General features: G+C 37.0%; 3 protein-coding genes and 1 pseudogene across 6 annotated transcripts; 1 reads left to right on the top strand and 3 right to left on the bottom strand.

Annotated features, from left to right (window-relative positions):
• Positions 1 to 1,955: 1,955 nt before the first annotated feature.
• On the bottom strand, positions 1,956 to 12,479 carry LOC144642183 (uncharacterized; annotated as a pseudogene). The gene is made up of 10 exons (XR_013568709.1): positions 12,063 to 12,479; positions 11,349 to 11,502; positions 10,852 to 11,013; positions 9,830 to 9,931; positions 8,487 to 9,386; positions 6,234 to 6,379; positions 5,044 to 5,200; positions 4,485 to 4,640; positions 2,767 to 2,873; positions 1,956 to 2,257 (listed from the first exon to the last, which is right to left on the bottom strand). The product of XR_013568709.1 is annotated as an uncharacterized LOC144642183 (transcript).
• Positions 12,480 to 17,231: 4,752 nt separating this feature from the next.
• Positions 17,232 to 17,887, top strand: LOC144643358 (uncharacterized). The gene has a single exon (XM_078502570.1). It carries the CDS (start codon positions 17,274 to 17,276, stop codon positions 17,607 to 17,609), a length of 336 nt encoding a protein of 111 aa, XP_078358696.1. The 5' UTR covers positions 17,232 to 17,273; the 3' UTR covers positions 17,610 to 17,887.
• Positions 17,888 to 32,025: 14,138 nt separating this feature from the next.
• On the bottom strand, positions 32,026 to 51,900 carry LOC144643347 (uncharacterized). Of its 3 annotated transcripts, none has more exons than XR_013568892.1 (2): positions 50,738 to 51,900; positions 32,026 to 32,068 (listed from the first exon to the last, which is right to left on the bottom strand). XR_013568892.1 is itself a non-coding variant. In XM_078502562.1 (1 exon), exon 1 carries the CDS (start codon positions 51,815 to 51,817, stop codon positions 50,993 to 50,995), a length of 825 nt encoding a protein of 274 aa, XP_078358688.1. In that variant the 5' UTR covers positions 51,818 to 51,900; the 3' UTR covers positions 50,729 to 50,992. The 3 variants fall into 3 exon arrangements, 1 of the variants encoding a protein (XP_078358688.1); XR_013568893.1 differs by lacking the exon at positions 32,026 to 32,068 and adding an exon at positions 32,093 to 32,471 and having other exon boundaries at positions 50,823 to 51,900; XM_078502562.1 differs by lacking the exon at positions 32,026 to 32,068 and having other exon boundaries at positions 50,729 to 51,900.
• Positions 32,469 to 33,554, bottom strand: LOC144643349 (uncharacterized). Its single transcript, XM_078502563.1, has one exon. The coding sequence runs from the start codon at positions 33,474 to 33,476 to the stop codon at positions 32,652 to 32,654; it is 825 nt and encodes a 274-aa protein (XP_078358689.1). The 5' UTR covers positions 33,477 to 33,554; the 3' UTR covers positions 32,469 to 32,651.
• Positions 51,901 to 62,168: the final 10,268 nt, after the last annotated feature.

The following is a 62,168-nucleotide window of genomic DNA, read 5'->3' as shown; positions in this document are numbered from 1 at the left end:
AGTTCTATTTCGGGACAATGACCTCAATGACTGATGAGAAGCGCAAACGGTTCTGTCGCCTGCTGACACAGAGGCTGATTGGCACAACATAGCGGTGCGAGGAGGGGACGGGGTGAAGTGGAGGACGGGGTAAAGGAAGACCTTCGGTCAAGGTTACTATCGTTCTCCTAGAAAGGGAAGATATCAGAATGCCGGATAAACATTGATAAACTGAGTGGCTTACAACATATTGCAGTGAAGACGTGGTGGTGCAAGATCGACACGTTATATTTCTACCAAGAAGCATTCAAGTTTATTTAACAACCTCTATACTTATACTTTACAGTCGTCAATGATTTTAAAAGCCTAAAGTGTCTTGATAAATTTTGCTAGTGTCAATGAGTTAAGCAATGTAAGCTAAAGCTAATACCGCTTCTTATGTGACTTGTGATTGGAGGATCGATCTCTAGAATCCTCTCTCCCGGACCTTGTCATTTCTTCCTCCCACCATCCCACTTTTGTTGCCAAGCACCTGAGTTTCTACAACCACAACTAGCCTTCGATTATTCTTAAGCGATATATAATGATTGTTGTTTGTTTCTACTTGCTTCACTAGGATCGGAGCGACTAGCAATATACCTTAAGTCAAGCATACAAGTATGTCGTTATGACTATCGTTAATACTCAGATTTCTTGGTGAAACAAGGTTGAGAGATTGTAATAAAATCATTTTTTAGTCAGTCCGTGATAAAAAGTACGCCGGCTTATGTCATCTTCCTGTTTGGTAATTTTCTAGTCGGAATGCAAGAAAACCTATTTAAAAAAACAAAAACAGAAAACAGCCAAATCCAAACACATTTATTTTTTAAAGAGATTTTTTCATATTATTGACAGAACCCTTAAATGGTATTGCTCGACCAGTACGGGTTGTGGAACAATGGTTAACGGATCTCACAGCTGGCTGATCTAAATGTCAAATGTAAGATAGCTGCTGTTCGATCACACGATCGCAATGCGGGAAAAAAATTCCTCGTCTTCCTATCGCCTAGCCTGCGTGAAAGGCTTTGAAAAGGCAGGGGGGGGGGGGAGGGGGAAGGGAAAAGAAAGAAAGGAGCACGCAGGCTAACTATCGCCGTGTTCAATACGCCACAGTTTTCAGACAAAAAAAAAAAGTAAACCGCACTCATTAGGTGACAAAGCATAAAAGCCTAAGGAGACTTCAATCTTAATATGATCACTGTCTAAACACCTTCTTTCGTAGCTCTGGAGTGACAAGATTTCGAGACATTAAAACGATGCTTGTACCTCAATAGACTAAATATCTACAATGGGCTCCTGCTATCTACCATTAATTGCACCTTATTTAGTATAACTCTTCATTTGAACCAAATGGAGGTTTGGCCCGTTTTACCCCTGACGTTAGCGGTGTACCATCCGTGATGTGTATATTGAGGGTTTCCTCCTACCACATCAGGCTTGTAGTTAGTAGGGGTGCATCCAGAACACGGGCTACGACTCGAACCCGAATGGACGCTGGGAAAAAAGGGACCCTTATTAAAACCAGCATTTGGCGCGGTCTTGTCGTTAAACCCGTAACCAGTAGGGTAAGAGTCGGTCCAGGTCACCCCCAGTGCCTCCCCCAGGGTATATCTTGCATACGTTCCACTTCCTCCTTTCAACGCTTCAACTGCAAAACCAACGACATGCATACGGCCTGACTGTCCGCCATTATAGCGGTTATGATTTGCAAAGGTTATGTTGTAAGGATTATTCTTTAGGTAAATACGGTACACGTATGCATATTCGTTAATACCACCCGTGGCTGGGTTGTTACCCGCAGCCATGATCATATAACGAGCATTGTTGGCCAATTTTACAGCCCCATGCGGGAGGTCAATCAACCCATTTGAAGAGCTACGTAGGGTGGGAAGCCAAGCGTAACCAAAGGGATTATTCATGTTAGGTATGGCCTTGTTGTGGGCATTTGTTCCCGTCGTGTGAACGTAACCATAACTAGCTAGCATCCATGCTCCACCAGCAAAACTCATATCACAGTAAGTCTGTGCCGGGGCTGTTTCACCAGGGGGCTGGATCCAATACATGCCGCTGCCCAGACTATCGCCGGCGTCGAGAATAGCCTGTGCGTTTGGTGCGGGATTCTCTTTGGTTCCCAGTCTTTTTCTTGTACACTGAGCACCAAAATAACGAGGTGGGCATTTACAGAGATTTTCGCCAATGCACGTACCGCCGTTTTTACATGGCATTTTTGCACATTTACCTTTAAAACGAGAATGTTGTAATGTGTCAATGATACTCTTTACAATAGTACAGTTAAAACCCGCGAGTAAGAACCTGCAATCTCCCAAGTTAGCCAAAACAGGTTCTTGTGATAAATGGTAATAAGTACAAATTTAGACTACTTATGTTCAAAGGATTTCTATCATGATCAATAATGGTATTTTATGATTTTCAACATTGGCATTAACATTGCAACTGGAGTAATAAGGCTCCTAGGTGTCTCCAAAAAGAATCCAGAATGTATCTTATTTCACTAAAAGTAAACATCTTTACTCGATTTTAGAAAATTTAAACCTGTTTTCAGGCTTAAGACCGGTTTTAGGATGAAAAGGTTCTTATAAAGGGCGTTTTTGACAAATTTTAGCCTAACCGATTTCAAAAAATTAGGTTCTAACTCGCGGGTTTTTACTGTAATGCGCAGATTGGCGCTTAAACTCAGTCGCACCACAAAATATGAAGTCGAACCAGTTCTTAAAAGGCACTACTCACTTTTGTGACAGAAAGCTCCAGTGTATCCTGGCGGGCATGCGCACCAATTGGCTTTGAGTCCAGCGCACTTAACTTGCCTCCGTTCCGGCAGTAAAAATCACTGCAGACTAAAAAAAAATAATGGTATTACTTGTGGTTAGTTACTGCGCTCTTAAAAACCCCTACTGACAGGCGAGTTGAAGTTGGTCTGCCTTCAGTAGTTTATTTTCTATCTGCCTGGGTCTTTACTGAAATACTCTCGAAGAGTCGCAACTGGATTACAACAACCGGGTACTTTAATTTCTACTTTCACGGGTCGTTACTTTAGAAACTTTTTCAGTTAAAGGAGAAGTTCACTCCAGAATGGCCATTTATTTTCTTTACGCCAATAAACAGTTTATACAAAAATATGTTATTCACCAAAATTTCAGCTTCCAGCGAGCGCTAAAACCCTACGAAATCTTTCTCTAAAGTAGCCCAAAATTCGACAACTGAACGCCGCCATCTTGGAGCTAGTAATGAATGCGTGACGTCAAAGAGCTCAGCCTGAAGTTTGAATACTCAAAACTCCTTGTTTTGTTAGTTAAAATGCCTGTTTGTGCAGCTCCATGTTTCTCAAACAGAGCTCCAAGAGATACAAAAAACCTTTCACCGTCTTTCAATATCTAAAAAAAAAAAATGCTCACGAATGGATTATAAGAATGGGCAGAAACGAAAAATTCCTGACAAAGCGGACATAAATATTTGTGTGTTCCGAAAACTATACGGATGACTGCTTCGAAGAAGATCACAGATACAGTCTCCTGAGTGAAAATACCCACAAAAAAAGAAAAAAAGGCAGACGCAATACCAACCAATGTTACGATTATGCTATTTCACTTTTTTACTTTATTTCAGGGAGACTGTTCAGACTCTCTGTTGTTGTTGTTGACTTCGTCGTATTTTCTCGATTAAACTCGGGTCCCCGATTAAACACCGGCTTCGTATAAACGCCGGGTCAAAACTGCTAACTTTTAAATAAACCCTGGGGGCGTTTGATCGAGGTCCCGGCGATTATTTGTGGTCTAGGAAACAAGTAAATATATTCTTTTCAGTAGCACTGCTACGACAAACTGGTACGGTCTGCTACTTGATGATTTTTTATAATGTTCAAGGAAACGCATACCTTCACAGCTCCTAGATGGCGGCGTTCAGTTGTCGAGTTTTGGGCTACTTCAGAAAAGGATTCGTAGGATTTAAGAGCTCGTTAGAAGCTGAAATTTTGGTGAATAACATATCTTTGCATAAACTTTTTATTGGCGTAAAAAAAAAATTAATGGCCATTCTGGAGTGAACTTCTCCTTTAAGATTTGAACTCTCCCAAACCTAGCTTCTCTGTTTGCATGTAAACAAGTACGCGAGTTATTTTCTTTTCCTTAATTAGAAACTCGTTAATGAAATTATTTTTTAAGGCGGAGAGAAACAAGCCAGAAGTTTTTATCATGCTTTCTTTCCCCTATTGCTTTAATTGTTTTGCTCACGGTGAGGATTGGGTAATTGCTCGTATTCTATTAGTATTATTGCAGTTCAAAACTGACTGCTTCTCGCGTTGTTTTGACTACATTAATATTTGAGTGTCTTAATTAAACTAAGTAGTAAAAACAATATTAAGACGCAAAGAGCCATTCAGGCCGCGCGTTAAATCAGAATGATATTGGTTCTATATAAACATGAACATGCACAGGTCATAATATAATCACCTTGGCATTCCTTGCTGCTGCAGTACTTGGTGAAAGATACCTTCGTATCTTCACATTCCTGAACTGTAGTATTCAGGTCACAGTTAATCTTCTTGCTAAACAATTTGCAGCTCTCCACGACTTTTTCCATTTTGTCAAAACAATCAAAGCAAGATGCTAAAAATAGGTAATATTAGAAACAATTAAAAAATGTTAATGAGTAAGACGAAATTATTTTTGTGCTAAAGTAGCTCAGTAGCTTTTAAATCCTTTTGTGAGCATTGATACAGCGTTTATACAACTAAAAAGAGGTTTTGAGTTTGAGGGCTTATAACAAGAGCGACAGGAATGTTCAACCAAATGGCATTTTTTTAATTAGGACCTGTGTCTCTAGCATAAAACCAAGCCGAAGAGAAAGTTATTTTGACAAATATTTGCCCAAGACTTTTTTCCTGGAATTTTACGGTAAGGGCAAAATAACAAATCAAAATATGATGTCATTTCGTTACGCTACACTAGTGGATGTAGTTTCCGTGACATGAACGTAGTTTCCATGTCACACGGTTCCGTGACAACTGACCTTTTGCACAGTGAGCGGAACAGAGGCTTCTCAACTTTTTTTCGTATTCATCGCAGATATTTTTCTTCTCAGTAGTGAGCTGTGAGGCGTTTGAATCTCCCCGGCATTTTCCAGCCAACACATAAGCTTCCGACACACAATCCTCATAAGTCATGTACTGAAACAAACACAGTTCAGTTCAGGCGACCCCAGGCTCAAGACATGTATAAGAGGGTTTTGAAGGGTTTTTTCAAGATGCGTAAAAGGCTCTTTAGGTGAATTTCCAATGACGCGTAATGTTTTACGTACGTTTTAATACGTGCGTGGAAAAAATAAGAGACAATGTATAAACGACTTGCATAAACGTGTACGCAAGCCGTTCATACATTGTCTTTAAATTTTTTCACGCACGTAAAAAATTACGCGTCAGTGGAAATCCACCTTAACGTAAACGTACGTAAAAACTACGCGTCAGTGGAAATCCACCTTAACGTAAACGTACGTAAAAACTACGCGTCATTGGAAATTCACCTTTCTTATCGTTAACTGTAATTTTTTTTCTCACGAAACGTGATTTGGTTACATATAGCAGTTAACCATGAATCGACTTTTCATGAGAACTGACTGTCTTTTTTTCTTGTGAAATGCGACTGTCAACGGTGATCATTCTTCTCTTCCCCCCTCCTCCCCCCGACAAAAAAAATACTACGCAAGCACTTGAAAACAACAACACTACGTGTGGTAAATTGCATGATCAGGCATCACCGTGACTATTCGTCGTTCTCGAATTCCGATCCGACAGGCAATTTAAACACCTTTAATCTTGTTTTCGTGAAATAGCTACTTTATTTTGCGTGAAACGTGAAATGGCCATTAATATTTCTTAAAACGTGACCTTGAACCTACTCCCTATTACCAACCTCGTATAATGTTACACCCGCCTTCATTGTTACGTGCTATGTATTTCGACATCCATCTTTCGACTTCATACTTTGCCCCCGATTCGAAACATGTCGAAATACTCGTAATCGTCTTTTCTTCGCAACTGACTTCTTACAACTCCAGAAGCTTCAAAAAATAGCCCCAGTCAACTTTGAAGTACAAACAAGGTATACTTTTGTATTGTAATCAAGTCAAACTAAATCGAATCTGTAGCCCATGATCAAACGTATAAAAGAAACGTACGTTAAATTAATTGTAGTTTCACTTACCTTTTGACAATTTTCCTTTTCGTTTACAAAATCCGATTGATTGGTTTGTGAGGGAACAGAAGAAAACCTACTGATCCCAGAGCAGAGGCTCAGGGCAAGACAGGAAGCGAAAACAAGCACTGAAAATCTTCGCATGTTGATTCCTGCTAGTGAGTGTAACCGTCTTCAAACAATGCCGGCAAACGTATCGTGAGTTCACCCAAAATGGCGTCATCGAAACACGATACCCTCGGTTTTCTTCTGGGGCGGGGTGGGGGGTTGGTACGGCTACTCGTAGGCTACTGCAGCAGTCGCGTTTTTTCCTTGGTCCAATATACTTCGGGTGTAATCAAGTTCTTTAAAAACTTCTTTTTTTACAAACTTTTGGTGTTTTTTGTTAATTTAACTTGATTTCAAGGTTTTACCCTCACCAATGAACATTTCGCAGCGCTGCGTATTTCGAGCCTAGAGCTACTCAGTTTTTTAGTTTTCTTTTTCTTTAAGTTTTAGTAACAATGCATGATTTTGTGAACATTCTCTTTTCCTAGTTGTGACTTTTTACTTTCGTGATGAAAGAAACTACTTGCTTAACATCGTAAAATAAAACTCGCATTGTGATTGGTTTGGGGTGACGTCACGAACCAGAAGGGTAAACTAAACGCTGGCTCTTCTACGCTTCTCTCAGTCTGATCATTCATTCATGATGAATGATTCTTTCATTCATTCATCCATCCATCCATCCATCCATCCATCCATCCATCCATCCATCCATCCATCCATCCATCCATCCATCCATCCATCCATCCATCCATCCATCCATCCATCCATCCATCCATTCATTCATTCATTCATTCATTCATTCATTCATTCATTCGTGCATTCATTCATTCATTCATAATTAAAGTATCAGTGTAAACTTATACAGGTTACATGGGAGCAGTAGTCCAAAGCGCAGACGCTCTTTGGGCCCGTCACGCCATCTTTCGCGGTAGAATCGCGTGACGGGCCCATGTCCTGATACTCAGGCTAAGAGGACATTATGCGTAGGAGGTTAACATCCAGGCAGTAACTTCGAGCCCTGTGGGGCTTGAAACAGGACATTGCTAAATCCTAGACCATCGCCAGTGACAATTATTACTGCGGCTAACGTAAGTCTGAAACTTGCAATTGTTGGAAAACAGTCAAACGTAAGTTTAGGCTTCCTTGGGGAATGGGAAAGCGTGGATGCATGGGATAGTCTCATGTCATACGGCTCAATACCGGTCCCCGGTGATCGAATTGAATTCCGTCGTGTATGCTCAAATTAACATTTTATTGTCTTTATTCACGTCCGTAGTGTAGTATATACTGTGTTACAAGATAACAAACTGGTCAAAAGAAATACCAATGTAATCACTCAGCACATTGTTCAAAACTGGCCTGGGGCCCGTTTCTCGAAAACCCCAGAAACTTTTCGGGCCCGTAAAGCGATTTTTAATTATCTTTATCGTAAAATCAGAGAAGTGTATAGGTCTGAAACTTTGTATGAAGGGAACCTCTGTTCATATTAAAAATACAGCTCTGTAACTTCCAAATGTTTGAGATTTTCCTATGGCTTTCCGGGTGCGAAAACTTTTCGGGACCTTCGGGAAACGGTCCCCTGGAAACAATACAGATTTACTACTTTTTACCATTTGGACGAAAGGCAAGTGACAGTTGTCTTGAACATAGCTGAACACAGGTCGAAATGTGCTATACTGGCTTTTATCACTAAGTCTTTATGCAATATGTCCGTCACAGCTTTTAAGAGGTCCATTTTATAATTTAAGTTCGAACCTGCATTGACTGGTCCTTCGGAAACAAGCCTGTCGCAAGTAATTCCTTATAACTACGCATGGTACAAAGTGATTTCGTTACAAAAGACATACAGTGTATCCCAAAGAAATACAGAAAGTGGAAAATTACAAAAGTTAAACTGTTTGCTGGGAAATAATGCCTTTGAAGACGCGTTTGCTCAATAGTCTTGCTTTAACGTGCTGTATTTCTACTGTGCAAAGTACAAAACGATAACACTCATCACGAGAAATTTAATTTTAATGGGTCTTAATATACTTCGTTGGTTTTGAAATAGTCACTTCAATTATGCCAAAAGGGCTTGGAAAAAGTGACAACTTTGTCATCAGTAAAACAAACAATTTTAAAAAAAAAAAGGTTGCAATCACTAAAAAAAAGACTTAAGCTGACTAAAGCATAAAATGAAACTTGCACAATCGCTTTTCAGAAAACTGACCCTCTACTTAAACCAAATGGAAGTTTGGCCCGTTTTATCCCAACCGTTAGCACCAAACCATCCGTGATGTGTGTAGTGAGGGGACCCTCCCATCACATCAGGTTCGTAATTAGTAGGGGTGCATCCAGAACACGGACTGCGACTCGAGCCCGACTGAACACTCGGGAAAAAGGGACCTTTAGAAAAGATGGCATTTGGCGCGGTCTTGTCGTTAAACCCGTAACCGGTGGGGTAGGAGTCGGTCCACGTCACACCCAGGGCCTCCCCCAGCGCATATCTCACATACGTCCCACTCTCTCCTTTCAACGCTTCAACTATAAAATCAACAACATGCATACGGCCCGACTGTCCGCCATTATAGCGGTTGTGATTTGCAAAGGTTATGTTGTAAGAATTATTCCTTAGGTAAATACGGTAAACGTTTGTATATTCGTTAATACCGCCCCTGGCAGGGTTGTTACCGGCAGCCATGATCATATAACGAGCGTTATTAGCCATTTTTACAGCGCCATGGGGAAGATCAATTAACCCATTTGCAGAACTTCGCTGTGATGGAAGCCAGGCGTAACCAAAGGGATTATTCATGTTAGGTATGGCCTTGTTGTTGGCATTTATTCCCGTCGCGTGAACGTAACCATAACTAGCTAGCATCCATGCTCCACCAGCATAGCTCATATCGCAGTAAGTTTCAGCCGGGGCTGTATCACCGGGGGGTTGGATCCAGTACATGCCGCTGCCCAGACTATCGCCAGCGTCAAGAATGGCCTGTGCGTTTGGTGCGGGGTTCTCTTTGATTCCCAGTCTTTTTCTTGAACACTGAGTACCGGAATAAGGTAACGGACATTTACAGAGATTTTCACCAATGCACGAGCCACCGTTCATGCATGGCTTTTCAGCACATTTACCTTTGAAAGAACATGAAAATGACGAACTGTGTTAAGCAAAGTAATTCCAGTCTATACTGTTACTAAATATTAGCCATAACCCGGTAGTAAACTTAACTTGTGTTTAATTACTTTGTGTTTTACGCGTTCATTGGCTGAATAACATAGTGACGTCATAGTCATGCTAAGAATTAGAAGAAGTGAGCTTGACTCAGTTCATGGTTTTTGTTATTTATTTATTTATTTATTTATTTATTTATTTATTTATTTATTTTGTTTCATCATGGAATCCGCCTTTTGAAATCTAATTATGAGCAATCTTCGATCCCGAATTAACGCCACAATATGTTTTACATTGCTAAGATTGCTCTCATTTCATCGTAAATCTTTATTCCATTCCATTCATTCCTAGCTCCTTTTCAAGAAAATGGAATCAAAATGTACAGCAGTACGATACCACTTACTTTTCTGACAAAAGGCTCCAGCGTATCCTGACGGGCATGCGCACCAAGAAGCCTTGGGTCCAGCGCATTTGCCTCCATTACGGCAGTAGAGATCTTTGCAAACTGGAAAAAAATAAAAACATTACAAGTGAGCTCGGCGGGGTGGAGGGGGGGGGGGGGTACTCAAAAAAGTTTTATACGGGGAGGCTCCGCCCCGAGTTCTAACCCCTTACCCTTTTATATACCATTTTGACAGAAATTGTACCCCTTTCGTATACTTTTAACTGAAAAAAGGTACCCCTTTAATATACCTAAAAGACGTGGCGTGGACTTTAAACAGGACGTTTTCTTGTCATTTTCAGGTAGCGCTTAATAAATTAAAATAATACAGCCATAAATTGCGTCTGTTCGAAATATTTTAATTAAAGGCCCTTTAAAATACCTAAGTGACAGATTTCCATACCCTTTCATATACCTAAACTCGTAATATCCCTACCCTTTTAAAGGTACCCCTTTCGGGCGGAGCCTCCCCGTATAGGCCATTATAGGGAGTCCCCCCCGGGGCAAGTGAGTCACTTCACCTTGGGCTGACACCTTGCCGTGGTGTCTCGGTGACACCAAGAGCTCTGCCGGCGGGGACTTTGGTCCCTGACAGGACTAACCATGCCGGATTGGTCGAAAAGTAGAGGTCAGACGAAGAACAATCCCTGGTCCTCCAGGTTGGAGATTGGGCGGCGGGCTGATAAGCCGCTCCCGGAAAAAGAAACATATTACAGAAACCGAAACTAGAATAACCACTGCGCCATATTGGGAAGCAGGGGTACAGGATATTAACACCCGGTTGGAGCAAAGTGCGAACCAAAGAATGACGCAAAAACCGTCGATGAAATTGCTGTTGCGAAAAGCTTGTGCATGTGTCAAGTGAGTCATTGCATTGCTACATAGCATCTCTTTTGGGAGATGGGCTGCCCATGCCGTAAGTGTAACACTTTGCAGTTCTCTGGTTCATGTTTAATTTGTTATAGGGAAAACTTTGTAGCTACCTTGACATTCCTTGTTACTGCAGTACTTGATGAGAGAAATCTCAATTTCCTTGCATTCCTGAGCTGAAGCACTGGCGTTGAGGTCACAGTTTACTTCCTTGGAAAACAATTCACAATTCTCCACGATCTTTTCCATTTTGTTGAAGCACTCCAAGCAAGATGCTTTGAATAACGAGAACAACAACAATATAATTAGATTTTAAAAATGGATCAACTACACTTCAGGATAGTTTCTCCGATACCATACTGGGGCGAAGGCTAGCATATTTTGTTTTTCATAATGATCCGAATAGATAGGATTTTTCTTATTGTTTGGCATGGTTTGCATTTTCCATGATAGTTCATGTTTAGTAATATCTCTTTTACGGCACTTTTCGGCAATTCATGTTTGACATTTTTAACGTATTATGGACGTTGCCCCAATATCGTACATTATGATTTGCATGTCACGCCAACCGTGAAGACACGTGTGGCAGATGTGTGACATCCTAGCTAACCTTTTGCACAGTGTGCAGAGCAAAGGCGTTTCATCTTGTCTTGATACCCATCACAAATCTCGTGAATGTTGACCGTGAGTTGTGAGACCTTCGAAACCCGGCATTTTGCGGCCTCCACGTACGCTTTCTCCACACAATCCTCATAAGTTGTGTACTGAAACAAACAGATAACGAAATGTATGAGAACTGCAACAAACATTTTGGTAGAATACAAATAGGATGCATTTTATGGAACGGCTTCACAATGTGGCACAATACCGGGGTTGGCTAAATTTAGGGAGAGGCGGCGAGAGTGGGTTTAAGAATCCCTGAACAGTTATTTCGTTATCCTAAGACCAACCCTCTGCCAGCACTTCCCAGTCAAAGTCAGAAACTTTACTTTAATTCGGATTTTAGTGCAGCAATAAGAAATGCAGGTCTTTATTACTAAACTGAAGGGGGACACTAAAATCTTGGATTAACTGTCAAAGCATACATTTTTTTGAGAATTGATCATCTGGGCATGGTCTATATGTCGACGGGGTCCTTAGTACTCATAAAAATTTTGTTTCTCTGCTACTGCGAATCTCTTACTACTCAGCTGTCAGAGATCACGGATCTCGAACCCTCAAGGTCCCGCTTAAGAAACAGCCTCAAAGAGGTCACCCACCCGCAATAACCGATTGCCGGAACTGCATCAAAATAAAATGCGTTAGTTCTGGTCTTACGACTCACCTCTTTGCACTTCTTGTTTCCTTCGAAAAGAAAACAGTGAACAGAGCAAAAGCTCAGAGCTATGCTGAACACTAAGACTGCAAAATGCTGCATTTTATGTTCCTTTCTGCAACCACAGCAGGCAACGCCTTCAACCTGTGTCCTCGAACTGACATCAAAGATGTTTACCAAAAGTGATGCCCCGAATACCGTGCCGTGTCATTTATATGGTAACGCACGTTATCTAGCGTGCATCAAAGCACGTTTTGCCACGCTGTTCATTGTGCAATATAACGGCACTTTGCTTCTTGTGTGTTATCAAATTTGCCCAATATACTATACTTTCGATGTTATCAAATTTGTCCAATACTGAACTTGCGGTGCGTTTCAAAAAGAGTAATCCGAGTATAGAAATCAAAGAGTATAAAAGCTTCAAAAACAGAACTACGTGTTGTTAATACAACCCTTAAGAAAGAAACAAAGAAGCTATAAAGAAATCAAGAAGTAAAGCTATCTACTTTACTGTCATAAAAGATGATGGGCGTTTGCAGAAACGATCTGATATAAATTTTCGAAAGCAGGATCCAAGTGTTTTCAAATGACATGACCGGAGTGTTTATAGCCCGTTCCAGGCTCTAGGTAGTTATGGAGTATTTACGACTGTATAATTCATAGCTTTAATTGCTGGTTGCTGCTTGATATTATCCGATTCCTGTTTTCTTCACTTTGGCTGGTTTCGCGGGGGCTGTTTTCCGTGTTTTCCGGCATGACCGGAGTGATTGCGACGTGATAATTATGACTTAAATTAGCTGGTATGCATGCTTGATATATCACGATATTTCCTGTTTATGATCTGAAAAAATTCAACTTTGAAAGCTGTTTTCGCAGGGGAGCTGTTTTCCAAGTGTTTTAACATGATATGACCGGAGTGATTTCGACGGTATAATACATGACTTACGATAGATTAGCTGGTATGCATGCTTGATATTATATTATGTTTCGTGTTAACAGGGTTGCAAACTGAACAGTCGGTCATCGAACATTATAGCCGACCACAATTTGCTCATGTCCGACGAAAACCCAATTGTTGTCGGATATGATGTCCAGACAATTTTTTGATCGTAAATCATTTTACCGCAACAAAGAATAAAAATCTGTCCGACCACAATTTTCTTTTTCCGACCAAGATTGTGTCTTAGTAGGACATATATATCCTTTCAAGTGAAAAAAAAAATATTTGCAGCTCTGTGTTTATGTTTTTTAGCTGTAATCAGAGCGCGCAGAGAGTCCAGTTCTGTATATAAAATGCTTTGAAGACCTATTTTGGCAGGTTTTACGCGAGCTTATGATACACTCTTTCACCCCTAATGTATTACAGTTTATAACAGTGAGCTGTATGAGTCCAATGTACAAGATCATCGCCCTATGATTAACAGAACTGAGATGTAATCTCGGTATATGTATTGGCAACGATACCTAAAAGCTAATTGATACACATGTTCGTTGAGTTCGCCCTTGTCTTGCCAAAGAGCCCAACTCTTTGAAGCACCCACGCACAGGCTTAGTACTACATTAAGACACGCACGTACAGTTTCGATATTTTTGGTCGGTCAATAACGATAAAACGGCTACACAAAAATTCATAGTTTACTTTTGGCGAACTCGTAAAGGTAATGAAACAATAAAAGCCGCAGTCCGAGCAGGAGGTCTGTATGGGGGATTCTTGACTGTGGTCCTAAGTATAGAGGTCTGCACTCACGAACAACGTCGAAGTTTTCCTAAACAGACCAACTATGCTTGGCAAATAAGACGTTTTTTTTATTTATTCTCAAAAAAGAAAACTTAGCTGGTCCGTACTCGCTAACAGACTTGCGAATAGATATGAAAAATTTGCACAAAGGAGAATAAACTCACCGGGAGATATGTTTTTAATTTTCTAGCCTCTTCCATTGACTGCCCAAAATATTCTTACAGGAGTTCAAGCCTCTTTTAGTGGTGTTGACTGCTTTTTACTTCTTATCTAATTGGTGGTGCATGCCTGAACAGAGTTGGCTCGTTCGCTCTACTTTTACTCTAAGGCCCCGTCCACACTGACCCGGGTAAATTTGAAAACGGAGAAATTTGAAAACGCCGCGTAAAATGTTTTCCGTCCACATTAACCCGAGTAAATTTGAAAACGATACGCCTCATTAGTAAGTAAAAGTAAAGTCTTTTTTTAACGAGGGTAGCACTAAAATAACATAAAAAATACTCACAAACCAGTGGCCCTCTAAAATTATTTACAATAAAATATAAAAATACACTATCACGCTCACTCCAAGTCCAAACGCTCATTGATAAGCGGTTGGACGGTTGGCCTAACCACTCAGTGGGCGGTTGGCCTAACCGGAGAAAAAAAGATGCGTTTTCAAATTTACCCGGGTCAGTGTGGACGGGGCCTAAGTTTGATCAAAGGAAGTTTTGTTTTGTTGTGGAATACGTTACGCGTTATATATATATTTATTAAATTCTCAACCTCGGATATTGCATTTCTTGCTTTCTGATCGATTGGTTCACTGAATCTCGGTTATCAGCTCGTATACCTATGTTTGACCTTATATGGGAAATGAGTGCGGCAAGTGCCGCTCAGCGTAAAGTTTTTCTGCGCAAAACAAAAGGATTGATGCGAAAAGTTTAATTAACAATTATACTTGTAAACGCACAACTAGAGCGAGTGAATAAAAAGTAGAAAAGCAGCAAATAATTTACGAAAGAACGGCAAACTGACACAGTTTCATTCATTGTACGTCATAAAATTAGGTTCAGCACTTCTGTTAAGTTTGTTACCTTTTAATCTTGGTCTTGTCCTTTTATACTTCAATAAACCTGTTCCACTTTCAGCTCAATTTCGCTTCAAATAATATAGCAGTCTTGATGACAGCCGTGGAGCCGTAAATTACAAGTACAATGCAAACACTTTGGATCATCCCGTAAATCTTAACCGTTGTCACAATTTCCAGGATATATAGACGACTTTAGAGGAGATTATTGGATGAAAATCTTGGGAAGGAAATTCTCTCGCTCGCTTGGCCTCGTGTGTTTCATTCAACTCAAGAAGTGAACACCACGCCACAAATTTTCCTGCCTCCTCATACTTCACTTCGTTTACGTCAAACTGAAATGTCCAGTCGATTTAAACTTAAAGAAGAATTTAAGAAAACAATTATTCTATTCGCTTCGCGCCTCGTTGGCTTTTTACCACCTCGTATCTAACGCGGGCTCATAGAATAATTGTTAAATATATTTTTTTGGCTATCTTATTCTTACTAATTTTCGCGCGTACTTAATTTCGCGAAAATTCGGGAGGCGAATTTCGCGAGTATTAATTTCGCGAGTATTAATTTTCGCGATTGCAAGAAAAATTAGAGCAAAAGTGTATTAAATTTCGCGATTGTGTCAGTGTTTTATCGATCAATCGTCAGAGTATACGTAGGAGTAAGGAACTACTGAAAATATACAAAGGTCTTGTTCAATGTATTTAACTACAAGGAGCCTGCTAACGGAACGTTGGTGACTGTACTAAAGAGGTTTTGGCCGATTTCAGTTAGGTAAAGAAAACAGTTATCAGAGGAAGGGTGCTAGTCGAAAACAAGACGGAAAGATATTTCAACGCTAGGGTAAATAGTTGCAGTTTCAAACATTAAAATTTTTTATTTTTTTGATATAGACAATATGGTATTAATTTTCGCGTGTTTACATTTCGCGCAATGTTTTTTTCGCGCGTATTAAATTTCGCGATTATTTTGAAATCGCGAAAATTAGTAAGAATAAGGTAAATTTCAGAGGCAGTACCCAGATCCTTCGAATTCAGTCTCAAAGTTGTATGCCTTGAAAATTATCATATGCTACAAAAAGCGAGTCGAAAACTTTAACTTCTAAAACTGCTTTCGCACGCTTCAAATCACAGGAAAAAAAAAAACGAGAAACCACAAAAACAGACTTAAACAATGCAAAAATATTGACTTTATTACAAATGCACAGCAGTAAATACAGATTTGGGAAGCTAAAATAATGATTAAGGAAGAAATTCAGTTCAAATAATATTCCATTCACAAGCTGTGAATGGACGGTAAGGACAGTAAGTCTTTGCCTGAACTCTCAGTCTCAAGACGTGCGTGGGCGAATCCGTTCCGCACAGGCAACTTAAGCTCACAACCAGATAACTGTGCATAATCAAGGAATAATTTTTGCCAAGTTACCTTTATTTTGGTTAAGTCATGTTCAATCGGCCCTGAGAAGCGGATATACAACAAAGAATACAGCACAGCAACAGGGTGAATCAATTTCATTTTGGAATATTGAAATTCATATATAAGAAAGCCGAGAAAACCGTTGCGTTCCCATAGAAACCCTTGTAAGTCGATTTGGAGTGTGCGTGGGTAACTTGGTGGCGAATGCACATCCGTTTCCGTATACGTTTCCGTTTCCGTACGACGACGCTCAAGTGATATTGAAAATTTCCTTCCGCTTTGAACCATACTCAACCGCTTTGTTAACATTATTTTATTTTGGAACAGTCGAGCACATCCCAGTGAAACAGATGCAAAACGGTGACTCGAAAAGGGCCTATTAGACCATTTCCTTCTTAAGTCTATCGATTTCACCCACTGCAAACTTACAACCACTGCCAATTTATTACACTGCAAGCTAGAGATTATTACCTACGCAAAAGGAAAGCCCGCCTCTACTATTTACGTTCGAATACACTGATTCATTGTTTCGTTTATAATTGGCTTTGTTTGCTTGCAGAAAGACCACTTGAAGACGTTTTGCTTTTACGTCAGAGCATAATGGTAACTCCCTTTGATTTGTTTTATCAAATGGTTAATTAAATCGTGTCTACAGTTCGCAGTATCACTTCTAACTCCAGTTCCGAGTGTGTGAAGGTTTTTTTTTTAAAAAAAAAAAAAAAAAAAAAATAAACCCCCCCCCCTTTTTCTACCCTCCCCTGTTCTTCCACTGGTTGAAAAATGAATCGTTGGGGGAGATAATAACTTATTTTCTTACCTGTCTCCCCCGGGGGGAAAAATCCCTTGTGTTTAGATGATCCCTAAGGTTTGGGGGGAAAAAAGAAGGTATATAAAAGAAAAAAAAAAAGGGGGTGTGGAGCTGCCCGCGCCGCCCCCCCCCCCCCCCCCCCGTATAATATTTTATATAATATCCGAGGGAGATTTTTCCGTGGGAATTAAAAACATGGATCCAAAACACGACTATGGCTCGTCAGGTCCGTACAGAGCGGTTGAAGGCGATTCCGCAAAAGCCAAGTTGCGAAACCCAAACGTAGACGTCGCAGCAACTGTTACTACTGGCTCGAGGAATAACCCTGATCAGTTCGAGTTAACATTCAAGCCGAGCGAGATGTTTGGGTCTGCATACTGCGCCATTGATGATGGCCATAAAATTGTCGCCCAGTATTCCGACAGTTTGAAGCTGAGCCAAGGCCTGACGTTTGAGATGTATCGCTTCGAAAGTGTTGAACGCTACACTGTTAATTACATCGACATAACGGTGTATATGGATTCCATGTAAAGCTGGAAAGAAAAGCTAAAAGCACCCATAGACGACAAGGGCTGATTAGAAATAGTTATCATTGTTGATGAACTTTTGATCAGTACAGAAACTTTGCGTAGCTAGTTCTTTTTTTTTCATAATTAATAATTCGAAGTTTGTTGTAGATTCCAATGTATCTTTTGATTGACCCTAGACACTTGTTACTTGATAAATGATGTGTGAACTGCAAAATATGACTTTATTCGAGTATAATTGTCATACGGATTTTAAACACGAAAGCAAGACAATAAAATCTTACTTTTTGTCCTTGTCAGCTATGTTGTAAATTTTCATTCTGGTGTATTTTTGTCCCTGCACTTCTTGGAGTTCCCAAGTTAAAAAGTAGTTACTTACAGCCGGTAAAATAGATTGGAATTCTGAAGGTATATTTTATGTAAACACCGGTATTTTAGTTCGTTTTTTTTTATTCAAATTACTTTCCAAGCCGTTTGTGACACATCTATGACTAAAAGCCTCTTCAAACGTAACGTTCCCTTAGTCCTGTTCGATGGCCATTTGGGAGTGCGGTAAAGGGTATTTTAATTCGTGACTCGTGAATAGCCTTATTTTCTCGTGAATCGTAATTTTGTTATTAGCTGTGAACTGTGATTTCCCAAAAAAACTAATTCCGTGAAATGAGAAATCAATTAAATCATTTGTCATAAACCGTGAATTTAGTTAAAGTCCTGTTATTTTCGACACCCATCATTCACTGTGTGATAAGCAATGTTCCGAATCCCTGTGATTCAATCTTTCCCAGTCTTTACTGGCCATGGGAAGTGGTTTTCTTTCTGTTGCGCGCAGAACAGGGGCGGGCAGATTGTGAAGATGTGATACTTAACAATTATTCCACGAGCGTGCGCTGGATATGGAATTTTTTTTTTGCAAAAAAAAAAAAAAAAAAGAAATAAAAAAAAAAAAAAATGAAAAAAAAAAAAAAAAAAAAAAAAACGCGAGCGCGGACGTTTTCTACGGCGAATAGAAAACAGTGGGAGAACAAACAGATACGCGGATTTCCATTAGAACACAGCTGAGTTTCTACTAATGGTAGATAGACAACGAGGCGCGTAGCGCCGGGCTGTCTCTATAACGATCTCATATCCAACAAGCGCGAGTGGAACTGAATTGATTTATTGCAAACGCCCTAAGAATTGCAATGTTTGAGCTCCCCAGCTGTTTCCGTTGACGCGTATCGGCTACCATTTCTGTGGTCAATGGTATATGAACTCATTTACCATTGTCTGTCAACCAATCAAAACTCAGGTATTGCAATATACCCAGCATTGCTAGTTTTTAATAAAAAGCAGTACTCTAGACGTACTGTTTTAAAATGTCACAGTTAGAGAAGATCGTGTGAACAAAACGTCCCTGCGAAATGTCTGTTTCATTTTCCGTGAACTGTTTAAGGACCTATTATTTTCTGTAAAACGTGATGCACCCACCACCCCGCTCCCTTACCACCCTCATTCAGCTAACAATTTTTCACGGTCCCGATGACAAGCAAGACGAAATTCGGATATTTTAAAAACAGCCAGAGCAGGCGTGATAAATTCCTAACTTATGTTACATATATCATCAAGGATTTTCTTTTCTTTTCTTTTAAATATATAATAACTTTTGAGATTTGTAATTTAGTACTGAAAAGCCCCGAGAGCAGTATTTTAATAAGCTATTTGTAACTTTAGCTCTGACGGTTATACAGTGAAAGCTTAGTAAGTGGACAAACTGTAAAAAGATACGTGTGTTGTATCCACTTTTGTCCTGTGTCACGTTGTGGCACACTCTCTTGCCTGGGGGAAGCTTGCTGCGCGGTTAGTACTTGGTGTAAGACTTCACACAACTTAACAAAGTAATAAGGTGACAAGTTAACAAGGTAACAAATACACATTTATGTTAAATTGCCGGGACATTATATGTGGTCTTACTCCATTTACAACTTTTACACATTCATTCAAAATGCTCGGGAGTTTTTTATGTGGTTTTACTCCGAGTGCAATTTCCACACATTTATTATAAATGCTCGAGACAATATATAAAGTCTTACACCGCAGTGAATTCCTTCGTAAGCCTGAAAATAATAATGCGATTATCAGATTTTATCGAAGTGAATTAGAACATAGATGTGCCTTATCACTCTTTTAGTGAATTAATTCGAGTTGAATAGCCGCGTAGAACACAAAGCAAGATACACAAACAAATTAAACGAGACAACCTGTTTCGTAAACTTGTACTCGTACCGTATATCGTATAACAACTCATTCAATCTTTTCGTGCCCCTGGGTGCAAACGGCTATATTTAACTGATTAAATAACTGAGTAACTGATTTTAAAGTGTGCAACGTTAGTTTTACACTGGGCAAGCTCTTATGCACCGAAATGAATTCATTTAGCACCCAGGGCGAATATTTTATTTTGGGAGCTCAAGGTAGGAAGATTGTTAGGGACGCGCTTATTACTTTTGATATAAAAAAATCCAAGTGTGTAAAATGAAAGAGATCTTTCGCTTGAAGGAGTTGTACCCTCAAATAAAAATAACAGTGGAAAAACGTAGATGACCAGTTCTTTTGTAATGCAGGAATGGTTTGAGAAGTTCGGAAGGAAAGTGAACCCCGATCATTTTGATGTTGCCGATGTAATTAAAACAGAAAAGAGGCCCTTATTGGAATAGGGGCGTTTACGTAATGGTATCACTTACTGGCAGAGGGGCGCTCATTAGAATAGGAATGCTTATTATCAAAAACACGTGGAAATAAAGGGGGGCTCATATGAGAAAGAGGGCACTTACAAAAAAAATCGATGGGGAGAGGGGGACTTATTAGAAAGCGGGCGCTTATTGTTAGAAAGGCGCTAAATCGATTTATTACGGTTAATTACATCTTAGAACCAAAAGAAGAATTTAAGAACTACCAGCCTCTTGTTCAACACACTAATTATTTCAAGACTGGATTACTGCAACAGTCTTTTCTGTGGCCTTCCCACAAAAGGAGAAACTACAACGTATGTAAATGCAAAACACCGAAGCACGTCTGGTCCCTGGAATGAAACCTCGTTTCACATTACAGCAACACTTCAAAACTTACACTGGCCTCCCGACAAAATAACGCATACTATTTAAAATACTTCTTATCACGTAGAAGACCCTTCATGGACCACATATCTCCTGCTTGTTTCTTATCTCTAACACAACAATACCATCCACATCCATTCAAATGTGCATTGAGCCGGTTCCTGAAAACTAACATCTTATGCACATTTTCCGAGAATAAGCGAACAGGTAAAACTCAGAAAGGTAAAATGTTATTAAATGTAGTAATATTTTGCAGTTTTTTTGGGGTTCTAAAAAAAAAAAAAAAAAAAAAAAGGGAAAAAAATAAATTTTTTTTAATTAATTAAAAATTTTCTTTCATCAAATTTAACCAAACCAAAAACCGCGAAACTTCATGTAATAATATTCTCACTGTATATCAACACGGCTCAGATCGGGCCAAACCAAATTGCGCAGTTTACCTGCACCACTTAAAGAATCTCTTTTTTCATTTGTTCTTGTTCTGTTCTCTGTTTATTGTTTTGTTTGGCTAATGCTGAAGATGGTGCAGGTCGCCCCGAATTGCATTCCAAGCTGGTTTTGAGTGGGTATAAGCACAAGCAAAAGCATCAGCCCATAAAAAGAACGAACACACTTATTCTTCTTATGCTGTCGACATGGTCCACTTGGAATCGCCGTGGCATTAGCATAAACACATTCAAAAACCAAAAGAGTTTGTTCTTCTTGTGATTACACTTACGTTTACATGTATGTTGCAGTGATTTCTAGTTAGGACTGAGGAATGAATGTTTTCGTTTTTCTTTTGCACTTATGTTCACTATTTATTTCAGCGAAAACCAGCCTTAATACATCGTAGAGCAGAGTAAACAAAGAAAAGAAATTCAATGCGTATTATATATAATCAAAGAATTACCAGTTATCATCAAGAGAACTAACTGATATCATCTTACATTAGCAATCATTGTCTCGATGTGCTACCAATTTCTCACAGCCAACATTGAAAGAAATGTGCTCCACTTAATAATTAGAATTAATAAAGCAGCTTGGGATTAACTTGTTCCCCTGAAAGTTAAAAAATGGAACATTTTGAAAAAAGGTGTGGTTAAAATGTTGTGTTATTGTGATAGTTGATGTATCTCAAACTAACGAAAATAATCGTTAAGCAGGGTGAGCGAATTAGAAAATAAATTTCTACCGTTCACAAATAAAACGAGTTTTTAATATCCTTTTTCCTGTTTCAAATTAAATCCAGTACCTGCAATTCTTTGTGCATGCCTCCAATTGTGTAAGGGACCGCGTTACCCTTGAGGGCAATTTTTCCTCTTTTCTAACAATTGGATTTTTTTTAAAAAATGGTTCATGCAGTATTATAAAACCTAATTTTGCACCTCTTCAGAACAAAAAAAGCGGCCCGCGACCCAGAAATAAAGAGCCTTCGGTGATGCCTTCTGTAAGATATTCTCTAACCATCTATTATTGAAAGAAATCTGTAGAGAGAAATATTGAAAGAAATATATAATATTTTACGTTCTTTAATGTCCGTTCCAAAAATAACAGTTTTAATAAAGCCATATTTCAAATATTTGTTTTACTGTTTGTTTTCCATTCCTCTGGAATAAGGTCAATATAGAGAAACACGGAAAATATACAAATTAGACAGTTTTGACAAATGTTTTGGCGGCGTCAAGTTTCACTTTACGCGGGCTTTCGTCCCATTAAAAAACATTCTCGAATTTTACTACACGATTGCAAAAAAGATATCTAAGACAAGTTTTCTAATTTAATGACCAATTGTAATGAGGGATTATGAAAACTTTCAGTTAAACAGAAAATAAAATCAAAATTGATATTTTTAGAGCATGTCAATGCTTTTTTTAACCTATTTTTAAGGTAATTTGTTCCGAGGACACAAGAAAGTTCTAAATTGAAGCTATATTATAACAGTAAAATTAACAGGAAACTGAATCAAATATTGATATTTTTCAGAGCGTCAGTTCATACACCGTTTCAAGTTGATATGTAATGGTCATTCCTTTTATTCAAAACAGTGAGAAAGCTCTAATTTAGGTAAAACAATAAAACAGGACATAAAATCAAATATTGCATAGGCAGGAACATTAAATTCAATTTACGTTCCTTTTTAGGATATTCATTCAGAATAGTACATTTAAACGGCACTTTTTTTTAGAAACACGGTGTTTTTTTTATTTTTGCGGATTATTGGATCAATGAGCCAATATAAAGTTCCACTGGAGGATTTAACGTTTAAAAAAATCAACAGGCCTGTAACCGTTTAACTTTAAAAAAACTCCTTCTAGTGCGGCCAACACAGTAACTAAACCCCCCCCCCCCCCCCCCAAAAAAAAAAAAAATCTATTGTAGGAATTTTCCGTTACCAAAGACTTATATATTTGTAACTGCTCAGTGTGCGAGACTGACGAACAAAGCACTCTGAATTTCGTCTTGTCGTTCGGAACGACTTCCGATTGAAAATGTTTCTTTTTATATGAATACATTTTGCCCCCACCTCCTGGAAGCCTCTTCCATAATGATTAGCCTACGTTATTAGAACCTATTTTTTTATTTTTTCCTCTCTATTAAGCATTCTCTCCTTTCCAATTAAGAAAACTATTATATTGAGTTTGAAGGAACTTCAGATATATTGCTAGCTTGATAAATACGCATCCCACCTACCCTTGAAAAGAACGTTGTACACAGAAACAAACTCCAAAGGAGCTTGATAGAAGATTTTGTGATGTATGCTGATCAAGAAATAGTTCAAACAAAGCGAGATGAAGCGATAAGAAACTATCAAGTGACTATTTAGTAGAAAAAATGCACTTTGTATATTAGTAAAACTTGTTTTCTTATGACGTATTTTAAACGAAACCCTTTATATGGACATGACATTGAAATCAGACGACATGCCATAATCCTCCAATATTTGTTTAATTATAATAAAGAATTTTAAAAAGAAAAATTGTTTTAAAAGAATAGTTTAGCCAATTCTGCTTTTAAGAAATCTACTTTATTCAGTATCTTCACAGCATGAAAACATAACTTTACCTTAATGTAAAGCTCAAGTAAAGCTGGCGTAAATTTGGAATTTAATCAGCTATAAGCTTATTTCACATTTCTTAGAGCTGACCATTATGCCAGCTTTACACTCAAGTATGAAGGTAAATAAAGAGACTCCTTTACACCAACTTTAAATCACATTTACAGCGTAAAGGTCGGTTTAACCACCTTTAACAACATTTAAGGTATCACGGAAGGAAAATTGGCGTTTTCGTTCCAAGTCAAATTGTGTTCAAACCATCAATGGTAACCCCAATAAAGTATATATTTTCTGAAAGCTTATTGAATAAAGATTGTAATTTTCGATTTAGTTTTGATCATATAGACCATAATAAGCAACGTCAGCATTTTGTTTGCAATTATGGTGTTGCGCAACTTGAGGTTTATTTGAGAACACATTTACATGAGAGCCAAAACTTTTATGTGGAATTTGATCTACATATATTGGTCTAAAAAACGGTGTCTCAGATTTTTTCTTTTTCTTGCTCCATTAATTTTTTATGAATTTTTAAACTTTAAAATGGCGTTTTTAGGGCTTCTTTAGGATAAAAAATTCATAAAAAATTAATGAAGCAATTAAAGAAAAATCTGAGACACCGTTTTTTAGACCAATATATGTAGAACAAATTCCACATAAAAGTTTTGGCTCTCATGTAAATGTGTTCTCAAATAAACCTAAAGTTGCACAACATCATAATTGCAAACAAAATGCTGACGTTGCTTATTATGGTCTATATGATGTAAACAAAATCGAAAATTACAATCTTTATTCAATAAGCTTTCAGAAAATATATACTTTTTTGGGGTTACCATTGATGGTTTGCACACAATTTGACTTGGAACTTAAACGCCAATTTTCCTTCCGTGACTGACCTTAATTGACGGTGTAGAGCAGTTTTCAATTGAGTGTCGTAAAACCAAAACCAAAGTAATTACTCTGGCCAATCACAAAGGACACAGACAATCCAGTGAACCAATCAAAACTCGAAGCAAATACATGTAGCTGGCACGAAGCGCGGAAAAACGTGCGCGAGCGAGTCACGATTGGTTTTGGTTTTACTCCTGATTAGCTGAGTAAGTGGCGCGAGATTTTTAAGCCAATCACTAAGCGTAGTAATGCAAAACCAAAGCAAACGCAATTACTTTCGACACTCAAGTGAAAACCGCTCTAAAGTTGGATAACCAACATTACGCCAGATTTAACCACCTTTAATTTCATGTAAATCACAATTTTCATGCTGTGAGCTTGATAACAACATTTTTTGCTCCTGAGTATGACCAGGGACGATAACATTTCTGATATAGTCGCCCTTCCCATGTATAAGAACGTCATTAATTCAAATGAGAAAAAATGAAATGTATGTTTATATTTCTGGCCATCATAACAACATACAAACCATAATTATCTTGTTGAGTGTTGAAATTCCTTCTCAGGAAATTTTCAGCGGCTTTTACACCGTTATCAAATTTAGCTGCTGGAGCATGACATAACACCTCTCTCAGCAATAACGTCATCTTTTGTTAATCCTTAATCCTTATGGACACTGAAATAATCTGTTGTTTAAAATAAACTTCAGACAGGCTATCAGTTGGTTAACATTATTACCAAATCTGAAAAGTTGACTAAAAGATAAGGAACATTGCGCTGTTAATACACTTTAAAATACCGTACATGCTCTATTAATCCCCCAGCCCCCCTTTAAAGCCCCCTTTCCAATAAGCCTCCCTCTGGAAGTTCACAAGTTAAATATATAAGCCCCATTTCTACTAACTCCCCTCCCCCCCCCCCCCCCCCCCGCCCAGCTAGGTGGTTGATCATTAGATGACAATTTAGTTTTACGGACAAGAAAACAGGGAAAATTTACCCTTTAAAAAAGTTCTTCATCTACCACATTTACCTTTTATTGTTACATTTTTGTGAAAATTCATAACTAAAAACATTAAAACATTACAAAAATTCCACTATATTCCTTTCATATGTATCGTAGTTGATTTGTGGTTTGAAACAAGCACTTCTCCTCCCTCTAATTATAATAAGCCCCAACCTCTATTAAGCCTCCCCCCCCCCCCCTCCCCCCCCCGTTGCATTCGGGCATTTGTCATTTGCAGATAGTCAAATCGATATCGTTCCCAGAGCCTTTGCGCCGAAAGACTGACCCGTAGATTGTTCAGTTTAATTCTTAGCAATGGATGTCCGAAAACGGCAAGAATGGGTCATGATGACCATTTAATGAAAAAGTCCACAAAAACCATTATATTTAAGCTATGTTTAGAATATAAAAGTAACTTAAACTAAAACACTCGTTATTGTGCGTGATCAGGCAAAAAGTGACCATGCAGTTCTGTATTGTCCTCTTCGAAAGAACACGTTTTATTACTCAACGCACATCCCGGCTTTCTTATTTTGCCCGATTACTTTTTCCTCTTTGTTAATCATATTCAATGTACGTTTCTAAAATAAACTGATTAACAAAAGCGGTTCATCAAACCAAACACCAAACCACAACTTTTGCTGAGAAATGTTTTATTGTTTGGGACTTGTTAAGAAATATTTTAAATGCCACTTTTTAAATGGAATGATTACAATCCTTTATGCAACACTGCACGGATGTTAAAAGCTGCTTTATGTCTGATGATTTCATTCAGAAACGGACTGTTTACTTTATATTCAGAAAAAATCCCTGATTGTGGAATAGCATACTGCCGTCAACGAAGAGCTTTACTTTCGTGTCGGCAACAGGCCATTTTCAGCTTGCGTTCACGTTATCTTTTCAATCAGGTGATGCCACTTCTTCACAGTTGAAAGAAATGAAAAGAACAGTTCCAAATAAGTTATTACTGATAAATATACTTTAGACCCTTAACATCTTCTGCTCACGTGAACATGGCAATCAAGATAACAGTGCTATTTGAAGAGAGAATTGCTGAGGATGTTTGAAATTGATTCTTTTTCCAGTGACGTAACTGAGTTTTTACTTCTGAAATTAGCTATCATCCAGATATTTTCTTGTTCTAACAGTAAAGAGAAGAATGAATTAAGCCCTGAGGGTTGAGCCAAAACACAAATAGTTTCCTGCTTATTAAAAATGATATTAACGTCAAGAGCTAAAAAGCATAGGAATTTTTATGATATTAGTTTCATCTTACTAAAACCAAAAATAACATTTTAGCAAAGTGAATGTTTGTTTGGACACTAATTAGCTACCGTTTAACGTCAATATGAAGTCATGTTGACGAAGGATATTTTATTTCTACCAAGAAATTTTTTAGGTGGTTTTCCAAGGCTTCTGTAAAATAATAGCAAAGCCGCCCCATGGATTACGATTAAAAAGACAAGATGATTCCACGCCACAGATTCAGAGTGCTGTTTTCTTGTTTTACAACTTAAGCTAAATTATACAGCAAACTTTTAAGTTTTATTTATAACTTTATAAGGACGTTGTTTTTCTACTAGGCATGACCAGCCAAAATTGTAGTCTTAATTTAATAGCCTTTTGGCGCCAAGGACAATGAAAATGTCATAAGTCATAAATTCAAGAGCAACGGTCAAAGTTTGTGACGTCATGGCGTTGAGAGTAAGCTCTGGACGCCGAAACTTCTTCTTCGTCCTGGTTCGTGTTCATGCGAAGTCTGTCCGATCGAAGCAGAGTCGATTTCTCTGTCTCTGATTTCATCCCGATCGTGTTATTCGTATCTCGGTGGAGTTGTTTCCCTTTGGGTAATCGTACTCGGCTTAGCCACTTCGCTGAAAAATGCGAAGTATTACTGAGAAGTTAAGCTAACTGGAGAAAGAAAAAAGAGATGTCGGTTACGTTCACCCCAGTTCTCTTTTTAACCAAATGATCAGGAGGCACATTTAAAAAATTCTCTTGAGAAACTTTCCTGGTTAGAAATATGTCCATCGAAACATTAATTTTTGTACTTATATTGCCACAAAAACTTGCACCCAAACAAACAAGGTTACTTGTAGAACTGACGTTCTAGGAAGATAGTATATAATCACAAAGAACTTCCCTGCTCGCCTTACAAGAACTTCTAGTCTATAAATGTATGCAAACAGTACTCTCTTTACTAACACGAACTCCGAACTGTTATTATAAAAAAAAAACATATACATCAGCCTCAGCATAGCTCCTCAAGTAGAATATCAAGTACCAATGAAGAGGAGTACATGTTGCATTTTGAAAAACATGTTTATATACAAATTATGTCACCCTTTTAACTCCGTCGCGTTATCTTCTTTTATGCATTACTGTCCATTTTACGTAAGATTTTTGTCGTAACTAAATAGGTACATTGCGAACTATTAAAATCCTGCAGGAAAGCGAGCCTCAGGGGAAAGTTTTAATGATTTCTTCGCAATCTTTGCTGTCAATGACAAATACTTGTTACGTTTTGGAATGTCCTTTTTGCTGAGAACTGGACAGGTTTTTATCACGCAACCGGTTTTAATAGAGACATTGACGTCCGTTAGCCGGAGGCATTTCCTTTATCACTGATTTTAAAATAAGTTGCACCCTTGTCAGAGAAATTATTAACAAAAATAACTATGAGCACGCGTGCAGTATTTTTTCGTGCAGTATTTTGAGTCTATATTCTTGGGCAAGTTCTGAATGGAAGGAGTTGTTCTGAGTTTAGCGTTTAGTGATTCCTTTATAATTAATTAATTATTCAGGGTTTTTTTAGAACTGTAACGTTGTTAACAAGAAAATGTATTAGTTATAAATAGGAACGTGGTTTGTATATTAGTCGTGTGATAACAAATGTTGCTTTTAATGGCTAGAAAAACTCGCTGTTTGATCACGTATCGTGGCCGCAACAGGAAAGCAAACTTCATACAGTTGCTTCGCTGATTAAACATCACCAGCCTAGCTATCTTAAAGTCCACCTGAGGTCTACCAATTCAGTGCAATAAAAAGGCAGACACACAAAAAAATCATAAAGACAAATCCGTAATACTTCTTTAACAAAATAGTATTTATATAAATTTCTTCATGCTTGACTACGTTGTTGTGTATGATTTGTATGCCGTCATCATGATTTAAGTGACATTGTAATCGTGTTGCACCGACAGTGGTCTGAAAAAACTTCACTAAAAAGTTGAACAAATGTTCATCGCGAGGCTTAGTTTGTAAAATAACCCCTTAAAATATGTGCCATATCTTTCAATAAAAGCCGGGGCCCTTAAATCGATGTCTTCGTTTTTACTGCTTACTAAGATTAATGGTACTTAAATGATTTAAGTAAATAGAACAAACAAAAAGAGACATAACACAGTCTCTGAAAGATGGTTCTAGAAGGAGAAAATCCAAAAGCATGTAGTATTTTTTCTTGATTACGATTTTTGTGTAATGACGAAATAAATGACCGGAACGACCAATTTGTGTTTCGACAACACTGCCCGGAAAACCTTTGCTTTGTCATTGTTATTAATATACATTTCACGTTTACAAACAACTATATATTTAGACATTTTACTTAATTGCCCATAAAAACTTAACGAGCTACATTCACGAACGCCATGCTCTGAACAATATAAACCAAAAAGATCACAGTTTTCCAGAAAATATCTGCAGTGCTGTTACATGTTTCCTACATCAGCGCAGTTCTTTTGATGAAGCAAGCAACTGCGTTTTAAATGTGCAAAGCTTCCAAAGACATATTAGGCATGACGTCACAAACTTTGACCGTTGCTCTTGAATTTATGACTTATGACATTTTTAAATCATTGACCTTGGCGCTAAAAGGCTATTAAATTAAGAGTATAATTTTGGCTTGTCATGCCTTGAAGAAAAACAACGTACTTATAAATAAATTACTGAAGAGTTATTATATATGTACATATTGTATTTTTAGCGGAGCTCCCACGCGCCGGGCGCGTGCTAGCTCCATTGGTACATGCGGGTACAAGGGAACAGACAGGGCAAATGGTATCCTATCGAACCGAGAATTTTGGTTGTCGCGTACGTACGTCCGTCCGTACGCACGGATTAGGCCTGGGAACGAGCTAGGCTCCGGTGGCAACCCGCGTCTTTTGGCGGGAAAAATCATTATTATCGGCCCTCAGCAAGTTTTTAAAACGATTTCTACTCAGCTATATATAGTGGAAGTTTAAACGCGAGGGAAAAAATCATCTTGCTCTTGTTGAATGTTAGAATAATGAAGGGGAGACTAACTTGGGGTCCGCTGGTGGCTGTCCGCTCGTCTGGATTTATCAGCTTGTGCGAGCTTAACTTGTGCTGGATGATGCCAAATGTGCTCTGGTTCATACGTGATGCTCTCGGGAAACGGTAAGGTGAACAGCAGAATTTTGAATATGGTTCAGGTCAAATCAGGAACAATCTCACGCATGCCAACAGCGTACGCATGTTCACACTACTTCGCGATTGAAAAGCACACGAGAACTCAGTTAAAAAAAAATCTGAATGAACTATAGTGAGGGTAGTGTGGCCCGGTCCTTCGTGGTGAGAAAACGGTCAAAGAAAATTTTAGAAAAAAGGTGAGCTATTGATGTTCATTTTTTTACAGAAAGTCTTGGTATTTAGAAACCAGCATTCAATAAAAATTTTAAGAGCTGGGTCTAGCTCTCATCGTGTACCGGTATGTCAAACAAGGACATATTAAAAAGCTTTTTTGTGGGTGTGTCTCACGATCAGTATTTTGCTACATCCATGTTGCTTTGTACAGCTATAACATACATTATGGTGGGTGTATGGATATTTCTGAGCCGCTCTTTCTATTTCTTGGGTTATATACCTTTGGGAGGTTATGCAAAACTGCTAGTGATTATCCTCTTTTGATTGATAACTATTTTTACTTTTATTTGGTGCTGTTGTTCATGGTGAAAAAAATACATAATATAAAAGAAAAAACGAATAAAAAATCATTCTAAAGAGTAAAGGGCATAAACCTGGGAGCTCCGCTTTTAGGCTTGCCTAAATCTATAATACTTTTTAGACGTTGGTGTGATATCCGTATGGACATATTAAATACCGACATATTAAATGTAGATGTAGATGTAGATAAAACTAAAACTTTCTGTATAATTAAGCTTGAGTTGTTAAACAAGAAAACAGTACTCTGAATCTGTGGCGTGGAATCATCTTGTCCGGTTTTAATCGTTATCCATTGGACGCCTTTGCTATTATTTTTCAGAAGCCTTGAAAAACCACTTGAAAGCTTTCATGGTAGAAATAACGTATCCTTCGACAACTTGACTTCATATTGACGTTAAACTGTAGCTAGTTAGTGTTCAAACAAACATTCACTTTGCTAAAATGTTATTTTTGGTTTTGGAAAGGTAAACCTAATATCAAAAAAATTCCTATGGTCTCTAGCTCTCAACGTCAATTACATGTTTAATAAGTAGGAAACCATTTTGTGCCGCTCCGAGCCCTCTGGACTATATTCTGCTCTTTTCTGTTAGGTAAAAACACCGTATATCTTCTGGGTGATGGTTAATTTCAGAAGTAGCAGAGACTGGTTATTTCACTACAAAGAAAATAATCAATTTCAAACATCTTCAGCAATTTGCTCTTCAAATGGCACTGTTACCTTGATTGCCAAGATCACGTGAACATAACATGCATGCTAAAGGTCTAAAGTATTAATTGAGTAGTATCTATTTTGGATCTGCTCCTTTCATTTCTTTCAACCGTGAAAAAGCTAAGTGGCATCACTTTGATTGTAAAGATAACATGAACGCGAGCTGAAAATGGCTTATTGCCGACACGTAACGTTGTTCGTCGACAACAGTAGGCTATTCCACAAACAGGGAATGTTTCCAAAGTTAACTTTTGATTGAAATCACTATAACGAAGCAGCTTTAAACATCCGTGCAGTTTTGCACAAATGATTTTAATCATTCCATTTAAAAAATGGCATTTAAAATATTGCTTAACAACTGTCCTAAACAATAAAACATTTCTCAGCTAAAGTTGTGGTTTGATGTGGTTTAGTTTGTCTCGAAGCCAAATAACCCTTTATCCAATAACTCAATAAAATACAAACATTTCACTTCTCTAAAACTCTGATCTATTGGTTTTCACTGAACCATCGAGCTATCTTTAGTTCATCGCTGTACAATTCAAAGGACACCTTCCGCTGGTGGTTACCTTTAGGACATGACAGGGTGTCCTCTTAGGAGAGTTGTCTGCTTATTGGAGAATAAGAAAGAATGCTTGTATATGACTGAAACCATGAGTGTGTGTGTGATTCAACTGCAAATTTATTAAAGTGCTACTATGATGAAATTCGCATTTCTTCTTTCTAAGCCAGTTTAAAACATAAACAAGTAGTCTGTACAGGAAGAAACCTGTCATTTATTTATATAAAATTACAATGTTGATCACAAGATAAAAATAGACCAATATTTTTTTCTTTATCACTGACTTCACTTGCTCATTATACATAAGAATAAGTGGACTGCAAATTCGTAAGATAATAAATACGTAAAATAAAATATCATAATCCAGACTTTATATATAATGATGTTCTTATCCCATGAGTATGTGTCTGCTTATAGGAAGTGCTACCTCTATATAGTAGGAGCCCTGATTCAACTTATATTTATTAAAGTGCTGCTAAGATGAAATTCGCGTTTCTTCTTTCTAAGCAGTCTGTGTGGAAAGAAAAATGTCATTTACTAACACAAAATTACATTGTTGATCACAAGATCCAAACATAAAAATTAATCAATTATTTTTTTCTTTATCAGGCTTGCTTGCTCATTATACATAACGAATGACTGGAAACCTTTACCGGATAAAACCGAAATACAACTTTATAAGATACTAAATACGTACAATTAAATATCATAAAATATCATAACCCAGACGTTATATATAAATTATGTTCTTGTCCCTAATTCAAGTCTTTGTTCTATTTTTATAGTCTATTTAATGCAGCGGTGAGAGTAAGCTCCGGACGTCGAAGCTTTTTCTTCGTCCTGGTTCGTGTTCAGGCGAAGACTGTCCGATCGAAACAGAGTCGATTTCTCTGTCTCTGATTTCATCCCGATCGTGTTCTTCGTATTTCGGCGGAGTTGTTTTTCTTTCGGAAATCGTTCTTGGCTTCGCCTCTTCGCTGAAAAAGGCGAAGTAGCGGTGTGGATCGCTAAGAAGTCGCTCAGATTTCAAATCCAACTTGAGACACTTTCCAGCTCTTCTTCGGCGGTAGTCACCGTGCAAGAAGTCTTCATAGTACATGGGACAAATCGTCCAAAAATGTCCCTTACCATTTGGACTGCGACCAGCCTTGATAAAGCAATCGTTCAGTGAAAGGTTGTGCCGAATGCTGTTCCTCCATCCACTACCTTTAGTCCTGAAGTACGGATAGCGGGTCAGCATGTAACTGTATATGTCGCTTAGTATAAGCTTCTTCTCTGGGGAGCTGAGGATCGCCTCTGCGATCAGTCCGATGTATGACTGACTTGGTTTCTCGTAAGACTTAGCTAAGGAACTTCCCGAGGGTAGAAAGAAACCACAGCTTCCCAGGGAAGGTACAGTTGGCCAGAAGCTTGTGTACTCGAGCGGGGTAACGGCTGTTGGTGGAGGAGGAGCGTGACAGTTCAGCTTGGAGTGTGGTAGTCCCCACGAATACCACGGTCTGAGTTCAAACGCTCGTGGAACTGCGCTGGGCCACGTCGCTGTACTAACGGACGGAACTGTCGGAAAATAATCCGCAGCTTTTTCGTAGTTTGAAACAGGACTAAACGCTGACATCTTCCTCTGTAAATTATTCCTTGAACAAGCAAAGACAGATAAGTGTTAATTTAACTGTCTAAGACAAGTAGTGTTCAAGTCGCTTCACCAAGCACTGTAGTGTTTTGCTCTTAAGCGTTCCAGCTTATAAACGTTTGGCTAGCGTGCCACGTGACCGAGCCAATACGGTGACTTGTGAGCGGTCTTTTGTTCTACAGTCGTGGCGGATAATCGCGCGTGGGAACTGTAACATTACGACCACATGCGGAGAATATTTATAGCGTTTATATTTGAAGTGGGAACGAGAATGTGATCCCGGGGGTTGCACGCATGGGTAGCATTCGACATCCCCGTTATAAAAAAGAACACGAAGAAACACATATTGAACTTGACTTTGTGTTTTCAGCTTTTCCTAAGCTGCAGATTAACACAACTGGAGTTTTTGTGAATTGTTTAGGATGCCTTTGCGTGTTTGTAATCATTGGCCAATTTTCCTTATAATCCCCCCTCACAGCTAATCTATTTATCACCCGTAAGCAACATCACTAAGCCGAATGCGATAAGTGCTTTAAAAAGTGTGTATTTTTTGATCTTTTAGTTGGTATTATCCGTTTAATTAGTCCATTGTCTAGAGAATTCAGTACAAGTCTGTCAAATAAATCCCGGAGACAAAGGGCGAATTTTCGCACGTTTTGTTTGCCTACATTAATCGTACAAAACACGATGAAGAAATTTTTTCCCCTATCTTCAACATGTACGCATGTTCAACCATCGTTGAAACTGCTGTCGCTCGTTTCCAAGATTTCGTGCCCAGCTTACGGCGATAATATTGTTTAATATTAAACGTTAAAAATATTTCAGGTAGGGAACTACTTGATAACTAAGTTGTATATTATGAGACCGCACTCATATGTCAGAAATATCCTGTTCCAGCTGCGAGAGAAAGTTAGAAGTGCTTTCACTTTTGTTGATTTCGTCGCACACCATTTCAGAGGGTGTTCTCAAACGAGAACGTTTGAAAAATCGAAAAGGCAATTTTTTTCAAAGTTGTAAAGCAGTATGTATACTTCCTTTACTTTGTAAAGAATTTGACGGAAAAGGAAAATTCGAGCTAAGAAAGATGTTCGTGTATGGATAAAAGAAAACTCACGTATTTCGATAAAAGATGATATTGGCGGATAATTAAAGGCAATATTTAGTTGGTATCACAACACCACAAATTCAAAATATGTCACGGAAGTTTACACAAACTAAACAAATCGATAGCATTATCGCGAATGTAATTGCAGACTTAAAAGCTAATACACAGGCAGTCTAAATGAGAAATTCTGCCAGCAAGAAATAGTTCATGAACGCCCGATGAAAGCAGTTGCTGTTCGTAAAACTCGTGAATTTTTGGAATTGCGCTGTTGTACCGTTTTGTAAATATTGGCTTGGAAGTAAATGTGGTTGCAAGAACGAGTCTTTTAAATTCCGGAAACCTCTGTCGAATATTGCTCCCTTGGAACTCAAATGGAAGTATTTTTTAAAAGCTACCGGATACCAAAACTAAGCCTAACAGCACATAAGTTAAATTTGACAGCAGCCGAAATTCCGCAACCAATTTATACTTCGGCCATTCATTTTTGCCATAAAGGCCCCAAACAAACTAGATTAAAAGCCTTTTTTGTTCAGAACCTTTGTTCTCTAATAACTTAAGCTCCAAAAGGGACCATCGTCTCATTTCTCCTCGTATTTCCAATTTATAATTACGCATACATGTCACGAGAATATCTCATTATACAAATTCTCCTGAAAGGATTATAAGAAATTAACAGAGAATTTGTATTTTGATATATAGAACTCAAAGAGTAAATGTAAATACATAAAATTTACTTGATTTTTCTCTTATGAACAGTTCCAGAGTTGAGCGATTGAAAGGAGAATGGCTTAAGGGGACAACTTCGAAAGGTCACATGCACTTACCAACGGGATGATTTCGGTTTTGGCAACCGATAACTGACAGGATTTCTCAAGAACGTTCCGTAGCGTTACAGGGGTCATAGTTTTCTCTTATTCTCGCAATATCTTTAATATAAATGAGCCGTTACCTAAGATCTCTTAAATTGGTTTGTATTGAATTTAAAATGCAGCATCGACTCATATATTACATACCAGCGTTATATCACTTACAGGCCGAGCAGAAAAACAGTGACAACGAAAGTTTGAGGCTTCGATTTCTCCTTCGTCAAAAATCTGGTGTAGTCTGTGTAGTTTGCCGCGGCCCGCTATCGAGCTACAACCCAAAACAAATTTACATGACCACATGAAAGGAACCAGTGTTTTACTATTTAAAAACAGAAATCCACTACGAAGAGCGAAAATTATTGAGTTTTATATATCTCTCTGACTTCATATCGAACAAAGCAGTTTAATTTTCTGCTTGCATGATTATTCACAACTAGTTCTGATTTATTAAATATTATTCACTATTTCTATGTGTAGTTTATTTTTTTATGTGGTTTGTTATCAAGTATAGGTAAGGTAATGACCACGTACCATTTTTGTGACTTTTCCACGACCGCCAGACGGAGAACGGAACTTTGAACTTAGAACTTTGCTGGACGTGTTCGACTGCACGTTCGCCCGTGAAATAAATTTCAATTAATTGAAGTTAATAACAAAGTAAATCAAATGTTAACACTTGCCTGTCTATACACAACACAACAAACTCTAATTTCTGATCTACATCTATTAACCTGTATCAAAAATAGACGAAGGGTCGTGCCCTCAGTCAGGCAGTTTTACAATTCTTCAAGTTTTAGCTCATGCAATTTGGGTGAGAGTTATGGCAATTTTGAAAAGCAAACTGTTTCTGTTCAGAATATTACAGGATTTTGGTGATTTAGAAACGGACATTTCATGGAAGAATTACACAGCATAAAATTGTCAAGTCACTGCTTTTCTTCTAAATTAGGATATGAAATAATTTCTGCGATAAATGAGTTTGTTTTGGATACTGCTGCTATGCCACATTCACTTAGTAAGTGCTATAAGAGAGATTCTAAGATAACCTTTAATATCAAATAATTGTTCATCATTATCGTGAAAATATTGTGGAAGTCGAACGCGTTTACAAATATCGTTGAAAACCTGTTGTTCAAATCATAGAGTACCTCTTAAGTGACAGGTTTGTTACTAAGATTTTAAAAATCTTTAAATTTAACAAAAACTAGCCAACTTTTTCAAGGTAGAGACAAAAATGTACCACAGTCGAAAGATCAGTACAAAAAACTTAGCATACCGTATCATTTAAGGAATTAAAAGTATACGTTAGTGTCAGGAACCCTTTTTGACGGTTAATTAAATTTGACAGTTTCATTGTTAATAAAAAGAAACCATGAAATCAAATACAAAATCTATAATTGTAGTCGCAAAAATATTGTAAAGGAGGAACTTTAGTACTCAACAAGCTACCTTCTTTAAGCTTGGAAGGCATTTCGTGATTTAACATCAAGTTTTTTTTATATATTTGAATTTAAGGCATTTTCAATCTCCATGACGTGAAAAGGCTTCAGCGAAAAACACCTTTTTGCTTTGTTGTGCTTAACAGAGAAACACGGAATTTATCATAAAAGTTAAAAATAAAACAAATTCTAAAGCCGCATGACTAAGCGATAAACGTAAAATTGCCATTAAGGTAGAAACGACTATTTCGCCTTGTGTATTGTTAATAAAAGCCCGTAGAGAGGGCATGTTTTCAAACGAGCCGTTCGAAAAAGCTCTTGTGAAAATTCGTGGTTAGAAACATATTTCCGAAACTTGGTATTTTTAGTTGACTCTATATTGACCTTAAGCAGTAAGAAATTTGTACTCAAACAAACATGGCTATTGGTTAAGTTTTATTTTTGGAACGGAAGTTTAAGAAAGATAAATATCTAAAAAAATGTCCTTCCTCGCTGAATCTTTACACGAATTATGACAGTACAAAAAAAAAATAAAATTGCTTTGAAAGAGCTTCAGTCAGGGTTCTATCTAGGATTTTTCGTTTGAAAAAGCTCTTGGGGGAGAAGTTGCGAGTAATTGAAGGCCACGAGCTTCTAGGGGCGTCCGAGGGCATGCCCCCCGGAAAATTTCTTACATGGATATGTGCTGAGATGCAATCTGGTGTATTTTGAGACACAACCTTGATATATTTTCACCGTAATTTTATATTGTTTTTGGTCATCACATGATTAGGTTTTGACAATGTTAGCTCGGCTGAGACGAATGGAATGCTCACTTCATATACACTGACCTGAATGATATATTGATTTATCTATGTACTGTATAAATTATCACAATTTTTTTGGGGGGGGGAAGCTGGGCTGTTTGGGGGGGGGAGCTTCTACCCCTGAACACCTCTAGATAGAACCCTGTCAGTACAACCCTTTAAAATTAAGCATTATAATGCAAAATACGAATACCGTATTTACTCGAATAAGCGCCGCGGCGCTTATTAAATTTTTCGCGTCTCAAGTGCGGCGCTTATTCGAGGGCGGCGCTTATTTGAGGGCGGCGCTTATTTACAATTTGGATGCCACAAAGTATCTTATCTTTTACAGTTATTGAAAAGAGGGTCTTTTGATTGTCAGTATGTGTCTCTTGCTGAGACAGAAGTGGCGCTAGCTGTCCTGGCAAAGGTTGGCGGCCTTCGCAACATTTACAGAACTACGTATTGTTAGAGTGTTGAATAGAAAAACTAATGAGAGAGCGAAAAAACAATCACTCATAAATGCAAAATATCGCTTTTAATGCAAAGAAATGTTCAATCTTGTCTTAGAGTTGCTTTGTAGAGCCGTTTTAAGTTAAACGAAATTCTTCAAATAAGCGCCGCATCGAGACTGCGGCGCTTATTCGGGGGCGGCGCTTATTTACTTTTTTGACCTAAATGCGGCGCTTATTCGAGGGCGGCGCTTATTCGGGGGCGGCGCTTATTCGAGTGAATACGGTAAACGAAAACTAAGAAAGTTGTATGAACACACCGCGTTTTGTACATGTACGAAATATTGTTTCCTTTTCCTTCCACACCATTAACATTAATATTAAAACTACACAAGCAATGACTTCCTGCTTCTAGCTGTTTTTGTCACAGATTTTCTTCAACAGAATTGCTGAAAAAGCATGTTTCTGTCACATAATCATTCTCATCGGTGTAACAATGTCTATTCGCCGCCAAGGAAATTGTCTTGATGGGTTTATTGTGAAATAAATAGCTTCCAATTCATTTTGAATGAAATCATTAACGTTAAAAGCACGTTAAAACAGCCATTTACGTTTTTAATACCCTTATTCTATTTTAAATAGACATTTAAAATATTGCTTTACAAACAAAAATAATAAAATATTCTTCTGCAAGTTTTGAAAGGGAGGAGTTGTGGTTTGGTTTCAGATTTATGGTCAGTGTCCCTTAATCAGTTTAGTTTCAAAAAAGGTATAATATGATTTAAAAATAAAATCGATTAAGGATAAAATAATAAACTAAAACATGGAAGTTAATACTTCGCGTGACTTGTTATGAACTTTGAAACAGGAAGATCAAACAAAGCTTGCCTCACGATCACACATGGCAACGGAAGTGAAATATTTACGAGCTTTTTGTACGAACTATTTACCATCTCTTACGTATCTTGATTCCTGTCGGCTATAAATCAAAAATACGGCAAACAATTATCTTTGTAAGAAGTTTTGGTCCCTCACACTATCTTAAAAGCTGAATGGCCGATAGTGGCTTTTCACAAAAAAACGGATCATACTTTAAATTTGGTCATTGTTTGATTTCGTTGTTGTGTACGATATTTGTCTAATGACGTTAACTCACTCCATTGCTCTTTTTGTTCATTTTAAGCCTTCTTTTTTCGTCATTAAAGGTAATTAGTTTTTAAATTTTTCCCATCCATAATGAATACGACTGTTAATTTTAAAACTAGTGAGTGCGACACCAATACTTCAAAACGAAAAATTCTATACGCTTCAGCCAAATTTAGTCTTTTTTATTACGAATACATCATAAATGCTCTATAACGCGTACAAACGTCAAACAAACGAAGTAAAGTGCAGTATTAAATGAGGGTGTTAGGTATCAATAATGACACATGTTTGTAGAGAATGTACGTTTTCACGAGCTAGGTTAAGGGCTAGGGCTAAGGGCGGGCTATCGGCACTATGAGTAAGGCATGTAGCTAGTAGGTAGAAGGTAAATATGCTGCATCAGGTTAACAGCAATATTGTAATCATGTCTGTGATGTTTTGTTTGTGTCAAGAAAATTGCTATCATATTCAATAATCTGAACAGACAGATGACATAAAGCACGAAAACGACGACAGTGACGAGAATATTTTTTACCAAAATACCAAGTTAAGTTCATGGCGAGCTGTAAGTTAGGTGAAAAAAACTCTTGAAATACTTGTGAAAGCATTCAATATTTGGCCATTAATTTGCGTTCGTGTCCTTTTCACTGATTACGTCATATTAAAGTCATTATAATTGTTACAATCACTTTCAAAAATTGTATATCGTGTCAAGTTATAGAATGGTGATATAAGAAGAAACGAAAGTCATAAGCAAGTATATTAAACTAACTGGAACGTGACTGACTGACCGACTGGCGCAAGGATCGACAGAGAGACAGACAGAGAGACTGAACGACTGACTATCTCTCTTAGTATGAAATTAAGAAATTTAATTTCCAAACAATTACCAAAATCAGATGTTTTTCAACAATAAATCCACAATTGTGTTTCTTACTCCGTCAATATGTGCAACTGACAATTATTTCGCTCACGTCGAGGCATTGTAATAAATTACTCGTGCATAAAGATATTTTTGTCATCACGAAAGTTAACTTTCTAAGGGCCTCTTTACATGAAAGCCGAGATGAGTTTCGTCCCGAGATGAAAAAAAAATCATTTTACATGAGCGTGTTCATCCCGGGATAAGTCATTCCCGCCCGAGTTGAATTCATCTTGCCCGTGCTTCCATAACATTACATTTCATCCCGGGAAGGACTGTTTACATGGGGTTTTTCGTCCCGTTTCATCCCGGGATGACATTTCATCCCGGTGTTTCGAATTCATCCCAGGATGAAATCGTCCCGGGATGAACTCATCCCGGGACGAAATCATGTATCATCATGTAAACAGCAACACGAAAATGACCAGACACCAAGATGAATTCATCCCGGGACGAAAGTCATCCCGGGACGAAAACTCTCATGTAAAGAGGCCCTTATTTATTAAAACCTGAAAATATCCTTACCAGTCTGTTTCAGGATAGTTACCTACTTTGAAGGTGCATTGTCGTTAGTAATAGAATCGTATAACTGTTGTTCGTCGTAAAAAATGGTAAAACAAAAGTAGAATTTCTAAAATATTTATGTAAAGGAATTTGAAATCCCATCATGACGATCATATTATACATTATTACGTTTTCAAAATGGTCTTGCAAAGATTTCCCCCCCCCCCCCCCATACATGATATGGTTCACCACCTCTTGAAGTTTCGCAATTTTTTTCTTAAAAAAGAATTTATGGTCTCTAATGCATGTGTTATGAACCTACTCGCTGAGAGCTGTAAAATAAGGTATAGTTTAGGGGTATACCTAATAACAATCAAGAATACTGAAACAATTTTCACACCATAAAGCTATAATTAAAACAAATTTTAAAGCAACTAAATAAATGTTCGACTCAGTGCAAGACATTAAATTAACCGGAGTCACTGGGACGGGCCGGGCGGGAACAGACGTCTCATTTTTTTGATACTGTAGAAGCAAATGTATTTAACTTGGCAGGTGCCGCTTCCTAAACCTCTTGAAAACTTTCTTGGTAAAACCAGCCTTCGAAAATTGCGTGATTTGGGTTTTCAATTTATATTGACCTTGACTGTAAGGAATTTGTACTCAAACAAACATTGCTATCGTGTTTGTAGTATTGTAGTATTATTATTGGCACGGAAGTTAAATGACGACAAAATATCGTAAAAAATGTTTTGCTCGTTGAATCTTTACACGAACCACACGACACACGCACCTTGTGCTGAAAAATAAACAGTCCAATGGAAACACCATTTAACCGAAACGAAGTGCTATGTCAGCATTAACGTGTCAAGACATCTTCTCAAATTGTCTAATAAGAGTGGTCTCTTTACGTAACGAACGCAGACAAGGAAAATTGATTGACAATTGCGAGTCATAGACAGTCACCTTTTAAGCCCGTCCACTAAAAAATATAGCGACAGTATTTTTTTAATAGAAGGAACAAAACAACTGATATCGTAACAAATATTACATATTTATTTGAAAACGGCCTCAGACCATCTTTACAATTCATGATATGCCACATGCTAATTAATGAAAAGGAAGATAGATTTGAAGAACCAAAATTTGTATAGAAATATAATATAACTCTTCCCTTCCACCTTTTTTATTTTTGTTTGAAATTAATATCGCAAGTGCATTTGAAAGGACTGAGGAGAGGGACTCAGTAAGAGTTTCCCTCTACTAAATTGCTGCCGGAGAACTCCGTATTCTGTATCACGCGACCATTTCTTCTAAGACTATGATGTCTGTTCGCCGAAGACAATTTCTTGATCAGCAAACAATTGGATTTAAAATTTAAAAAAACTACCACAATAAAGATGTACGTGTTGCGTGATAAATTTATGCCCGTTCCAACAGGAACAAATTCCTTTAACTTATATTAAATGAAATTTATAGAAACAAGTAGAATTTATATTGTAATAATTTATCACCACAACGCGCGAAAGAATCTATTAAAGGGAAACATCAATAGTTAGATGCTGCGCTTTGAGGATACAAATCTTGAAAAATGCGCAATGTCATTCAGGCCCTGTAAGCTATTATTTGTTGCTTATTTTTATTGCCTATTTCACAGTTATCACAATTTAGTTTTTATAAGTACTGAGAACTAAAAGTGTATTACAGTCAATGAAAGATGGCACTCAGAACAAATTCAAAAGCAAATATTATTAATTTCGCAGTGCAAAACCACTAGTTTCTCAGTTTTTAACTGTAAAGTGTTTTTACCCTCGTTAAATAAAGTTATTATTATTATTATTATTATTATTATTATTATTATTATTATTATTATTAAAGTAACTATACGTTAGATATTTCAGGGGTTTGAACAAAATAGATGAAGCAAACACCTAAACGTGTTTCAACACGACTACCTTTGTTCCGTCAATATTGTTGATATATAACTTAGGTTTACAGACAGCTATATACTTAGACATTTTACGTCATTGCGTTTGAAATTACCTGCATTCCATGATACCAAGCTCTGAAAACTATCACAAAAAGCTCACTGTCTTCAAAACAATATCTGCAGTGACGTTAAATGTTACCTTAGAACAGAACACTTCTTTTGATGGCCAAGCAACAGTACTATCCTGATATGCGCAAAAATTCAAAGAAAATTGTGACGTCATTAGCTATGCTGTTTGTGTTGAAGTACCACTGAACCGAAAAAAGAATTGGCAAAATATTCAAAAAAAGGTCACAATAAACGTACAAACTTTAACCGTTGCACCTGCAGTAACGTTATGACATATTATGACATTTATATCGTTCATGACGTGAAACGTACTAAATAAACAATGTCATTTTGCGATGTCATGCTGAGCAGGAAACGGCTTTCTTATAGTTATAAATAAAAAAAATTAAAAAGTTGTCAGTGATTAACTGTATAAGATAGCTTTAGGGCACGAAATAAGAAAAAAACTGTTACATGTATGGCGTCACATTGGTGTTGGCTAATTCTTTTCTTTATATTATATACATATTCCACTCTGCGACTTTGTTGTTTTTTTTTTTGCAGGGTCATAGAAGGAAACCTATGAAAGCTTTCCTTTTGAAATCGTGACTTTGTTTTGACCTTTAACGGTACGAAAATTAGGTTCAATCAAGCATTTAATGAGTTTTGCGTTTGTTTCAAATTAGTATTATTTTTGGAACGGAAGTTTAAGTTAGATGGAATGTCATAAACCCTCTTGTGTCCACTATGTTTACTTGAATTAGACCTAATTAGTAAAAAAAAAACTGTTTGTACCACGCAAACCTATCGGCTTTCCCTTCTCTGTTATAACGTAGGCACACTTTTTAAAACACCGATTAAGTTTACCTCAAGAGAAAAAGAAATTAGCCGTGCTACAACAAACGAGAAAAATAATTTTCAGGACACAGCCTCGGCAAGGTTTTTTACGTTTGATGCAACTGGAATGCCTTATTTTCATTCAAAATTACATGTAAACATCACAATTTAATTTTCAATCAGTCTTACTCTGCTTGTTAAATGTCTATAAAAGTCTTGGTATACGGGCATATTACAATTGCAATCTTAAACACCCAACCAGATATTGCTTTTTCATGAAATGTTATTTTAAGAACATAAATTTTAATAAAAGGTGAAACGTCATTTACATTCCTATGCTCGCACGAAACAAACACTTGATTAGTAGGAAACGTTAGATCAGGTGAAAAACCCTTCTGACTTCAAAAAAATGGCTTAGAGTACGTACCTCCTTGCCGGCATTTCCGCGATGAAAACGATAAAACTTGATTTACATCTGTTTATAATTATCTCTTTCACTATTAACACACGAGCTGCAAAGAACCTACTGCTAACACAAAAGAAAACGTACTGTGAACGTTTTGCTAAGGCAAGCGGTCAGGGATAAGTTTTTAAGCAGCGCTAGCAAATATTTGATATTTAAACTAAATAGCAAACTTTTAAGTCAAATTACTGACAATAAAAAAGTTTAAAAACAGCTGTGCAGTGTTGCGCAAAATTATAATTTTTCATTGAAAAAGAGCTTTTGACAAATTGTTTTTCCAGTCTTAAACAATAAATATTTTTCGGCAACTTTTGAATGGGCGTGTGGTTTGATGTTTGGTCCGTTTTCCTTAATTTGTTTATTTATAAGTCATGCATAGAATAATTGAAAAATGAATAATTTAAATAAAACAAAAAACCAAAAGTACATTTGTAGTGTGATGATGTTCTTTTATGCGATGGCATGATAAAACTGCTCGTTTTTGCCGTATCACGGAATCCGCAACAACAGGAAAGCCAACTGCATAATTACCGTCTAATGTATATTATAATTTTAAGACTAGTCAGTTACATCAATGATTCGATATCAGTCAGCCAGCTAACGGTTAAGTTATATTGTCTACCCACTGAAAGAAATTAGTATGGTGTATTATTCCCAGGCTATAAGGTTTTGACACTTAATAATAAAGTTCTCATTCATTCATTCAGAGGTTGTTTCCTTAGCAACTCACAAAACTGCCATTAACAAAAAGCCTGAGCCAATTGTGGCCTTTAATCAGAAAGTGGAGTACTCTGTCTATATTCGGCCAGCTAAGCCTGTTGTATACTATAAGCCATGAGGCTAAATTAGTGCATTACTAATTGTTATCACGAGTTTGTCTCGTGCCAATAAATTGTGATTTAATGGCGTTAATCAACAGTTCTAAGATATTCATGCCGATGATGTGCTGGACTTAACATTGAATGTAACTGGCCCGGAAACGTTGGATCAAATGAAAAACCCATTTGACTCAAAAAAAGTGGCCAAGAGAATGTTGGCATTTCAACTTTATCTGCATCTTTTTATCTTTTTCAACTATTAGCAAGTGTTATTGTTTTAATTCAGGGGCAGGGTCATGTGAACAAAAACTGCAAAGAGCCTAGTGCTAACACAAAAGGAAACATACTTTCAAGGTTTTGCTAAGGAAAGCCGTCAGGGATAAGCTCTTAAGCAGCGCTAGCAAATAATTATTTGATGTTTAAACTAAATAGCAAACTTTTAAATCGAATTATTGGCAACAAAACAGACTAAAAACAGCTGTGCAGTGTACCAGAAATTCAAAATTTCATTGAAATTATGATCTTTTGTGTGATGGCAAGATAAAACTGCTCGTTTTTGCCGTATCACGCAATCCATAACAGGAAAGCAAACTGCATAATTACTCTCTAATGTATATTATTTTAAGACTAGCTGCATCGCTGATTCGATATCACTCAGCCATTGTCAACCCAATGAAAAGAAGGGAGAAGTTGTTTTAGTAACATTCACAAAACTGACAAGCCCGAGCCAATTGAGGTCTTTAATCACAACGTGGCGTATTCTGCCCATTATTTGGCCTGATTTAAGCTTGTTGTATACGATATTTTTACCATGTCAAGAAGTTAAATTAGCGCATTGCTTATTGTTATCACGAGTTTGTCTCGTACCGATCTTGTGATTAAATGATCATGATAATTAACATTACTATGATATTTCTGCCGATCCAAACTTTACCGGCATTGAATGTAAGTGTCATTTAGACTTTCACATTCAGACTTAAAATACATCTTACTTGTCGAGTTTGGCAATCGTTCACGGTTATTCAAGTTGAGTTTGAAAATTGAAATGTGGTCAGTCAGGAAGGTAAGTCGAAGCTGCGCTGAGAAATCAAAACGAACAATCGTTGATATACTAATATGTTCTAAGGGTTCTTTGATATACAGCCTCTCTTCGACTTTTGGACTTTTGTTAAGAGTTTATTGCTTGTAGGTGGATGGACATAGATAAACAGTTGAGCCAAGTAATAGAACATCGAGAATGAGTACTCAAAGTGTTAAATTGCTACAGTATTCAGTAGCTGCAGGTAAAAAATTTATTTCAGTTCTCTACAGCGCCTTGACTCGCTGTAATTCAAAGACGAAACTATGCAGGGAAACGTACAATATGCGGGAATGAACGACAGTGATAAAAAGGAGGTTAAAAAGCGTACATATTCATCATGTGTACACGGAATGAATCGGCATGTAGCTTAAATACACTTCTTAGTGTAAATTTCAATGACTCTTTTGACAGACTTTTAAACGCAACCAAAGATTTTCTTCCGTCAACTTTAACTCAACAAATAATGGCTTTCTTAAGGAGGAAAAATTATCCACATCAGAGTAAAAAAGCAACTTAATTGTCCAGTTGTTAATGTTACATATATAAGATTAATTCCAGTCTGCTGTTACCTTATAAAGAGCGAGTGCAATCTGTCAAAAAATATTTTCCCAGAAATGCAAGTTTCTTGGTTAGAAAATACTTAAGGAATCTACAATGAGCTTTTATTTAAAGGAGAGGGAAGAGACTGAACAAACGGGTGAATGTTTTGTGATAAAATATTATTGTTTTTAAAGCGAATAAAAAATACATACCTTATCTAGTCGACTGACCAAAGGTAAGGCAAATGTTTCCTCGTTCTATAAACGTACTGTACTTAGTAAAACACTAAGTGCAGTTTAAACGTTAATGCAACTTAACTGAAAGAATAACAGTTAAAATACTCTGACGTTCTACTCTCAAAACTATTTAAGGTTTGTGAACAAAAATCCTGAAATATTCATTCCAACGGAATGAAATGTTTTATAATTATAGATTTCTTTTTTAAACCAACGTCAACCAATTTCGTGGGAAGGAAATTTTAAAACTTAACAAAAATTGTGATGACGATGAACGCGACTTAACTATGACATTTTCATTGTTTGTGGTAAGAAACTGTGAAATCCAGTTCATATAATATTGGACATATGTTCGAAAGAAAAACATTCAGTACTCAGCATTATTCCATGTAACGTTTTGTTGCTGCTTAGAAAGCAATTCACGATTAAACGAGTTTTTAGTCACTTTTGTCTTTCACATTTTCCCTGATTATTCATGACGTGAAAGTTTTTTGTTTTGTTTTGCCTTGCATAGTAGAGAAACAATTTTCATGTAAAGTTATAAATATATAATTGCATGCTGTTAAAGTGAAGTTAATTAACCGGACTCAAAACAAATGATGTCAGGTCACCTTAGTCATCTTTTCAATCACATGATCAGGAGGCACATTTAAAGATTCTCTTGAGAAACTTTCCTGGTTAAAAATATGTTCATCGAAACATGGTTTTTTGTATTTATATCGGCTCAAAAGCTTGTACCCAAACAACTAAGGTTACTTATGGATCCGACGTCTTCGGAAGTTTGTTTATAATCATAAAGTAGTTCTCTGCTCGTCTTACAAGAATTGTGTAAGGTAGCTAACATTTTCTGTGCGGCAACGACTGTAATTTGCTCTTCTCTACAAAAAGTCTTTAAACAGTACCCTCTTTACTAACACGAACTCCGGACTGTTTTACTCCAGTCCTCTTAAGTACCTTAGCGAGAGTAGCTTAAGCAGAAAAAAGGAAACTTAGGAAATATAACTACTGAGCAGAAATCAGCCTCATCATATAGCTCCTCGAGTAGGATATCAAATACCAAAGAAGAGGAAAGGAAGCTGCATTTTGAGAAATATGTTAATGATTTAAATTCATGATGTCACCCTTTACTCCGTCGCATTATATACTAGTTATGCTGTCAATCTCTTTCTTCTTCATTACTGTCCATTTCACAGATTTCACGTAAGAGTTTTGTCGTAACTGAACTGATAAGTACATTGCGAAGCATTTAAATCTTACAGGAAAGCGAGGAATACGGGAAAGTTACAACGATGTCTTCGCTATCTTTAGTATCAGTGTTGAATACGTTTTGGAATGTGCTTCTTTGCTGAGGGCGGAGCAGGTTATCGCCCAACCAGCTTTAATTGAGGTTTTGACGTCCGTTAGCCGGAGGCAATTTCTTAATCAGTGATTTTAAAATACGTAGCAGCAGAAATAATTAACAAAAAAGCACGCGTGCGGTACTTTTCCGTAGTAGTATTTTGAGTCTGAAACAATGATATATTTCTGGGCAAGCTCTGAAAGTTCAAGTTTAGTGTTTAGTGACTCCTTTAGACAGTTTATTTTAGAAATGTAATGTTGTTAACGAGAAAATTGATTTTTAAAAAAGCAAAAAAATAGAGACTCGGTTAGTATACGAAGTCGTGTGATAACAACAACAACTTAATTTTAATCACGTATCGTCGCAATAGGAAAGCAAACTTCATACCTTCATAACTGCACAAACCTAGCTATCTTAAAGTTCACCTGAGGTCTAGCAATTCGTTAATCAAAAATGACAGAAAAAAGGTCTTAAAGACAAATCAGTAAATAACTTCTCTTTACGAAATAATATTTAAATTGCTTAGTGCTTGACTTCATTGGTGAATATAATTTGTATGCCGTCTTTAAGATTGAATTGACGTTGTATTTGTGTAGCACCGCAGTAGGTCTGAAAAGTCCCACTGGCATAAAGGTGAAAAAATGCTCATCGTGAGGCTCGTGAGTTTGTAAAATAACAGTTTAAAATATGTGCGTTTTCATTCAATAAGTAGCCCTTAAGTTGATGTTTTCGTATTTACTGCTTACTTAAGATCAATGACACTTTAAGTGATTTAAGAAAGAACAAAAAAAAAACCTGACACAGTCACTGAAAGTTGGTTCTAGGAGGAGGAAAAATTCAAAAGCAAGTAGTATTTATTTTGATTACGATTTTTGTGTTATGACGAAAGAAATGACCGGAACGACTTAATTTCGTCAACACTGCTCGAATAATCTTTGCTTCGTCATTGTTTTTAATATACATTTAATGTTTACAAACAACCAAATATTAAGACATTTTACTTAATTGACCATAAAAAACGAGCTAGATTCACGAACGCCGTGCTCTGAACAATATAAAAAAAAAAGTCTCAGTTTTTCAAACAATATTTGCATTGTTATTACATGTTACTTACAACAGTGAAGTTTGACGAATAAGCAAGTGCGGTTTAAAAGTGCAAAGTTTTAAAGACATAAGCATGACGTCACAAACTTTGACCCTCGCTTTTTAATTTATGACTTATGACATTCTCATTGTACTTGGCGCTAAATGGCTATTAAATTAAGAATATAATTTTGGCTTGTCATGCCAGTAGAAAAACAACGTCCTTATATATCAAGTTATATTTAGAAGCTTGCTGTATAATTAAGCTTGAGTTGCGAAACAAGAAAACAGTACCCTAAATGGTGTGGAATCATCTTGTCTTTTTAATCGTAATCCATTGGACGGCTTTGCTATTATTTTCCAGAAGCCTTGGAAAACCACTTGAAAAAACTTTCTTGGTAGACATAACATATCCCTTCGATAAACATGACTTCATATTGACGTTAAAAGGTAGTTAATTAGTGTTCAAACAAACATTCACTTTGCTAAAATGTTATTTTTGGTTTGAGTAAGGTGAAACAAATATATCATAAAAATTCCTATGCTCTCTAGCTCTCGACGTTAATTACATGTTTAATATAGAGGTAGGAGACTATTTGTGCCGCTCCGAACCCTAGCTTTGGACTATATTCTGCTCTTTTCTGTTAAGTAATTAGAAAACCCCCGTTTTCTCGAAACATTTCTGTGTGATAGTTAATTCCAGAAGTAGCAGAGACTGGTTATTTCACTACAGAGGAAAATAATCAATTCAAACATCATTCAATTTTCTCTTCAAATAGCAATGTTATCTTGATTGCTAAGTTCACGTGAACATCACATGCTAAGGGTCTAAAGTATTTATTAGTTATAACTTATTTGGAACTGCTTTTCATTTCTTTCAACCGTGAAGAAGCTAAGTGGCATCACTTTGATTGAAACGATAACGTGAACGCAAGCTGAAAATTTTGCCTGTTGCCAACACGAAAGTAACGTTGTTCGTAGGCTATTCCACAAACAGGGAATGTTTCCAAATATAAAGTACACAGTTAACTTCTGATTGAAATCACTATAGCGAAGCAGCTTTTAACATCCGTGCAGTTTTCCACAAATGATTTTAATCATTCCATTTAGAAAATGGCATTTAAAATATTGCTTAACAAGTCCCAAACAATAAAACATTTTTTTAGCAAAAGTTGTGGTTTGATGCGGTCTAGCTTTTGGCTTTCATATCCTCTAGCTTTGTCCCGAAGCCATGTAACCCTAAATCCGGTAACTCAATAAAATACAAACATCTCACTTCTCTAAAACTTTATTTAATTTGGTTTCACTGAACCATCGAGCGATCTTTTGTTCATTGTTGTATTATTGAAAGGACACCTTCCACTAGCGGTTACCTTAAGGAGGACAAGAGAAAGGGTCCGCTTAGGAGAAGAGTCCACTTATTGGAGGATAAGATATAATGCTTGTATATGACTGAGACCATGAGTATGTGTGTGATTCAACTGTACTAGTGCAACTATGATGAAAGTGCTACTATGATGAAATTCGCATTTCTTCTTTCTAAGCCAGTTTAAAACATAAACAAGTAGTCTGTAGTCTGTACAGGAAGAAACCTGTCATTTATTCATACAAAATTACATTGTTGATCACAATATCTAAACATAAAAATAGACCAATATTTTTTTCTTTATCATTGACTTGACTTGCTCATTATACATAAGAATGCGTGGAAACTTTTTCCGTATATAACCTGACTGCAAATTTGTAAGATAATAAATACGTAAAATTAAATATCATAATCCAGTCGCTCTATATAAATTATGTTCTTGTCCCTAATTCAAGTCTTTGCTCAATTTGTTATAGTCTATTTAATGCGGCGGTGAGAGTAAGCTTTGGACGTCGAATCTTCTTCTTCGGCCTGGTTCGTGTTCAGAAGAAGACTTTACGATCGAAACAGAGTCGATTTCTCTGTCTCTGATTTCATCCCGATCGTGTTCTTCGTATCTCGGCGGCGTTGTTTCCCTTTGGGTAATCGTGCTTGGCTTAGCCTCTTCGCTGAAAAAGGCGAAGTAACGGTGTGGATCGCTAAGAAGTCGCTCAGATTTCAAATCCAACTTGAGACACTTTCCAGCTCTTCTTCGGCGGTAGTCACCATGCAAGAAATCTTCATAGTACATGGGACAAATCGTCCAAAAATGTCCCTTACCATTTGGGCTGCGACTAGCCTTGATGAAGCAATCGTTCAGTGAAAGGTTGTGCCGAATGCTGTTTCTCCATCCACTACCTTTAGTCCTGAAGTACGGATAGCGGGTCAGCATGTAACTGTATATGTCACTTAGCACAAGCTTCTTCTCTGGGGAGCTGAGGATCGCCTCTGCGATCAGCCCGATGTATGACTGGCTTGGTTTCTCGTACGACCTAGCCAGGGAACTTCTCGTGGGTAGAAATAAACCGCAGCTTCCCAGGGAAGGTACAGTCGGCCAGAAGCTTGTGTACTCGAGCGGGGTAACGGCTGTTGGTGGAGGAGGAGCGTGACAGTTCAGCTTGGAGTGTGGTAGTCCCCACGAATACCACGGTCCGAGTTCAAACGCTGGTGGAACTGCGCTGGGCCATGTTGCTGTACTAACGGATGGCACTGATGGAAAATAATCCGGAGCTTTCTCGTAGTTTGAAACAGGACTAAACGCTGACATCTTCCTCTGTAAATGATTCCTTGAACAAGCAAAGGCAGATAAGTGTTAATTTAACTGTATAAGACAAGTAGTGTTCAAGTCGCTTCACGAAGCACTTTAGCGTTTTGCTCTTAAACTTTCCAGCTTATAAACGTTTGGCTAGCGTGCCACGTAGCTGAGCCAATACGGTGACTTGCTAGCACGGTCTTTTGTTCTACAGTCGAGGTGGATAACATTAACATTACGACCACATGCGGAGAATATTTAATATTTATATTTGAAGTGGGAACAAGAATGTAATCCCCGGGGTTGCACGTATGGGTAGCATTCGACATCCCCGTTATAAAAAAGAACATGAAGAAACACATTTTTAACTTGATTTTTTGTTTTCAGCTTTTCCTAAGATGCAGATTAACACAACTGTAGTTTTCGTGAATTGTTTAGGCTGGCTTGCGTGTTTGTAGTCATTGGCCGATTTTCCTTTTAATCCCCCCTCACAGCTAATCTATTTATCACCCGTAAGCAACATCATGAAGTTCAAATGCGATTAGTGCTTAAAAAAATAAGTATATTTTGATCTTTAAGTTGTTTCTATCCGTTTAATTACTCCATTGTCTAGAGAATTCAGTACAAGTCTGTCAAGTAAATCCTGGAAACAAAGAGCGAATTTCGCACGTTTTGTTCGCTTACACGAGTCGTACAAAACACGATAAAGAAACTTTCCCCACTAAATTCAACATGTGCGCATGTTCAACCATCGTTGAAACTGCTGTCGCGCGTTTCCAAGAATTCGTGTCCAGCTTACGGCAATAATGTTGTTTAATATTAAACGTTAAAAATATTTTAGGTAGGGAATTACTTCATAACTAAGTTGCATGTGTAAATATATATATATATTTAGATCTTCGAAATTCCATGTCTAAATTAAAAATGTGTCGTAAAAAGTTGAATATTATGGAACCGTACTCATGTCAGAAACATCCTGTTCCAGCTGCGAGAAAAAGTAAGAAGTGCTTTCACTTTTGTTGATATCGTCGCACGCAAATGCAATTAGAGAGAGTGTTCTCAAATGAGAATATTTGATAAATCGAATGTTTTGATAAATCCATGACAATTTTTTTCAAGGTTGTAAAGATGAATGCATGCTTCCTTTACTTTGTAAAGAATTTAGCGGAAGAGGAAAATTCGAGCTAGGAGAGAAGTTTAAAGATGTTCGTGTATGGATAAAAGAAAACTCACGTATTTCGATAAAAGATGATATTGGCGGATAATTAAAGGCGATATTTAGTTGGTATCACAACACTATAAATTCAAAATATGTCACGGAAGTTTACACAAACTAAACAAATCGATAGCATTATCGCGAGTGTAATTGCAGACTCGAAACTAAATAAACAGGCAGTCTAAATGAGAATTCTGCCAGCAAGAAAAAAGTTCACAAACGTCCGATGAAGACAGTTATTGTCCTTCAAACTCGTGAAGTTATTTTAGAGTTGCGCTGCTGTACTGTTTTGCAAATATTGGCTTGGAAGTAAGTCTGGTTGAAAGTACGAGTATTTTAAATTCCGGAAACCTCTGTCTAATATTGCTCCCTAACATCCTAAATGGAAGTATTTTTAAAAACCTACCGGATACCAAAACTAAGCCTAACAGCACCTAAGTTAAATTTGACAGCAGCCGAAATTCCGCAGCCAATTTATATCGTTCGGCCATTGATTTTTTCCTAGGCCCCACAAACTAGATTAAAAGCATTTTTTTGTTCAGAACCTTTGTTCTCTAATTACTTGAGCTCCAAAAGGGACCATCGTCTTATTTCCCCTCGTATTTCCAATTTATAATTACGCATACATGTCACGAGAACATCTCATTTTACAAATTCTCCTGAAAGAATTATAAGAAATTAACAGAGACCAGTTTGGGGAATTTGTATGTTGATATATTGAACTCAGTTAATGTAAATGCATAAAAGGTACTTGTTTTCTCTTATGAAAAGTTCCAGAGATGAGCGATTGCCAGAAGAATGGCTTAAGGGGACTACTTCGAAAGGTCTCATGCACATACCAACGGGATGAAAACGGTTTTAGCAACCGATAAACAGGATTCTTCAAGACCGACGTTCCGTAGCGTTACAGGGGTCATAATTTTCTCTTATTCTCGCAATATCTTCAACAAAACAACATACTGAAATGAGTCCATACTTAAGATCTCTAATATTGATTTTTATTGAAGTTAAAATGTAGCAAGGATTTATATTACATACCAGCGTTATATCACTTACAGGCCGAGCAGAAAAACAGTGCAATAACGCAACAACAACGTAACTTTGTGGCATCGATATCTCCTTTGTAAATAATCTGATGTGAAGTTTGCCCGCTATCGAGCTATAACCCAAAGCAATTTTACTTGAACACATGGAAGGAACCAGTGTTTTACTATTTGAAAACAGAAATCCGTTCACAAAACGTAAACTGACCTTGTTGGAGCGATCGATCAAAGCTTGTTTCACTGCAAAGAGCGAAAATTATTGAGTTTTATATATCTCTCTGACTTCATAGCAAACAAAGCAGTTCAATTTTCTGCTTGCAAGATTGGTCACCACTAGTTCTTATTTATTATATACCTATTCACTAGTTCTATGTGTGGTTTATTTCTTCGTGTAGTTTGTTATCAAGTATAGAAAAGGTAATGAACACGTACCATTTTCGTGACTTTTCACGACCGCCAGACGGAGAACGGAGTTTAGCCTTTAGAACTTGCCTTAGAACTTTGCTGGACGTGTTCGTCTGCACGTACGCCCGTGAAATAACATTCAATGAATCGGAAATTAATAACAAAGTAAATCAAATATTTCCTCTTGCCTGTCTACACAACACACCAAACTCTAATTTCCGATCTACATCTATTAGCCTGTATCAAAAATAGACCAGAAGTCGTGGCCTCAGTCAGGCAGTTTTAAAATTCTTCAATTTTTGGCTCGTGCAATTTGGGTGAGATTTTTGGCAATTTTGAAAAGTAAACTGTTTCGGTTTAGAATATTACAGGATCTTCGTGCTTTAGAAACGGAAATTTCATGGAAGAATTACACAGCATAAAATTTTCAAGTCACTGCTTTTCTTCTAAATTAGGATATGAAATAATTTCTGCAATAGATGAGTTTGTTCTAGATACTGTTGCTATGCCACATTCACTTAGCAAGTGCCATAAGAAAGATTCTAAGATAACATTCAATATCAATTAATTATAATATCAAATAATTGTTCCTTTATTTAATTTTATTCAAAATTAGGAAACCATTTCTAAGAAAGAAGCATGAATGGCAAACCAGATCTATCTTTTAAGCACAAAAATGTCGCATATTTCATGAAATAACTGACCATTCCGTTTTTCCTAACTTGCATGTTTTCACTAAACTTAGAAGCCCAGCCTCTAAGACAAATGATAATAAATGTCATAGTAAATAATACATATATTTTCAAACCTTCGGAGTATTTTTCATCATAATCGTGAAAATATTGTGGAAGTTGAACGCGTTTACAAATATCGTTGAAAACCTGTTGTTCAAAATATAGATAACTTCTTGAGTGATAGGTTTTAGAAAGTGCAGTTTTTGGTTTTAGTGAAATGTTACTAAGATTTTGAAAATCTTTAAATTTATCAAAAACTAGCCAACTTTTTCGAGGTAGCGAAAAATGTTACCACAGTCGAAAGATCAGTACAAAATTCTTAGCGTACCATGTCATTAAAGGAATCAAGCAAGTACAAAGTATATGTTAGTGCCGGGAACCCTTTTTTACCGTTAATTTACTTTGACAGTTTCATTGTTAATCACTGTGAAAAGAAACCATGAGATCAAATACAAAATCTATAATTGCACTCGCAAAAATATTGTAAAGGAGGAACTTCAGTGCTTAACAAGCCGCTTTTTTCAACTTTCACGTCTTTTATACATATTTGAATTTAAGGCATTTTCATTCTCCATGTCGTAAAAACGCTACTTCGAAAAACACCTTTTTGCTTCGTCCTGCTTAACAAAGAAACACGGAATTTATTATAAAAGTTATCAATAAAACAAATTTCAAAGACACATGACTAAGCAATAAGCGTTAAAACTGCCATTAAGGTAGAAAACATGTTAGAAACGACGCTGTCGCCTTGTGTATTGTTAATAATAGCCTGTTGAGAGGTCATGCTTTCAAACTTTCATGAGCCGTTCGCAAAAGGTAGGGTCTTGTGAAATTTCTTGATTAGAAACATATTTCCGAAACCTGGTATTTTAAGTTCACTCTATATTGACCTTAAGCAGTAAGAAATTTGTACTCAAACAAACACGGCTATTGTTTAAGTGTTAATTTTTGGAAACGGAAGTTTAAAAAAAATAAGATATCATAAAACATAAAAATGTCCTTGCTCGCTGAATCTTTACACAAACTACGTACGAAAACGAAATGAAATTACTTTGAAAGAGCCTCGGAACCATTAAAAATCGATGGATGCCAAATACGGATAAATGAAAACTAAGGAAGTTGTATGAACACACCGCGTTTTGTACATGGACGAAATGTTTCCCTTTCCTTTCGAATTCGCTCGTTCAGAAATAATATCAGACTACACCTGCAATAACGTTCTGCTTCAAGTCGTGCTTTAACAGGTTTTCTTAAACACAATAAATTACTGCTAAAAAAGCACGTTTCTCTCACACAATCATTCTCATCGCTAGTGCAATGTCTATTCGGCGCCAAAGGCCTCTAAATTGCTGCCGGAAAACGCCGAATTTTTATCACGCGACCACTTCTTCTCAGACTATGATGTCTGTTCACCGAAGACAACTCCTTGATCAGCAAACAATTGGATTTATTAAGTAAATAAAAACCTTTTGAATAAAATCTTTACAATAAATGAACATTAAAAGCAGACGTGCAGGGCTACACAAAGATTTTTAACCATTATATTAAAAAGGCATTTAAAATATTGCTTTACAAGTCTCAAACGAGAAACATTTTCGGGAAATTTGTAAAAGGGAGGGGTCATGATTTGGTCAGTTTGGAGTTATAGTTAGTATTCTTTAATCTTTTCACTTTGAAAAACATAATCCGATAAAAGAGAAATTTTATGTAAATTTGATAGATGTATACGTGCTGAGTGATAAAAAATGCCCGTTACAACAGGAACATAGCGCTTTCACGTTTTGGTCACGCAATTAGAAACATGAAAGATATTAGCATTGTCACCGGCTTTATGCATTTACTATTTGATTTTTTTTCTGTTCAACTAATCAGCTGAACTGAACATTCTATTTATTTCTAGAAAGGAAATAAAAATATGTGCTAGATCATATTCTTACAACTGACCAGCGATAGTGACTTTTAATCAGAGTGTGAATAATTGCTTTCTCTAACCCATGACGTCAATCAAATATTCTACAATTTCTAATAAGAAAAGATTCAAAGGAGAAATCAAAGAGACGACGCGATTTAGTGATAAACATTTTAAAACCTACATCTTGAAAATGTTTTTATACAAACTTCAAGAAACATAAAATTTTCAATTTCGAGAATTACTTGTCAATGGTAACAGCTTTTTTCGTATAGAGTCTTCTGATATTTTACGTTTAATCCCAGAAGCGATTTACAGATGGAAAAATAGTTCCAATAGAACTTGATTGAAAATGAAGAACTACTGTCAATTTTGATGGCAACCTCGGTCGGCTAATGACACATATATCTCAAAATATTCCTATTTTCGTAATCATTTTCAACCCTTAGAAGGATCAGCGTTCGATCTCACCTTACTTCTCATCATTATACCTGAGAATTCAAGAGGCCTTTTGAATAATAGTGAAGAAATCTAAGCGAGAAATTAAGGGTAATTTGACTTGCTTCTTTTGCCTTTTCTTCAATTAGTCGAGGGCTTCTTCACTGGCTATTATATTACTAAACTCAAGCCGATATACGTGCAGGCCACGATAACGTACAGTTGAAGCTACTCAATCACCAACTCAATAGTCCACTGCCATAACAAGTTATCAAATTCCTTGAACTAATGTTAAATGGAATTTATAGAAACAAGCACGATTTACATGACGACATGAAGTTTCAGAAATTGATATTGTAATCACCAAAATCGCGCGAAAGACTCTATCTAAAAGAAACATCCATAGTTAGATGTTACGCTAAGAGGATACAAGATCTTGAAACATCTCCAATGTCATTCAATAAGTGGCCCTTAAGCTATTCTTTGAGGCTAATGCTTATTGCCTATTTGACATTTATCACGATTTAGATTTTATGAGTACTAAGAACAAACAGCGTGTTACAGTCAATGAAAGATGACACTTGAAGGCCTCAGAACAAATTCAAAAGCAAATATTGTAAATTTTGCATTGCGAAAGTAAGTTAACGTTAGATATTTCTAGCGGTTTTGCACAAAATAGATGATGCAATTGCAAATAACTAAACGTGTTTTAACACATGACTACCTTTGTTCCGTCAATATTGTTGATATATAACTTAGGTTTACAGACAACTATATACTTAGACATTTTACGTAATTGCCCTTGAAATTAACTGCATTCCATGAACGCCAAGCTCTGAAAACTATCAAGAAGGCTTACAATTTTCAAAACAATATTTGCAGTGACGTTCGATGTTACGTACCTTAGAACAGAACCCTTATTTGATGGCCAAGCAAATGCGATATCCCTTATATGCGCAAAAACTCGAAGAACATTGCGACGTCATCAGTGATGCTGTCCGTGTTAAAATACCACTGAACCGAAAACAGAATTGACCAAAATTTTCAAAACAAGGTCAAAATAAAAGTTAAAACTTTGACCGTTGCACCTGCAATATTTTAATGACATATTATAGCATTTACATCGTTCATGATGTGTAAAGTTCAATAAATAAATAATGTCATTTTGCGATGTCATGCTAAGCAGGAAACAGCTTTCTAATAGTTATAAATAAAACAAATTAAAAGCTGTAATTAACTGTATAAGTTAGCTTTAGGGCACGACAATAAGAAATTACACGAATGGCGTCACATTGGTGTTGGCTGATTTTTTCTTTATTTTTATAGATAAGTTCTTAAGCAGCGCTTGCTAATAATTATTTAATGTTTAAACTAAATAGCAAACTTTTAAATCAACATTATTGGCAACAAAACAGATTAAAAAACAGCTGTGCAGTGTTGCAGAAATTCAAAACTTCATTAAAAAAGAGCTTTTGATATATTGCTTTTCCAGTGTTTATAAATAATTTTCGGCAACTTCTGAATTGGAAGGTGTGGCGTAATGTTGCGTTCGTTATCCTTAATTAGCCTATTTGGAAAACATAATATGATTGTAAAATAATTTAGATAAAATAACAGACCGAAACATGGAAGTACTTTTATAGTGTGATAATGTTCATTTAAATGAATGGTAAGATAAAACTGCTCACTTTTGCCGTATCATGCCACACAGGAAAGCCAACTGCATAATTATCGTCTAATGTATATTACTTTAAGACTATGGCTGCGGTCACATCTACGACGTAACTATAGTTCAACTATAGTTAGTCTCAAGTTACGTGACGTCATACCTAACTATAATTAGTGCCTCTCGGCTATAGCTATGTTTTCCCCCTTTTTCCTTTTTTTTTTTTTTTTTTTTCTCCTTTTCTCGTTTAAAAAAAAAAAAAGCGTGCCCCAAAATTTTTAATGAATAATCTTGGCATTTGTTTTTGTTTTGTTTTTCCTTCGCTCCACGCTTTGTTGAGCACAATTATGTTATCACGACGTGCTACGTACGATTTTGGTCTCAAGTGTGCTCGTGTGTAAAGCTAAGTTAGCCAAGAGCCCTGCGTCGTCTTTGTTTAGAGTTTGAATTGGGTATCGAGGAGTATATTTGCCAACAGTCATGTGTCGGCCCTTTTAAGAGTTGGTGTGTTAGGTGCTTAGTTATGGTTTATCGGTCTGGAATTGATAAGAAGCTTTTTATGCTCAAGAAAAATACAGTAGTTGCCATGTGTGGACTTTTGTTTAAGAGCTTACTGCTGTTTGTAGTGTTAATACAGCTTAGGTTAAAGTGTTAACAAGTTGATTGACCTGTTTTAATACTTTTCCAATTCTGTTTTCGGTTAACGTAAGGTTTGTTACCTAACACATCCCAGTGCGGAACAGTTTTTTAAATCCCCTTCATCATCTCTCCAGACAATTGTATATCTCTGTAGGTTTAGTTTGTAATTATTAAAAGCTCCCTGGTCGGCCGTTTTTATCCACGGAGTTTAGGTAATTTAAAGGCAATGACGTAAAATGTCCAAGTTTAGACGTCTGTAAACCTGGGTTATATATCAACAATATTACGGAAAAAGGCAGTTATGTGTTAAACGTGTTTATTGTTTGCATCACCTATTTTGTTAAAAATTTTAAAATGTTTAAAATATTATTTCGCAGTGTGAAAATAATAATATAACTTTTAAATAGTTCTGATACCTTCCACTGCCATCCTCCACTGGTCTTGTAACGCGATTCAGAAGGGTAATAATTTACAAGGCCACTAATTAATGACGTTGTACGACGATTCCTGGTCCAATATCTTATCCTCTAAGCGGGGTATTTTCCGGAGTATTTATGTTCTTTTTGTTAGTTTTCGTGTCTTACGTTTTCCTTTCTCGGCAATATCCACTGGTGTTACTCTAACCGCCTTATGTCTTGGCGTGTTACTTTACTCTTTTCTTCAATCTCATTATAAGCCACGATCTATATCACATGCTATGATATGGTATAGGGACAGTAACCCCACTAGCTGGGATTGGGCCTCTCTCGTGGGTGGATATACCGGTTGGGGTTTGAGGGGCTTACTTCTGAGTTTTGGGGAGAAGGCCCCCCCCCCTGTATTTTGTGGATTATTTCCTCGTAAACTGCCGAGATCTTATATAACAGGCGTTTATACTGAAGCCCTCTTATTGGAAAAAGGTGCGAAAGCAGCCGTAAACCATTCTAATCTTTTGCTGCCATCGCTTCTTTCCACGTACGGACAATGAGCCTCTCCTCAAGTCACGATGAGTAGAATGGTGAAACTCACGCTCTCATTCTTAATTAAGGCTGAAAGCGCTTAGGGAAATAGGAATATTTAGTTTGAGATGTGATTGTCATTAACCGACAGAGGTTGTCTATAGAATAGACTGTAGTCCTTTAATGCCTAATCAAGTCTATTGCACAATTTTCCCGGTATTTGTAAATCCCTTTGGGTTAGATTCGTGAAATTTCAGAAAGACTGTATACATGCATTTAGCATCGGGATAACTCTCTAAACAAATTTTCGACTCTCCTTACCTCCCCTTGGCAACGTTTTTAAGTAACTGGTTTTAGATACTTTCAATAAACCGCAGTCGTCTTATTTCCTCGGATTAAACTTTCAAAATCTTTTTCCCATTTTTTCTCTATAACGTATCACAGGAGGACAATGGATTGACGGCATGGGTTAGAGAAAGTAAGTATTTTCACTCTGATTAAAAGTCACTATCGCTGGTCAGTTGTAAGAACATGATCAAGCACATATTTCTGTTTCCTTCCTAGAAATAAATAGAACGTTCAGCTGATTAGTAAAACAGAAAGAATCAAATAGTACACTCCATAAAGCCGGTAACTATGCTATTATCCTTCCTGTTGCTATGCGTGACCAAAACGTGAAAGCGCCATGTTCCTGTTGAAACGGGCATATTTTCTCGTTTCAGACTTGTAAAGCAATATTTTAAATGACTATTTTGAATAGAATGGTTAAAAATCTTTGTGTAGCACTGCACGCCTGCTTTTAGGGTTCATTTACTGTAATGATTTTATTCAAAAGGTTTTTATTTATTTAATAAATCCAATTGTTTGCTGAGCAAGGAATTGTCTTCGGCGAACAGACATTATCCTCTTTGAAGAAGTGGTTGCGTGATGAACAAAACGGTGTTTTCAGTATTTTAGTAGGGGGAAACTATTACTGAATCCCTCTCTTCAGTCCTTAGAAATGAAATTGCGATATTAATTTCAAACAAATAGGGTAGAAAGGAAGATTTATGTATATTTTTATACAAATTTTGGTTCTTCATATCTAATCTTCCGTTTTCATTAGTTAGTATGTTGTATATCATGATTTGTGGAGATGGTCTGACGCTGTTTTCATATAAATGTTTAGTCTTTGTGACACTATCAGTAGTTTTGTTCCGTCTATAAAAAATGCTGTCGCTATATTTTTTAGTGGATAGGGTTAAAAGGTGACTGCCTATGACTCGCAATTGACAAACATTTTCCTTGTCTGCGTTCGTTAAAGATACCACTTTTAGTAGACAAATTGAGAAGATTTCTTGATACGTTAATGCTGACATAGGATTTCATTTCGGTGAAA

The sequence above is a fragment of the Oculina patagonica genome, chromosome 2 (genome assembly GCF_052425735.1).
Source record: "Oculina patagonica isolate OP01 chromosome 2, crgOcupat, whole genome shotgun sequence".
Classification (NCBI taxonomy): domain Eukaryota; kingdom Metazoa; phylum Cnidaria; class Anthozoa; order Scleractinia; family Oculinidae; genus Oculina; species Oculina patagonica.
The sequence above is the reverse complement of the archived record's forward strand: the minus strand, read 5'-3'. Positions and strand labels throughout refer to the sequence as shown.

Excerpts from the sequence above, each read along its gene's own strand:
- LOC144643347 (XM_078502562.1), bottom strand. The coding sequence starts at position 51,817 with ATGTCAGCGTTTAGTCCTGTTTCAAACTACGAGAAAGCTCCGGATTAT.
- LOC144643349 (XM_078502563.1), bottom strand. The coding sequence starts at position 33,476 with ATGTCAGCGTTTAGTCCTGTTTCAAACTACGAAAAAGCTGCGGATTAT.
- LOC144643358 (XM_078502570.1), top strand. The coding sequence starts at position 17,274 with ATGGATCCAAAACACGACTATGGCTCGTCAGGTCCGTACAGAGCGGTT.